This window comes from Salvelinus namaycush, chromosome 21 (genome assembly GCF_016432855.1).
Source record: "Salvelinus namaycush isolate Seneca chromosome 21, SaNama_1.0, whole genome shotgun sequence".
Taxonomy (NCBI): domain Eukaryota; kingdom Metazoa; phylum Chordata; class Actinopteri; order Salmoniformes; family Salmonidae; genus Salvelinus; species Salvelinus namaycush.
The window spans coordinates 21,546,014-21,618,102 of NC_052327.1; the positions used below are offsets into that span (position 1 = coordinate 21,546,014).

Sequence of the window (72,089 nt, forward strand, 5' to 3'; positions counted from 1 at the left end):
CTTGATGACAGCTTTGCACACTCTTGGCATATATACAGTACTGTGCAAAAGTTTTAGGCAGTTGTGAAAAAATGCTGTAAAGTAAGAATGCTTTCAAAAATAGACATGTTAATAGTTAATAATAATTTATCATTTAACTAAATGCAAAGTGAGTGAACAGAAAAATCAAATCCATATTTGGCGTGACCACTCTTTGCCTTCAAAACAGCATCAATTCTTGTAGGTACACTTGTAGAAAGTCAGGGATTTTGTAGGCATATAGTCAGGTGTATGATTAAACCCTGTGGTGCTAGGCTATGCTAGTCAGCGTTTCTGATGACAATGATCCGGGATGGGTAGTCCAGAAAGGTTAAACAATTATACCAAACAGGTGTTAATGATCATCAATTCAATATGTAGGTTGAAACACAATCATTAACTGAAGCAGAAACAGTTGTGTAGGAGGAATAAAACTGGGTGAGGAACAGCCAAACTCCGTTAACAAGGTAAGGTTGCTGAAGACAGTTTACTGTCAAAAGTCACACACCATATCAAGACTGAGCACAGCAACAAGACACAAGGTAGTTATACTGCATCAGTCTCTCCCAGGTAGACATTACAAGGTAGACAGGGGTTTCCAGATGTGCTGTTTAAGCTCTTTTGAGAAGCTCAAAGAAACAGGCAACGTTGAGGACCGTAGACGCAGTGGTCGGCCAAGGAAACTTACTGCAGCAGATGAAAGACACATCATGCTTACTTCCCTTCACAATCGGAAGATGTCCAGCAGTGCCATCAGCTCAGAATTGGCAGAAAACAGTGGGACCCTGGTACACCCATCTACTGTCCAGAGAAGTCTGGTCAGAAGTGGCCTTCATGGAAGACTTGCGGCCAAAAAGCCATACCTACGACCTGGAAACAAGGCCAAGCAACTCAACTATGCACGAAAACACAGGAACTGGGGTGCAGAAAAATGGCAGCAGGTGCTCTGGACTGATGAGTCAAAATTTGAAATATTTTGCTGTAGCAGAAGGCAGTTTGTTTGCTGAAGGGCTGGAGAGTGGTACACAAATGAGTGTCTGCAGGCAACAGTGAAGCATGGTGGAGGTTCCTTGCAAGTTTGAGGTGGCATTTCTGCAAAAGGAGTGGGGGATTTGGTCAGAATTAATGGTCTCCTCAATGCTGAAAAGTACAGGCAGATACTTATCCATCATGCAATACCATCAGGGAGGCATCTGATTGGCCCCAAATGTATTCTGCAGCATGACAACGACCCCAAACATACAACGAAAGTCATTAAGAACTATCTTCAGCGTAAAGAAGAACAAGGAGTCCTGGAAGTGATGGTATGGCCTCCACAGAGCCCTGATCTCAACATCATTGAGTCTGTCTGGGATTACATGAAGAGAGAGAAGCATCAGAGGCTGCCTAAATCCACAGAAGAACTGTGGTTAGTTCACCAAGATGTGCAAGTTCACTGTGGTTAGTTCACTGTTCGCAAGTGTACCTAGAAGAATTGAGGCTGTTTTGAAAGCAAAGGGTGGTCACACCAAATATTGATTTGATGTAGATTTTTAAGATACCGTAGAATAGTATAGTGTGCAGTTTACACATATGATGAGTAATGCAAGATACAGAGACATTGCTAAAGTGGCTAGGGATCCATTTCTAAAAGTGGCCTGTGATTCCTAATCTATGTCTTTAGGCAGCCGCCTCTGATGTGCTAGTGATGGCTGTTTAGCAGTCTGATGGCCTTGAGATAGAAGCTGTCTCTTTGATGCACCTGTACTGACCTCGCCTTCTGGATGATAACGGGGTGAACAGGCAGTGGCTCGGGTGGTTGATGTCCTTGATGATCTTTTTAGCCTTCCTATGGCATCGGGGGCTGTAGGTGTCCAGGAGGGCGAGAAGTTTGCCCCCGGTAATGCGTTGGAAAGACCGCACCACCCTCTGGAGAGCTCTGTGGTTGTGGGTGGTGCAGTTGCTGTACCAGGCGGTGGTACAGCCCAACAGGATGCTCTCAATTGTGCATCTGTAAAAGTTTGTGAGGGTTTTAGGTGTTAAGACACATTTCTTTAGCCTCCTGAGGTTGAAGAGGCACTGTTGCGCCTTCTTCACCACACTGTCTGTGTGGGTGGACCATTTTAGTTTGTCAGTGATGTGTACGCCGAGGAACTTGAAGCTTTCCACCTCCACTGCGGTCCCGTCGATGTAGATAGGGGGGGTGCACCCTCCGCTGTTTCCTGAAGTCCACGATCATCTCCTTAGTTTTGTTGACGTTGAGTGAGAGGTTATTTTCCTGGCACCACACTCCCAGAGCCTTCACCTCCTCCCTGTAGGCTCTCTCATCGCTGTTGGTAATCAAGCCTACTACTGTTGTTGTTTGTAAACCTGATGATTGAGTTGGAGGCGTGCTTGGCCACGCAGTCATAGGTGAAGAGGGAGTACAGGAGGGGCTGAGCATGCACCCTTGTGGGGCCCCTGTGTTGAGGATCAGCAAAGAGGTGTTGTTTCCTACCTTATCCACCTGAGGGTGACCCATCAGGAAGTCCAGGATCCAGTTGCACAGGGCAGGGTTCAGACCCAGGGCCCCGAGCTTGATGATAAGCTTGGAGGGTACTATGTTGTTGAATGCAGAGCTATAGTCAATGAACAGCATTCTTACATAGGTATGCCTCTTGCCCAGATAGGACAGGGCAGTGTGCAGGCAATTACATCGTCTGTGGATCTATTAGGGCGGTAAGCAAATTGAAGTGGTTCTAGGGTGGCAGGTAAGGTGGAGGTGATATGATCCTTGACTAGTCTCTCAAAGCAATTCATGATGACAGGTGAGGGCTACAATGAGTAATGATAACTTGGCTATATATATATATATATAATTTATTTTTTACCTTTATTTAACTAGGCATGTCAGTTAAGAACAAATTCTTATTTAAAATGACAGCCTAGGAACAGTGGGTTAACTGCCTTGTTCAGGGACAGAACGACAGATTTGTACCTTGTCAGCTCGGTGATTCAATTTAGCAACCTTTTGGTTACTGGTCCAACACTCTAACCACTAGGCTACCTGCCACCCCATACACGGGGTACAAGTACTGAGTCGATGTGCAGGGGTATGAGGTAATTGAGGTAGATACAGTATGTACAGTATGTACATATAGGTAGGGGAAAAGTGACTAGGCAACAGGATAGATAATAAGCAGTAGCAGCAGCATATGTGATGAGTCTAAGGAGTTCCCACAAGTGAAGGGAAAAGGTGAGAGGAGGAGAGTGCATAGATGCGAGAAGGAATGCAACAAACAAAGGGATAATGCTGTTATGCAGCTGCTATGAAAGTGAACTGTGTTTGCATGTGATCAGGGGTGTATTCATTCTGCCGATTCTGTTGAAAAACGTTTCATAAACGGAAGCAAACGGAATGAAACGGTGATAAACATACCTGAATTTGTCCAATAGAAACTCTTCTTTGCAACTGTAGAACTAATGATTACACCCTAAATCAGCTAGATGCAGGCAAGAGTGTGAAAGGCAGTATTGAATGTGTCAATGTCTGTCGCATTGATTACTCAAATTTCTCTCGACCTGTGCACTTACGTTATAAACTTGAATTTGTAGGCTAGGTTGTAGCAACCTCATGATGGGTATAGGGAAAATGTTAGTATCATGTAGTAGCCTAAACCTATCGATGTTACATTGAGCTGGGTGAGTGGGATATGAATAGCAGTACTGGTGTGGACCGTGTTAATTTCTTACTGATGTGGACACCAACGAACTTGAAGCTCTGGACCCGCTCCACTACAGCCCCTTCAATGTGGATGGGGGCATGCTCAGTCGTCCATTTCCTGTAGTCCCCGAATCTCATAATGAAACAGAATTGTGGTGAATACAATCTTACCACAAATACGAATGCTATCTTATAAACTATCGTATAAACAGATTTAGCCGTCTCTATCTATTACCTTATAATTTGCTTACATGTTGATGAATCATGTTTTTATGCACAGACCAGAGATGGAGAGGTCAAAGGGGCTAAAGGCTTAAGAAAGCAAATAAAAAACCATCTCTGCTCTTCAGGGCAGCAAAAGAGAGAGGAGAGAGAGGCTTGGATCTTATGCTGCCTCTGTCTCTTTAAAAACAGGAGCACGCATGTGAGGGGGAGGGGGTGTTGGCTAGTCGGAACAGTCCTCCTCTAATGAGGAGATTTGAGAGACACAGAAGAGAGAGAGAGAGAGAGAGCGAGAGAGAGAGAGAGAGAGAGAGAGAGACCCAACCATAAGGAGAAAGGGGGAAATGAGATGACAACAGAATGCAGGCTGTGATACATAAAAGAGCATGATGTATTGAATCAGAGGAAAAGGAGAAATAAATCTGGATTTCTCACCGGCAAGGGAGCAAGAATAAAAGCATCAGTATCGCTAAACCACTTAAGGACGTGGATTAAAAAAGAGAGAGGGAAAGGGAAAGGAGAGGAGGAAAATAATCAGATCACTTGTTTATTTTCATGGTCCGTGTGCGCACTTGCTGTCGGTGAGAGTGTGCATATGTGTGTGCGCATATGGGAAGAGACTGCATTGCTGTTCACTAGCAGAAGCACCAGGAGAAAACCAAGCTGAAGCCCTCTTTTTTCTTTCTCTCTCTCTATTTCTGTGTTGCACTGTGTGGCAGGAGCATGTTGGGTGGGTTGAGTACAAACGACAAGCTGAGCTAGCCAAAAGAGATGAACCTGTAACGCTGTAAATGCTGTTGGATCTGGCCAGTGGCTGACTGGTAGCTGTGTGGGATCCCAGGTTTCTAGGTGGAGCCTGGTGGTCTTCAGCTGACTGGTAGCTGTGTGGGATCCCAGGTTTCTAGGTGGAGCCTGGTGGTCTTCAGCTGACTGGTAGCTGTGTGGGATCCCAGGTTTCTAGGTGGAGCCTGGTGGTCTTCAGCTGACTGGTAGCTGTGTGGGATCCCAGGTTTCTAGGTGGAGCCTGGTGGTCTTCAGCTGACTGGTAGCTGTGTGGGATCCCAGGTTTCTAAGTGGAGCCTGGTGGTCTTCAGCTGCTAGGGAGAGTTAAAGCTAAAAGCCCCAGAGAGGAGGAGGCACACGCAGCTGGGAGTGTGCCGGCAGTGGGGCCCTGCGTGGAGGGAGGGGGCCAGAACCTAAACCCCAAAGAAAAGGAGTTTGCTGTGTTTGTGTTGGCAGGGAGGACGCATGGCTGGCGAGGGCCTTCCCCCTTCTGTGAGCTGCAGCTGTAGGAGATTGGACTGGGAGTGACAGTGAACCAAACCTCCAGAATAATGGTTTGAAGAGGTTCCCGCTGCTCCTCCCTGGCCTGACAGGAGGGACCCTACACTCTGGGGGTCTATTTTGCTTTTTCCTCTTTTTATTTTTCTCTTTAAGTCAACCCGGGGGATTTGTTTGGGTGTCTTCCTCCCCCCCACACCTCATCATCATCCCTAACCCCACCTCCAACTCTGTTTTTAGTTAGTTTTCTTTTTTTGAGATTTGGGGGATTTGCCAAAACCTATTTCATGCATGTCCACTGGGGGCAGGTTCAACTTTGATGATGGGGGGTCATACTGTGGGGGGTGGGAGGAAGGCAAAGCCCACGGCCATGGCATCTGTACTGGGCCGAAGGGCCAAGGCGAGTACTCAGGGTCCTGGAGCCATGGCTTTGAGGTGGTGGGGGTGTACACATGGCCCAGTGGGAACACCTACCAGGGCACCTGGGCGCAGGGCAAGCGCCATGGGATTGGAATGGAGAACAAGGGCAAGTGGGTGTATAAGGGGGAGTGGACAAGTGGATTTAAGGGACGCTACGGCCTCAGGGAGAGCACCGGCACCAGCGGGAAGTACGAGGGGACCTGGAACAACGGTCTTCAGGACGGATACGGTACGGAGACCTACTCCGATGGAGGTAAGACCCAGTCCCAGACCCAGACCCAGACTGAGCCATGTTTAATGGGTGAGTACCCTCTGTGTAAAGCATCAACATATGGATATTGAGATACAGACCAGCAGGCCCATTCTTCATAGTGAGTTGACAGTATTCGGGGAAACCTAGGTGCTAGGTGTTCCATGAGGTCACCCACCCCACCCCCCTCCACCACACACACACACACAATCTAACTGTCTCCTGCTTCATTCTTCTCCTATCTCTCAGACACTCTCTAATCTCTCTTTCTCCGTCCATCTGTCAATTGGGAAAGCAGTTCCCTCTCCCCTGCTCGTGCTGCAGTGGGAGAGACATTTCAAGGCCCAAATTAAGGTCACCGGACTCCGCATGCAGCCTGAGAGAGAGATTTCAGGTCACCCCCAAAGCACAGGGAACAAGCAGACAGACAGAATCATGGTAAACTTGGCTGGGAGGCCATAAATACACACCTTGAAGCTGACAGTGATGAGAGTCTGGAAGTCCTTACTCTACCTCAAATTCACACACACTCTCTCTCTACTAAGGTGGATTTCAGATCCATTCAGATATATTTATCAAAACACTTCCTTTAGCAAGGCAAAGGCACTTAAAACAATCACATAGTCAAAGGGCATGACGGTCTGTAGAATATTTTGATTTCTTCTGGTGAAACCTCCTGGTGCAACACCATACTCTTAGAACAGAAGGTGCTATCTAGAACCTAAAAGGGTTATCCAATGGCTGTTCCCATAGGAGAACCCTTTGAAGAATCCTTTTGGGTTCCATGGAGAAGCCAAAAAGGTTCTACATCAGTGGAGGCTGCTGACGGGAGGATGGCTCATAATGATGGCTGGAATGGAGCGAATGGCATCAAACAAATAGAAACCAGCCATTACCACGAGACCGTCCTCCCCAATTAAGGTGCCACCAACCTCCTGTGTTCTACATGTAAGGGTTTTTTTCTTCTCCAATTTGGTTTTGAATTCTCTTCTATTTTATATTTATAAATTGTAAAATGTGTGAAATTGTAAAATGCAGGGCTCCCTTGGTCTCAATGGGTATCCTTGTTGAAATTAGTAGAACCATTTTCACAGAGGGTTCTACATAGAACCAAAAAGTGTTCTACCTGGAACCAAAGAGTGTTCTAGCTGGAACCAAAAAGTGTTACCCTATGGAGACAACGAGGAACCCATATGGAACCCTTTTTTCTAAGAGTGCATTGTTAAAGTTATATAACTCTCTAGCACCAGAACCTTACACAACTATGCACCCAACCAACAGCCCAATGAACACTGGCTGAGTCAGGAGAGGAGGCTAATGAGGACAGAATATGCAGAATAGATATGACACAGACGATATCCACAATGATAACAGTTACAGTGTCCTCTCTGAAGTGAGCACCAGGCCAGCGAGGCTTTGTTATAATGAAATGAGTATGAGGCATAAGATAAAGAAAGGGATTTGGAGAAGACAGACTGGTAGATGAAGATGGAAAAGCAGGAGGTATAGTATAGAATAGTGTACTATTTTCATATGAGAGACACTCCAGAGAAACTTCAAATCTACAGTATTCATTATGTAACACTTCATGTGTTCATTATGTAACACACACTAACATGTGTCCTTAAATCTGTCAGTGTCTTTAAAATCCTCCAGTATACTCTTCCTGTCTGAAGGCTTCAGCATTTTATGCCCAACAACAATTGTTATCAGTTGATTTCACCATCTAACATTGACAATAAGAAAGTCTTGCATTCTACCCCCAAACTTTGCTCACACCCTGCACACCCTGCTTATCATATCACTCCTCAGGAGAAGGATCTATGCCCGGAGCAGTTGTTTTTCTCTATATTTATATCTGTCTACCTCGTTCCACTGCATTACAGCAGTGGCGCCTCTGTCTCTGTACAGCAAGTTGCTGTGGGAACGCACACAGACATGCAGCAGGGCTGCGTGTCACAGGGGACTCAGTGTTGCTCACTCTGATTGGCTGGCTGACTCTGCTAATGTTGTTTACTTACTTGAGCAGTGAGCGCTTATCTGGCTGCTACATCATAATCACAGAAGAAAGTGACAGAGAGGGGGAGACAAAGATACAGAGAGGTTACAGTAGCATTGTCTTTCCTCTCAGGAGGAGTTAGAAATGGTATACTGTCAATGGCCATGGAATGAGGAACCCATCCAAGGAGCTATCTAAGGAGAACACTACAACTGCGTGTAAAAGAGAAGTTACTACATGTCATGTAGTGTTTTTGATGGTTGTTGACACGCCACCTTGATTGCTGATTAGCACATCTGTGATTGGGAGTAAAGCAAACTCACTGTACTGGGAGCTACAGGAAACTGTCCTGACAGTTGTTTCTGGATATGAGTCAATATTACAGTGCAGTAGCCTGTATGATTTGACCCCTGACCTACATACTGAACCAACATGGTGTTTAGAAATGGTTTGTGCCATGTAGAGATGAGGAGGGGCCTAATTGTGTAGATGGCCAGGCGATTTAGGTTATTGTATCCTTGGGCAAGGTGTGTTATCTAAGTTATTGAGGTAATCTTTTTGCTGTTGAAACAGATTATGTTAATGAGACCTAAGAGACAGCAAGCGCAGTTCCTCAAAATGATGAACATGATGTGAACAACCGTTTGTGATGTCCCAATTCAATTTTTCAGGGGAATTAACGTTCAAATTATAATTCAATTTTTAGGATGTTTCTATGAGTTAAATAATCCTTAAATGGACAAATCTAAGACTGGGGCACATCATCGCCTCTCTGCGACAGAAACAAAATCCAAAACGAAATCCCTTAACCGGATAACATCCGTAGTCGATTTAAGCTTACTGAGAGATTTAGCTTTTAACTGCAGCTCATTTTGAATGTTGGCGTTTCTCTAGCAGTTTCGCTAGCTGTAGTCTGTCCTGGATTGCAGTCTGTCTGTGTCTGTTCTAGCCAGCTCTTCTATGGTTGTCTTGCAAGCAGAGTGACATCAAACATTCCCATAGCCACATGATGCTCCTGTTTCAGAAGATGACACACATATTACGAAAGCAGCACCTGCTTACAGTCCAGACCTATCTTACAACACTGCTGTAGCATGTCTCTTGTTCTGTCCCATGCACATTACTCTGTCTGTCTCTCTCTCACACACTCACACACAAACACACTCAAATCTGAAGTTCAGGTGCTGACTTGATGAAATATAAAAGTATTAATAATTCATGAAAGAGTCAATCCAAACACACTTTCTGCCATCCTTACTCCAGTTTGAATATCCTCTGTTATGAATTGTACACACTATGCGGTCGAGGGCTTTGTGTTGCATATTGGGGGGGTCCAAGTCAATTGGTTCCAGGGTGTTGTTCAGGGGTAGACTTTGTTCAGGGGTAGACTTTGAGGTAGCCTACGTTTGCTCTGTTTGGTGTGTGTGGCGGGGTGTGGCTTGAAGCAATGAGTGCCGTATTTGAAGGGCAGCGGTGTATTTTAAACCCACAGCCCAAACCCCTCCCCGGTTTTTCAACTGGTCGTTCAGAACAGCACTGTTTCCGTTTAATTGAACGTTGCATTAAAACAATTTGTACTGAACACAGCTCTGGTGTCTTTTCTACTCCAAAATTAATGAAAATAAAATGATCGTAAGGCCATGAAAAGATAATTCCCCCTCCTCCCAAAAAATGAGGCTAACAACATATAAGCACGATCACCTGTAGCCCAACTGATGCAGCATAGTGGCTGAACCATAGGGTTGCCCATCTGTATTTTTGCTAATCATTAAATAGATCAGTGCTTCCTAAACCCTTTCAGTCATGGCCCCCTTTCATCATGGGGGAACAGCATCTGCTGAAAAATATTATAAAGGAGAAATAAACCAGCTAACCGCTGTGCAATGTCACAGGCATCCCTATCAATGAAAACTAGGGCGGGCCAATTTCTTTTGTAGATTTTCTCAGTTGAAATCAAATGTAAAGGTGGTTCTGGAAGCATTCTTAGGGTGATTATTAGGTTGCATTAACATGATGAGTGCTTTCCCCCAAAAATGTTGTTTTCTAAACATAAATATGGAGGATATGTTGCTGCTGCTGATGGTCAGAGTCTGTGAGACAGGCATGCTGCCTCTGACTGGGGAGATAATCAAAATCAAATCAAATTGTATTTGTCACATGAGCGGAATACAACTGGTGTAGACTTTTCCAAGAAACCCTTTCCAACTAGGCAGAGTTTAAATATAGTAATAAAAATAGTAACACATTAGATATAAATTAAGATACACAAGAATGGCGCCATATACAGGGAGTACCAGTAACAGATCAATGTGCAGAGAGGTACGAGGTATTTGAGGGACATGTACATGAAACAGGCATGCTTGAGGTTCAAAGAAACAGCCCTTCTCTAATTCTGTAGCATTCTAGAAACCAGTTGTTTCAAAGTTTATAACACTACCAAACGTGTCTTTGAACTCACAAAACTTTACCTAATATAACCGTTACCAATTATCACTCATTTTGAGAAATACTGCTCACAATATAGTGGCACAGTAGAGGAGCGCTTCTTTGGTTTATAGTTAATCCACGAGGTGCTCTTTGATCATGGGATGAAATACTATAAAACAAAAAGAAGTTGCTGCTGGATAGTAAACACTGCGGAACAGCCTTTGTGTAAACAAACTTCCAGAAGTAGTCAAAGCACTCTTATTTAAAAGCATATATGCGCCTGTATGCGGCCTATAATATCAAAATGAGAGCCATCATTTGTTTACAGGTTGAGTAAACTTGGAAAAAGTAATGCAATCTCGATTGGAAGGAATATACAAACAGCCATGTTCAACCTAAAAACAGAACAACGCACATTGTTAAAGACACTATAATAAATTATGTATTGGCGCGTAATCAAATCAGAGTTGCTGTGATGTGTCCGCGTCTCTGATCTTTCCGCGTTTAACCATTTGTGCTGCCGCCTGTAGTGCTGCTTTTACGCATCTCGCAGCACTTCGGATGAAAACCTCCATCGAATTCGTTTTGACATCTGAGTTGCAGAGTCCATAGAAAACCAACTATTCTTAGAAGATTATTGTAGGCTAAATGCATTACATACTAGGCCTTAATGTGAACAAGCTGTGCATGAAAACGACGGAAGATGTTTTCGGTTGCGTTTCTTTCAAAACTTTAGCTGTTTTCATGGCTGTGGGGAAATTAAATAATATGCTCCCTGATTATTAACTCGACCGAGAGATGCCTCCACAATGCAGAATTTTCTACTACGCCCGAGTTAACCGATGAAACTACTGTAGCTTAATTCTGAAATGAAATAGGCTTTCCGACTTCCTGATCGAGCTGTAAGGACACATACCCCGTGGGAAACTGTTCAGGCAAACCACAGATGAACGTGCATCCATCCACCCACCCCCACAAAGAGAACGTTTAAGCACCGTGGAGTCTATAACGGCTACATACTGTACGGATGACACGATTCAAGTAGGCCTGCCTATGCTTGATGTGGAATGATTCATGACATGCGTTTTATGTCAATGTCAATGAAAGGAAAAGGAAAATGTCACTGACATTTCAGGGGCACTTAATACTTTTAATTTAATCAACACACATTTGTTAAAAATTTATACAGATACTGCATTTTTCTCTGCTAGATGTGACATTGGATTTAATTTATGTCTATAATCCATGTTCATGTGTGTTGCACCAGACATTATAGCCTAGCCTAGCAATGCTTGACTAATGACTGTAGTGAGATACAAGTCCTAATGGGGAGATTCCCATGTAGTCAATGGATCCCCAAAGACTCAGAGTTTACCCATGCTGCCCTCTCCTGAGAGAGAGAGACATCCCTTCCCTACTTTCTTTATGCTTGACCTCCTTCACTGAGAAAATCTGCTGTTGCAGGTCGGGGACACACCAGTCTTTCATTACGGCCTGATTCTAGTTAATGTGTCTGCAAACTATAACAACAATATAATATGCTGTGTCATGGACCTGATCAAACTTTCAATAGAGGAGAAGTCACTTCTCTGTGTATGTGGACTCTGTTCAAGCCAGACATAACCCAAGATATTTCAGTCAGGACTTTATTTCAGCTGTGTCAGCAAAAGCTGTAAAAATACAAAATTTTCAGAGACACACGGAAGAAGCACTCATACTCACACACAGACACACACTCACACATTCTCAACCCCCCATCTCTCGTTATCTTTCTCTCTTTCTCTCTCTCTGTATTTCTCTCTCTCTACCTTTGGAGTGTCTGTGCTGGAATTAGAGACCGTGTGTGAAGGTGAGGAGCAGAGAGCTGAAGAACAGGAAGTGATCCTGGATAGAAATACGAGATGTGCGAGAGCAGAGCTGGAAGGCGCTGGCTAATTTCACTCTGTCTGTCTTGCTGTCACTGTCTTTCTCTGTGGGAATATAAATGTAATCCTATAAATTGAGGCCTGTGTTTGATCCATCATATGTCACACAGCTGTTGACTGATCAGCCGGGTGTGGCCAGATGTCGGCCAGCTGTCTGTGACAGGAAGAGTATACTGGAGTATTTTAAAGACACTGACTGATTTAAGGACACATTGAAGTGTTACATAATGAATACTGTAGATTTGAAGATTCTCTGGAGTGTCTCTCATACGAAAATAGTACACTATTCTATAGTATACCTCCTGCTTTTCCATTTTCATCTACCAGTCTGTCTTCTCCAACCCCCCCCCCCCCTACACACACACACACACAAAACAAGTTCCACAACAAAACCTAATACACACTAAGTATTAGTGTGTAAAGGAATGGGATAAGAATGGGATAAGACTATATAGGTATAAATATATATTAACATATATATATATATATATATACACTGCTCAAAACAATAAAGGAAACACTTAAACAACACAATGTAACTCCAAGTCAATCACACTTCTGTGAAATCAAACTGTCCACTTAGGAAGCAACACTGATTGACAATAAATTTCACATGCTGTTGTGCAAATGGAATAGACAACAGGTGGAAATTATAGGCAATTAGCAAGACACCCCCAATAAAGGAGTGGTTCTGCAGGTGGTGACCACAGACCACTTCTCAGTTCCTATGCTTCCTGGCTGATGTTTTGGTCACTTTTGAATGCTGGCGGTGCTTTCACTCTAGTGGTAGCATGAGACGGAGTCTACAACCCACACAAGTGGCTCAGGTAGTGCAGCTCATCCAGGATGGCACATCAATGCGAGCTGTGGCAAGAAGGTTTGCTGTGTCTGTCAGCGTAGTGTCCAGAGCATGGAGGCGCTACCAGGAGACAGGCCAGTACATCAGGAGACGTGGAGGAGGCCGTAGGAGGGCAACAACCCAGCAGCAGGACCGCTACCTCCGCCTTTGTGCAAGGAGGAGCACTGCCAGAGCCCTGCAAAATGACCTCCAGCAGGCCACAAATGTGCATGTGTCTGCTCAAACGGTCAGAAACAGACTCCATGAGGGTGGTATGAGGGCCCGACGTCCACAGGTGGGGGTTGTGCTTACAGCCCAACACCGTGCAGGACGTTTGGCATTTGCCAGAGAACACCAAGATTGGCAAATTCGCCACTGGCGCCCTGTGCTCTTCACAGATGAAAGCAGGTTCACACTGAGCACGTGACAGACGTGACAGAGTCTGGAGACGCCGTGGAGAACGTTCTGGTGCCTGCAACATCCTCCAGCATGACCGGTTTGGCGGTGGGTCAGTCATGGTGTGGGGTGGCATTTCTTTGGGGGGCCGCACAGCCCTCCATGTGCTCGCCAGAGGTAGCCTGACTGCCATTAGGTACCGAGATGAGATCCTCAGACCCCTTGTGAGACCATATGCTGGTGCGGTTGGCCCTGGGTTCCTCCTAATGCAAGACAATGCTAGACCTCATGTGGCTGGAGTGTGTCAGCAGTTCCTGCAAGAAGAAGGCATTGATGCTATGGACTGGCCCGCCCGTTCCCCAGACCTGAATCCAATTGAGCACATCTGGGGCATCATGTCTCGCTCCATCCACCAACGCCACGTTGCACCACAGACTATCCAGGAGTTGGCAGATGCTTTAGTCCAGGTCTGGGAGGATATCCCTCAGGAAACCAACCGCCACCTCATCAGGAGCATGCCCAGGCGTTGTAGGGAGGTCATACAGGCACGTGGAGGCCACACACACTACTGAGCCTCATTTTGACTTGTTTTAAGTTGGATCAGCCTGTAGTGTGGTTTTCCACTTTAATTTTGAGTGTGACTCCAAATCCAGACCTCCATGGGTTGATAAATTTGATTTCCATTGATCATTTTTGTGTGATTTTGTTGTCAGCACATTCAACTATGTAAAGAAAAAAGTATTTAATAAGAATATTTCATTCATTCAGATCTAGGATGTGTTATTTTAGTGTTCCCTTTATTTTTTGAGCAGTGTATATATATATATATATACAGCCCAGAGAAGATAGTGCAGATGCCCACCCAGCTTCAGTCAGACTGCCAGGCCTGTTCTGAAGAGTAGTAGGTTTCCATTCTAACTGTGGCGGCAGCAGTAGCAGCAGCACCTCTAGCAGCAGTGGCAGAAGTAGCAGCAGCTCCTATAGCAGCAGTAGCAGCAGTAGCAACAGCTCCTATAGCAGCAGTAGCAGCAGCTCATATTGCAGCAGTAGCAGCAGCTCCTATAGCAGCAGTAGAAGCAGTAGCAACAGCTCCTATAGCAGCAGTAGCAGCAGTTCATATAGCAGCAGTAGCAGCAGCTCCAATAGCAGCAGTAGCAGCAGCTCCAATAGCAGCAGTAGCAGCAGCTCCTATAGCAGCAGTAGCAGCAGTAGCAACAGCTCCTATAGCAGCAGTAGCAGCAGCTCATATAGCAGCAGTAGCAGCAGCTCATATAGCAGCAGTAGCAGCAGCTCCAATAGCAGCAGTAGCAGCAGCTCCTATAGCAGCAGTAGCAGCAGTAGCAACAGCTCCTATAGCAGCAGTAGCAGCAGCTCATATTGCAGCAGTAGCAGCAGCTCCTATAGCAGCAGTAGAAGCAGTAGCAACAGCTCCTATAGCAGCAGTAGCAGCAGCTCATATAGCAGCAGTAGCAGCAGCTCCAATAGCAGCAGTAGCAGCAGCTCCAATAGCAGCAGTAGCAACAGCTCCTATAGCAGCAGTAGCAGCAGCTCCTATAGCAGCAGTAGCAGCAGCTCCTATAGCAGCAGTAGCAGCAGTGGCAGAAGTAGCAACAGCTCCTATAGCAGCAGTAGCAGCAGCTCCTATAGCAGCAGTAGAAGCAGTAGCAACAGCTCCTATAGCAGCAGTAGCAGCAGCTCCTATTGCAGCAGTAGAAGCAGTAGCAGCAGCTCCTATGGCAGCAGTAGCAGCAGCTCCTATAGCAGCAGTAGCAGCAGTAGCAACAGCTCCTATAGCAGCAGTAGCAGCAGCACCTCTAGCAGCAGTGGCAGAAGTAGCAGCAGCTCCTATAGCAGCAGTAGCAGCAGTAGCAGCAGCTCCTATAGCAGCAGTAGCAACAGCTCCTATAGCAGCAGTAGCAGCAGTAGCAGCAGTAGCAACAGCTCCTATAGCAGCAGTAGCAGCAGCACCTCTAGCAGCAGTAGCAGCAGCACCTCTAGCAGCAGTAGCAGCAGCTCCTATAGCAGCAGTAGCAACAGCTCCTATAGCAGCAGTAGCAGCAGCTCATATTGCAGCAGTAGCAGCAGCTCATATTGCAGCAGTAGCAGCAGCTCCTATAGCAGCAGTAGAAGCAGTAGCAACAGCTCCTATAGCAGCAGTAGCAGCAGCTCATATAGCAGCAGTAGCAGCAGCTCCAATAGCAGCAGTAGCAGCAGCTCCAGTAGCAGCAGTAGCAACAGCTCCTATAGCAGCAGTAGCAGCAGCTCATATAGCAGCAGTAGCAGCAGCTCCAATAGCAGCAGTAGCAGCAGCTCCAGTAGCAGCAGTAGCAACAGCTCCTATAGCAGCAGTAGCAGCAGCTCCTATAGCAGCAGTAGCAGCAGCTCCTATAGCAGCAGTAGCAGCAGCTCCCATAGCAGCAGTAGCAACAGCTTCTATAGCAGCAGTAGCAGCAGCTCCTATAGCAGCAGTAGAAGCAGTAGCAACAGCTCCTATAGCAGCAGTAGCAGCAGCTCCTATAGCAGCAGTAGCAGCAGCTCCTATAGCAGCAATAGCAGCAGCTCCTATAGCAGCAGTAGCAACAGCTTCTATAGCAGCAGTAGCAGCAGCTCCTATAGCAGCAGTAGAAGCAGTAGCAACAGCTCCTATACCAGCAGTAGCAGCAGCTCCTATAGCAGCAGTAGCAGCAGCTCCTATAGAAGCAGTAGCAGAAGTATCAGCAGCACCACTAGCAGCAGTAGCAGCAGCACATCTAGCAACAGTAGCAGAAGTATCAGCAGCACCACTAGCAGCAGTAGCAGCAGCTCCTATAGCAGCAGTAGCAGCCGTAGCAGTAGTAGCAGCAGCACCTCTATCAGCAGTAGCAGCAGCACCTTTAGCAGCAGTAGCAGCAGCACCTCTATCAGCAGTAGCAGCAGCTCCTATAGCGGCAGTAGCAACAGCTCATATAGCAGCAGTAGCAGCAGCACCTTTAGCAGCAGTAGCAGCAGTAGCAGCAGCACCTTTAGCAGCAGTAGCAGCAACACCTCTAGCAGCAGTAGCAGCAGTAGCAGCAGCACCTTTAGCAGCAGTAGCAGCAGCACCTTTAGCAGCAGTATCAGCAGCACCTTTAGCAGCAGTAGCAGCAGTACCTTTAGCAGCAGTAGCAGCAGCACCTTTAGCAGCAGTATTAGCAGCACCTTTACCAGCAGCACCTTTAGCAGTAGTAGCAGCAGCACCTTTAGCAACAGTAGCAGCAGCACCTTTAGCAACAGTAGCAGCAGCACCTCTAGCAGCAGCACCTTTAGCAGCAGCACCTTTAGCAGCAGTAGCAGCAGCTACTTTAGCAGCAGCACATATAGCAGCAGTAGCAGCAGCACCTTTAGTTAGCAGTAGCAGCAGCACCTTTAGCAGCAGTATCAGTCAGCAGCACCTTTAGCAGCAGCACCTTTAGCAGCAGTAGCAGCAGCACCTTTATCAGCAGTAGCAGCAGCACCTTTATCAGCAGTAGCAGCAGCACCTTAAACATCAGTAGCAGCAGCTCCTTAAGCAGCAGTAGCAGCAGCACCTTTAGCAGCAGTAGCAGCAGCACCTTTAGCAGCAGTAGCAGCACCACCTTTAGCAGCAGTAGCAGCAGCACATTTAACAGCAGTAGCAGCAGCAGCAGCAGCTCCTATAGCAGCAGTAGCAGCAGCACCTCTATCAGCAGTAGCAGCAGCACCTCTATCAGCAGTAGCAGCAGCACCTTTATCAGCAGTAGCAGCAGCACCTTTAGCAGCAGTAGCAGCAGCACCTTAAGCAGCAGTAGCAGCAACACCTTTAGCAGTAGTAGCAGCAGCACATTTAACAGCAGTAGCAGCAGCAGCAGCACCTCTATCAGCAGCAGCACCTCTATCAGCAGTAGCAGCAGCACCTCTATCAGCAGTAGCAGCAGCACCTCTATCAGCAGTAGCAGCAGCACCTCTATCAGCAGTAGCAGCAGCACCTCTATCAGCAGTAGCAGCAGCACCTCTATCAGCAGTAGCAGCAGCACCTTTAGCAGCAGTAGCAGCAGCACCTCTATCAGCAGTAGCAGCAGCACCTCTATCAGCAGTAGCAGCAGCACCTCTATCAGCAGTAGCAGCAGCACCTCTATCAGCAGTAGCAGCAGCACCTCTATCAGCAGTAGCAGCAGCACCTTTAGCAGCAGTAGCAGCAGCACCTTTAGCAGCAGTAGCAGCAGCACCTTAAGCAGCAGTAGCAGCAGCACCTATAGCAGCAGTAGAAGCAGCACCTCTAGCAGCAGTAGCAGCAGCTCCTATAGCAGCAGTAGAAGCAGCACCTCTAGCAGCAGTAGCAGCAGCTCCTATAGCAGCAGTAGCAGCAGCTCCTATAGCAGCAGTAGAAGCAGTAGCAACAGCTCCTATAGCAGCAGTAGCAGCAGCTCCTATTGCAGCAGTAGAAGCAGTAGCAACAGCTCCTATAGCAGCAGTAGCAGCAGCTCCTATAGCAGCAGTGGCAGAAGTAGCAGCAGCACCACTAGCAGCAGTAGCAGCAGCACCTCTAGCAGCAGTAGCAGCAGCTCCTATAGCAGCAGTAGCAGCAGTAGCAACAGCTCCTATAGCAGCAGTAGCAGCAGCTCATATTGCAGCAGTAGCAGCAGCTCCTATAGCAGCAGTAGAAGCAGTAGCAACAGCTCCTATAGCAGCAGTAGCAGCAGCTCATATAGCAGCAGTAGCAGCAGCTCCAATAGCAGCAGTAGCAGCAGCTCCAATAGCAGCAGTAGCAGCAGCTCCTATAGCAGCAGTAGCAGCAGTAGCAACAGCTCCTATAGCAGCAGTAGCAGCAGCTCATATAGCAGCAGTAGCAGCAGCTCATATAGCAGCAGTAGCAGCAGCTCCAATAGCAGCAGTAGCAGCAGCTCCTATAGCAGCAGTAGCAGCAGCTCATATTGCAGCAGTAGCAGCAGCTCCTATAGCAGCAGTAGAAGCAGTAGCAACAGCTCTTATAGCAGCAGTAGCAGCAGCACATATAGCAGCAGTAGCAGCCGCTCCAATAGCAGCAGTAGCAGCAGCTCAAATAGCAGCAGTAGCAACAGCTCCTATAGCAGCAGTAGCAGCAGCACCTCTAGCAGCAGTAGCAGCAGCTCCTATAGCAGCAGTAACAGCAGCTCCTATAGCAGCAGTAGAAGCAGTAGCAACAGCTCCTATAGCAGCAGTAGCAGCAGCTCCTATTGCAGCAGTAGAAGCAGTAGCAGCAGCTCCTATAGCAGCAGTAGCAGCAGTAGCAACAGCTCCTATAGCAGCAGTAGCAGCAGCACCTCTAGCAGCAGTGGCAAAAGTAGCAGCAGCTCCTATAGCAGCAGTAGCAGCAGTAGCAGCAGCTCCTATAGCAGCAGTAGCAACAGCTCCTATAGCAGCAGTAGCAGCAGTAGCAGCAGTAGCAACAGCTCCTATAGCAGCAGTAGCAGCAGCACCTCTAGCAGCAGTAGCAGCAGCACCTCTAGCAGCAGTAGCAGCAGTAGCAGCAGCTCCTATAGCAGCAGTAGCAACAGCTCCTATAGCAGCAGTAGCAGCAGCTCATATTGCAGCAGTAGCAGCAGCTCCTATAGCAGCAGTAGAAGCAGTAGCAACAGCTCCTATAGCAGCAGTAGCAGCAGCTCATATAGCAGCAGTAGCAGCAGCTCCAATAGCAGCAGTAGCAGCAGCTCCAGTAGCAGCAGTAGCAACAGCTCCTATAGCAGCAGTAGCAGCAGCTCCTATAGCAGCAGTAGCAGCAGCTCCTATAGCAGCAGTAGCAGCAGCTCCTATAGCAGCAGTAGCAACAGCTCCTATAGCAGCAGTAGCAGCAGCTCCTATAGCAGCAATAGCAGCAGCTCCCATAGCAGCAGTAGCAACAGCTTCTATAGCAGCAGTAGCAGCAGCACCTCTAGCAGCAGTAGCAGCAGCACCTCTAGCAGCAGTAGCAGCAGTAGCAGCAGCTCCTATAGCAGCAGTAGCAACAGCTCCTATAGCAGCAGTAGCAGCAGCTCATATTGCAGCAGTAGCAGCAGCTCCTATAGCAGCAGTAGAAGCAGTAGCAACAGCTCCTATAGCAGCAGTAGCAGCAGCTCATATAGCAGCAGTAGCAGCAGCTCCAATAGCAGCAGTAGCAGCAGCTCCAGTAGCAGCAGTAGCAACAGCTCCTATAGCAGCAGTAGCAGCAGCTCCTATAGCAGCAGTAGCAGCAGCTCCTATAGCAGCAGTAGCAGCAGCTCCTATAGCAGCAGTAGCAACAGCTCCTATAGCAGCAGTAGCAGCAGCTCCTATAGCAGCAGTAGAAGCAGTAGCAACAGCTCCTATAGCAGCAGTAGCAGCAGCACCTCTAGCAGCAGTAGCAGCAGCTCCTATAGCAGCAGTAGCAGCAGCTCCTATAGCAGCAATAGCAGCAGCTCCCATAGCAGCAGTAGCAACAGCTTCTATAGCAGCAGTAGCAGCAGCTCCTACAGCAGCAGTAGAAGCAGTAGCAACAGCTCCTATAGCAGCAGTAGCAGCAGCTCCTATAGCAGCAGTAGCAGCAGCTCCTATAGCAGCAATAGCAGCAGCTCCTATAGCAGCAGTAGCAACAGCTTCTATAGCAGCAGTAGCAGCAGCTCCTATAGCAGCAGTAGAAGCAGTAGCAACAGCTCCTATACCAGCAGTAGCAGCAGCTCCTATAGCAGCAGTAGCAGCAGCTCCTATAGAAGCAGTAGCAGAAGTATCAGCAGCACCACTAGCAGCAGTAGCAGCAGCTCCTATAGCAGCAGTAGCAGCCGTAGCAGCAGTAGCAGCAGCACCTCTATCAGCAGTAGCAGCAGCACCTTTAGCAGCAGTAGCAGCAGTAGCAGCAGCACCTCTATCAGCAGTAGCAGCAGCTCCTATAGCGGCAGTAGCAACAGCTCATATAGCAGCAGTAGCAGCAGCACCTTTAGCAGCAGTAGCAGCAGTAGCAGCAGTAGCAGCAACACCTCCAGCAGCAGTAGCAGCAGTAGCAGCAGCACCTTTAGCAGCAGTAGCAGCAGTAGCAGCAGCACCTCTAGCAACAGTAGCAGCAGCACCTCTAGCAGCAGCACCTTTAGCAGCAGTATCAGCAGCACCTTTAGCAGCAGCACCTTTAGCAGCAGGAGCAGCAGCACCTTTAGCAGCAGTATCAGCAGCACCTTTAGCAGCAGTAGCAGCAGTACCTTTAGCAGCAGTAGCAGCAGCACCTTTAGCAGCAGTATTAGCAGCACCTTTACCAGCAGCACCTTTAGCAGTAGTAGCAGCAGCACCTTTAGCAACAGTAGCAGCAGCACCTTTAGCAACAGTAGCAGCAGCACCTCTAGCAGCAGCACCTTTAGCAGCAGCACCTTTAGCAGCAGTAGCAGCAGCTACTTTAGCAGCAGCACATATAGCAGCAGTAGCAGCAGCACCTTTAGTTAGCAGTAGCAGCAGCACCTTTAGCAGCAGTATCAGTCAGCAGCACCTTTAGCAGCAGCACCTTTAGCAGCAGTAGCAGCAGCACCTTTAGCAGCAGTAGCAGCAGCACCTTTAGCAGCAGTAGCAGCACCACCTTTAGCAGCAGTAGCAGCAGCACATTTAACAGCAGTAGCAGCAGCAGCAGCAGCTCCTATAGCAGCAGTAGCAGCAGCACCTCTATCAGCAGTAGCAGGAGCACCTCTATCAGCAGTAGCAGCAGCACCTTTATCAGCAGTAGCAGCAGCACCTTTAGCAGCAGTAGCAGCAGCACCTTAAGCAGCAGTAGCAGCACCACCTTTAGCAGCAGTAGCAGCACCACCTTTAGCAGCAGTAGCAGCAGCACATTTAACAGCAGTAGCAGCAGCAGCAGCAGCACCTCTATCAGCAGTAGCAGCAGCACCTCTATCAGCAGTAGCAGCAGCACCTCTATCAGCAGTAGCAGCAGCACCTCTATCAGCAGTAGCAGCAGCACCTCTATCAGCAGTAGCAGCAGCACCTTTAGCAGCAGTAGCAGCAGCACCTTAAGCAGCAGTAGCAGCAGCTCCTATAGCAGCAGTAGCAGCAGCACCTATAGCAGCAGTAGCAGCAGCACCTTAAGCAGCAGTAGCAGCAGCACCTATAGCAGCAGTAGCAGCAGCACCTATAGCAGCAGTAGCAGCAGCACCTCTATCAGCAGCAGCTCCTATAGCAGCAGTAGCAGCAGCACCTCTATCAGCAGTAGCAGCAGCACCTCTATCAGCAGTAGCAGCAGCACCTTAAGCAGCAGTAGCAGCAGCACCTATAGCAGCAGTAGCAGCAGCACCTATAGCAGCAGTAGCAAGCAGCAGTGTGTTGTTGTGGGGGTGGGGATATCCAACACTCTCTCTGCTTTTGCCTTATTGAGCCATCCAAACCTATGCATTTCACTGACATGCCAGCCCACAGAGATCAATAAAGGCAAAGAGGACAGGGGAGTGTGTGTGCATGTGTGTGTGTGTGTGTGTGTGTGTGTGTGTGTGTGTGTGTGTGTGTGTGTGTGTGTGTGTGTGTGTGTGTGTGTGTGTGTGTGTGTGTGTGTGTGTGTGTGTGTGTGTGTGTGTGTGTGCGCCTAGGGTTAGGGGGTTTGGAAAAGGAGTGCTACAAACAGAGATACTGAGATTGGTTGGAATCCTTATAGGGGCCATATGTGCTGATTCCACACATAAGCAGCATATTATAGAATGCTTGGCACGTTGAATCACAGAGCAAGAGGAGTTGTTACATCAGAGGGTTTTCTCAGTCATTGGCAGCACAGAAAGAACAGAATATAGATTAGATAGGCTGATACTGTACATAGATGGATCCCATAGATCCGTCAATCCGGCAGTGTATGTGTATGTGTGTGTTGTGTGTATGTGTGCGTGTAAGAGAGGAAGATACAGATAGAGAGAAACAGAGAGAGCGACAGATAGAGAGATAGGCAGTGAATTGTCCTAGATTTCAGCACCACACAGTTGGACCTAAGCTGTAATGGGAAATAGGGGAGAAATCCTGCTACATCTAAAATACCAGCTACTAAGCCAGTGTACAGAGGAAAAGTACTGGATTGCACCTATTCACAGACAAAATAGAATCAGAGTGTAGTTTACGTTATGAAGCCATGCTACTAGCTCTAAAGAAAGGCCTGTAATGATTCAAAACTGTCAAAACACCATGTCATGTATCGCATCAGGCTGAAAATCTGTCACATAACCTCACATAATAGTATAGCACTGAACTGATTTACGGAATCCAGAGAGAGGGTCAATCTCAGAGTGAAGCATTATTGTTTTGGAATGACAATGAAAACCTAACCTTTGACCCTTGCCAGTCAGGATCAGTTTGCTACCTCTACAGTGCATTTGTAAAGTATTCAGACCCCTTGAGTTTTTCCACATTTTGTTACGTTACAGCCTTATTCTAAAATGGATTAAATACATGTTTTTCATCATCAATCTACACACAGTATCCATAATGACAAAGTAAAAACAGGTTTTTAGACATTTCTGCAAATTTTTGCAAATAAAAAACTGAAATACTTTATTTACGTAAGTATCCAGACCCTTCGTTATGAGACTCGAAACTGAGCTCAGGTACATCCTGTTTCCATTGATCATCCTTGAGATGTTTCTACAACTTGATTGGAGTTCACCTGTGGTAAATTCAATTGATTGGACATGATTTGGAAAGGCACACACCTGTCTATATAAGGTCCCACGGTTGACAGTGCATGACAGAGCAAAAACCAAAAGAAAATAGCTGTGCAGCTACGCTCCCCATCCAACCAGACAGAGCTTGAGAGGATCTGCAGAGAAGAATGGGAGAAACTCCCCAAATACAGGTGTGCCGAGCTTGTAGCGTCATACCCAAGAAGACTTGAGGCTGTAATCGCTGCCAAAGGTGCTTCAACAAAGTACTGAGTAAAGGGTCTGAATACTTATGTAAATGTGATTATTTCAGTTTTAGTATTTTTTGTAAATTTTCCAAAATGTCAAAAACCTGTTTTTAGCTTTGTCATTATGGGGTATTGTGTATGGATTAATTGTGTGTAAAAAGAAACAATTTAATCAATTTTTTAATACGGCTGTAACGTAACACAATGTGGAATAAGTCAAAGGGTCTGAATACTTTCCGAATGCACTGTATATAGGACTATTCTGAGACGTGATCTACCAGAGGGGTTGGCAGACAAGATGATAAACAGCTGCCATACTGGATGTCTCAGGGAAAATAACATTCCATTATTTTGTTGGCAAAATGTCCCATAAATAACGGTGCTGACAGGAAACGGGATGGACATGGTGATAGATGTTATGAGTGCTCTTCACTTACTTAGTACCTCTCCACAGTTTCACTGAGTGTACAAAAGATTAAGGACTGCCCTTTCCATGTCATAGACTGACCAGGAGAATCCAGGTAAAAGCTATGATCCCTTATTGATGACACTTGTTAAATACACTTCAATCAGTGTAGATGAAGGGAAGGAGAGAGGTTAAAGGTTTTTTAAGCCTTGAAACAATTGAGACATGGATTGTGTGTGCCATTCAGAGGTTGAATGGGCAAGACAAAATATTTAAGTGCCTTTGAACAGGGTATGGTAGTAGGTGCCAGGCGCACCGGTTTGTGTCAAGAACTGCAACGGTGCTGGGTTTTTCACATTTCCTGTGTGTATCAAGAATGGTCCCCCACCCAAAGGTCACCCAGCCATCTTGAGTCAACATAGGCCAGCATCCCTGTGGAATGCTTTCTACACCTTGTAGAGCCCATCCCAACGAATTGAGGCTATTCTGATGACAAAACATGTTCTTAATGTTTTGTACACTCAGTGTATATTGATGACTAGGATACAGTCTGGGATGTAGTATTATTACTCTATCTTTAGTATAGTAGTGTTGGTACTGGTAGTAGTAGTAGTGTTGGTACTGGTAGTAGTGGTAGTGGTGGTACTGGTAGTAGTAGTAGTGGTGGTACTGGTAGTAGTAGTAGTGTTGGTACTGGTAGTAGTAGTAGTGGTGGTACTGGTAGTAGTAGTAGTGTTGGTACTGGTAGTAGTGGTAGTGGTAGTAGTGGTAGTGGTGGTACTGGTAGTAGTAGTAGTGGTGGTACTGGTAGTAGTAGTGGTGGTACTGGTAGTAGTAGTGGTGGTACTGGTAGTAGTAGTAGTGTTGGTACTGGTAGTAGCAGTAGTGGTGGTATTGGTAGTAGTAGTAGTGGTGGTACTGGTAGTAGTAGTAGTGTTGGTACTGGTAGTAGTAGTAGTGGTGGTACTGGTACTGGTAGTAGTAGTAGTGGTGGTACTGGTAGTAGTAGTGGTGGTACTGGTAGTAGTAGTAGTGGTGGTACTGGTAGTAGTAGTAGTGTTGGTACTGGTAGTAGTAGTAGTGGTGGTACTGGTAGTAGTAGTAGTGTTGGTACTGGTAGTAGTAGTAGTGGTGGTACTGGTAGTAGTAGTGGTGGTATTGGTAGTAGTAGTAGTGGTGGTACTGGTAGTAGTAGTGGTGGTACTGGTGTAGTAGTAGTGGTGGTGGTACTGGTAGTAGTAGTAGTGGTGGTGGTACTGGTAGTAGTAGTAGTGGTGGTACTGGTAGTAGTAGTGGTGTTGGTACTGGTAGTACTAGTAGTGGTGGTACTGGTAGTACTAGTAGTAGGGGTACTGATGGTAGTAGTAGTAGTAATGGTGGTACTGGTAGTAGTGGTGGTACTGGTAGTAGTAGTGTTGGTACTGGTAGTAGTAGTAGTGTTGGTACTGGTAGTAGTAGTGGTGGTACTGGTGTAGTAGTAGTGGTGGTGGTACTGGTAGTAGTAGTAGTGGCGGTGGTACTGGTAGTAGTAGTAGTGGTGGTACTGGTAGTAGTAGTGGTGTTGGTACTGGTAGTACTAGTAGTGGTGGTACTGGTAGTACTAGTAGTAGGGGTACTGGTGGTAGTAGTAGTAGTAATGGTGGTACTGGTAGTAGTGGTAGTGTTGGTACTGGTAGTAGTAGTAGTGTTGGTACTGGTAGTAGTGGTGGTCCTGGTAGTAGTAGTGTTGGTACTGGTAGTAGTAGTAGTGTTGGTACTGGTAGTAGTAGTGGTGGTACTGGTGTAGTAGTAGTGGTGGTGGTACTGGTAGTAGTAGTAGTGGTGGTGGTACTGGTGGTAGTAGTAGTAGTAGTGGTGGTACTGGTAGTAGTAGTGGTGATGGTACTGGTAGTACTAGTAGTGGTGGTACTGGTAGTACTAGTAGTAGGGGTACTGGTGGTAGTAGTAGTAGTAATGGTGGTACTGGTAGTAGTGGTAGTGTTGGTACTGGTAGTAGTAGTAGTGTTGGTACTGGTAGTAGTAGTGGTGGTACTGGTGTAGTAGTAGTAGTGTTGGTACTGGTAGTAGTATTAGTGGTGGTCCTGGTAGTAGTAGTAGTGTTAGTACTGGTAGTAGTAGTAGTGTTGGTACTGGTAGTAGTAGTAGTGTTGGTACTGGTAGTAGTGGTGGTCCTGGTAGTAGTAGTAGTGTTGGTACTGGTAGTAGTAGTAGTGGTGGTACTGGTAGTAGTAGTGGTGGTACTGGTAGTAGTAGTAGTAGTGGTGGTACTGGTGTAGTAGTAGTGGTGGTACTGGTAGTAGTAGTCGTGTTGGTACTGGTAGTAGTGTTGGTACTGGTAGTAGTAGTAGTGGTGGAACTGGTAGTAGTAGTAGTGGTGTTACTGGTGGTAGTAGTGGTGTTGGTACTGGTAGTAGTAGTAGTGGTGGTACTGGTAGTGTTGGTACTGGTAGTAGTGTTGGTACTGGTAGTAGTAGTAGTGTTGGTACTGGTAGTAGTGTTGGTACTGGTAGTAGTAGTGTTGGTACTGGTAGTAGTAGTAGTGGTGGTACTGGTAGTAGTAGTAGTGGTGGTACTGGTAGTAGTAGTAGTGGTGTTACTGATAGTAGTAGTCATGTTGGTACTAGTAGTAGTAGTAGTGGTGGTACTGGTACTGGTACTAGTAGTGGTGGTACTAGTAGTACTAGTAGTGTTGGTACTGGTAGTAGTAGTCGTGTTGGTACTGGTAGTAGTGTTGGTACTGGTAGTAGTAGTAGTGGTGGTACTGGTAGTACTAGTAGTGGTGGTACTGGTAATAGTAGTAGTGGTGTTACTTGTAGTGTTGGTACTGGTAGTAGTAGTAGTGGTGTTACTGGTAGTAGTAGTATTGGTGTTACTGGTAGTCGTAGTAGTGGTACTGGTAGTAGTAGTAGTGGTGTTACTGGTAGTTGTAGTAATGGTGGTACTGGTAGTAGTAGTAGTGTTGGTACTGGTAGTAGCAGTAGTGGTGGTACTGGTAGTAGTAGTAGTGGTGTTACTCGTAGTAGTAGTAGTGGTGGTACTGGTAGTAGTGGTGGTACTGGTAATATTAGTGATACTGGTAGTAGTAGTAGTTGTACTGGTAGTAGTAGTAGTGGTGGTACTGGTAGTAGTAGTAGTGGTGGTACTGGTAGTAGTAGTGATACTGGTAGTAGTAGTAGTGGTATTGGTACTGGTAGGCTGTCATTGTAAATAAGAATGTGTTCTTAACTGATTTACCTAGTTAAATAAAAAATACTGCATGTTTTAATCCCTAGTTGAAGCACTCATTGTCTCAGGTAAGATGCAGACAATGCTGGGCAGCGAGTATTACTGTAGTTCTATCAGCTGAGTCCCGACAGAGGGATTTACACATGGTAGACTCTTTGTTGAGATATGAAACGACTCCTCCCTCCCCAGTTCTCTCTCTCTCTCCCCCCCCCCCCCCCCCCCCCCCTCTCAATGGCCGGAACACATTAAAAGCATGTCATCACATTTTTCCCCAAATATGACTTTCAGGAAAGTGTGGAGGAAAACATTTAATGGTGTTGCATTAATGAAAGTGAAAGTAATGTAAGTGAATTTGTCCCAAAACTTTTGGTCCCCTAAAACGAGGGGGACTATGTACAAAAAGTACTGTAATTTCTAAACGGTTTACCCGATATGGATGAAAATACTCTCAAATTTAAGCTGACAGTCAGCACTTCAAAATACAGAGTGTACAGAGGAGTACAGAGCCAAAACAACAACACAAATTGTCACTGTCCCATTACTTTTGGAGCTCACTGTATGTGCAGTGTTCAGAGAAAGTGAAGGAAGAGCTTTGACGTAGGTGCTAAAAAGATTGGAGGAGAAAAGGATTGATTGGTTTGTTCTATAAACGGGGAATGAAAGGGAGAGCAGACATAGAGGGAGCTTTGGTATTGTTCTATAAAGCATTAAGTGAGTGGACGGTTGTCGTGTAGTGTATTTTGTTGTCTGCTAGCAATGATACCATTCCCTTTTGAAGAACCTAAAGAGTGGGTATGAGTCTAAGGGTATAATATCATTGCTCTCTGCCCAGGAGTTCAGCCCTACAGCTGACCTGTTACTGGTGGTCTGGTGTCTCAATGCTAACAATGTGATACAACAAGGTCTCACTGTGAGGGTGAACAAACATGACCCCCAGACACCTTAGGCCCAGATCTCTCTCACTAGTGTTGTGGTTGTCCTTGAAATATATGAAAATTAATTATGTATTGATATTGATATGCTGTTATATCATAGTGGCATGCATTGTAACATTTGTCTCTGTGTCTTTCTGCAGGTACGTACCAAGGCCAGTGGGTGGGGGGGATGCGGCATGGATACGGCATGCGGCAGAGTGTGCCATACGGCATGGCAGCCGTCATCCGCTCTCCGCTGCGTACCTCCATAAACTCCTTGCGCTCGGAGCACAGTAACGGGACGGCTCTGCTCGCGGACCGGGCCGGCGTGGGGAGTGTGGGCGGGACAGGCTCCACCGGCAGTCCGGCAGTGTCGCGGGGGGGCTTCGTGCTCACTGCACACAGCGAGGCAGAGCTGCTGAAGGGCAAGAAAAAGGGTCTGTTCCGAGGTCGCTCCATCCTCAGCGGACTCAAACTGAGGAAGTCAGAGTCCAAGAGCTCCCTGGCCAGCCAGCGCTCCAAGCAGAGCTCGTTCCGCAGTGAGGCGGGCATGAGCACGGTCAGCTCGGTCAACTCTGACATCAACTCCACCATCAGCCTGGGAGAGGGCGAAGCCGAGCTGGCCGTCGCCGAGGACGACGTGGACGCCACGGCAACAGAGACCTACTGCGGCGAGTGGAAGAACGACAAGCGCACGGGCTGTGGGGTGAGCCGGCGCTCGGACGGCCTGCACTATGAGGGCGAGTGGGTGGGAAACAAGCGGCACGGGTACGGCTGCACCACCTTCCCTGACGGGACCAAGGAGGAGGGCAAGTACAAGCAGAACGTCCTGGTGAGCGGCAAAAGGAAGAACCTAATCCCCCTCCGAGCCAGTAAGATCAGAGAGAAGGTGGACCGGGCTGTGGACGCGGCCGAAAAGGCTGCGGACATCGCCAATCAGAAGGCTGAGATCGCCATGTCCAGGTAAGACCCAGCAGCAGGTCCATGTATAGGCCTTAAGCCTAATTTACACCTTCCACTTCCACGCTGTCCTCTAGGTCAACTCAAATTAAATTATCCAATTCGTACGTCCAGTCCCTAAATCTCTGCGTCAACAGAACACTTTTCAAGGGAGTTGCCCTGATGAGGATGTGGACAACTGTGTGGAAAGGGGCGGACTTAAGTGGAAGGTGTAAATGAGGCCCCACTAGTAGGCTTTATTAGGAGCAGGTCCATGTGTAGGCCTTACTAATAGGCCTTATTAGCAGCAGGTCCACGTGTAGGCCTTACTACAGCAGTCTGTGTTTAAATTTCAAGTTTTATTTGTCACATGCACAAGTACAGTGAAATGCTTAACTTGCAAGCTCTTCCCAACAGTACAGTACTCAATATCAAGATAGTATAGCAACACAAAAAGAAATAGGAAATAAGAGAGGAAGAACCACATTTACAATGTGCAGGGATACTCGAGTAGCTGAGGTAGATACAAGTAACTGCCAAAATAATGAAAATACTTGAGTAAATTAGGGATAAAAAGTTTATTGAAATTGATGCTTCCACACAGGTGTGGTTCCTGAGTTAATTAAGCATCATGCTTAGGATCATGTATAAAAATGCTGGGAAGGCCATTATTTTGGTCACTATTCTGCTACCATGACAATGCCACCAATTACAGGGCTCGAGTGGTCACTGAATGGTTTGATGAGGATGACAATTATTTATTAAACCATATGCCATGGCCGTCTCTGTCACGAGATCTCAACCGAATTGAAGACTTATGGGAGATTCTAAAATGGCGCCTGAAACAGAGCTTTACCCCGCCATCAACAAAACACAAAATGATGGAATTTCTCGTGGAAGAATGGTTTCGCACCCCTCCCATAGAGTTTCAGACACACTGTTCTGGCTCGTGGTGGCCCAACACCCTAAAACACTTTACATAGTTTTCTTAAATTGAGCAGTTACCTGTATGTACATGTAGGCAGGGATTAGGAGAAAGTGACTAGTAGCTGGAGAAATAATAATTATAGTGAACAATATGGCAGGAGGATAAGCAGTGGGTGGGTGGGTGTGTGCGTGGTGCTGAGTGTGTGTGTGTGTGTGTGTGTGTGTGTGTGTGTGTGTGTGTGTGTGTGTGTGTGTGTGTGTGTGTGTGTGTGTGTGTGTGTGTGTGTGTGTGTGTGTGTGTGTGTGTGTGTGTGTGTGTGTGTGTGTGAGTGTATGTGTGTGGGTGTTAGTGTGAGTATGTGAGTCGCAACAGTGTCAGTGTAGGTGTGTGTGAGTGGGTAGCTATCGTCTATCTGTTTAAAAATCCCATTGCTTGGGGTTAGAAGCTGTCTCAGAGCCTGTTGGTCCGAGACCTGATACTCTGGTACCGCCTGCCAGACGGAAGCAGAGAGAACAGTCTATGGCAGGGGTGGCTGGAGTCTTTGGCAATTTTTCTGGCCTTCCTCAGACACCGCTTGTTGTGTATGTCCTGAATGGCTGGGAGCTCGCCACCAGTGATGTGCTGAGCCGTCTGCACCCCCCTCTGTAGGGCCTTGCGTATGAGGGCGTTGCAGTTGTCATACCAGGCAGTGATGTAGCCAGTCAAGATGCTCTCAATGGTGCTTCTGTAGAAGTTTTTAAGGGTTTAAGGGTCCATGCCAAATCTCTTCAGCCTCCTGAGGGCAAGAGGTGCTGTCCATGTTAAGTTATCAGAGATGAGGACGCCCTCATCCCGTCAATGTGGATAGGGGTGTGCACCCCCCCCTTTGTTTTCCACGATCAGTTCCTTGGTCTTGCTGACGTTGAGGTGGAGATGTATTCCTGGCACCACATCAGGCCTACTACCGTTGTGTCAAACGTGATGATGGAGTTGGAGCCGTGCATGGCCACACGGTCGTGGGTGAACAGGGAGTACAGGACAGGACTAAGTACACACCCCTGGGGGACCCCGTGTTGAGGGTCAGCGTGTCGGATGTGTTGTTGCCTACCCTCACCATCTGTGGGCAGCCCATCAAGAAGTCCAGGACCCAGTTGCAGTGGGAGGTGTTCAGTCCCAGGATCCTGAGATTGGTGACAAGTTTGGAGAGGACTATGGTGCGGGTTGAACACTGAGCTGTAGTCAATTAACATCATTCTCACATACACACAGCATACACACAGCATTCTCAGGAGGCTGGTAGAGGGTCAGCTTTGGGTTAAGCTGGATGGAGAGCTTATAGTATCTCCAAATAGCATTTACTAGGGCTTAGTTTGTGGATGTATCCCCTAATGGATGAAGACTGGCTTTCACTTTCTGATTGGACTGACGAAATACACAGAACAAAAATATAAAATGTAAAGTGTTGCTCCCATGTTGCATGAGCTTAAATAAAAGATCCCACAAATGTTCCAAATTTTGTGCACAAATTTGTTTACATCCCTGTTAGTGAGCATTTCTCCTTTGCCAAGATAATCCATCCACCTGACAGCTGTGGCATATCCAGAAGCTGAATAAACAGCATGATCATTACACAGGTGCACCTTGTTTTGATGGAGCATGCAAAAGGCAAGATGACTGCAGGAATGTTCACCAGACCTGTTGCCAGAGAATTAAATGTTAATTTCTCAACCATAAGCCGCCTCCAACGTTGTTTTAGAGAATTTGGCAGTATGTTTGTTGATGTCAACATTGTGAACAGAGTGCCCCATGGTGGCGGTGGGGTCATGGTATGGGCATGCATAAGTTACGGACAACGAACACAATTGCATTTTATCGATGGCAATTTGAATGCAGAGTTACCGTGACGAGATCCTGAGGCCCGTTGTCGTGCCATTCATCCGCCTCCATCAAAAGATCTGTACGCAATTCTTAGAAGCTGAAAATGTCCCAGTTCTGCATACTCACCAGTCACCCATTGAGCGTGTTTGTGATACTCTGGATCGACATGTACGACAACGTGTTCCAATTCCCGCCAATATTCAGCAACTTCACAAAGCCATTGAAGAGGAGTGGGACAACATTCCACAGGCCACAATGAACAACCTGATCAACTCTATGTGAAGGAGATGTGTTGCACTGCATGAGGCAAATGGTGGTCACACCAGATACTGACTGGTTTTCTGATCCACGCTCCTACCTTTTTTTAAAGGTATCTGTGACCAACAGATGCATATCTGTATTCCCAGTCATGTGAAATCCATTGATTAGGGCCTAATGAATTAATTTCAATTGACTGATTGCCTTATATGAACTGTAACTCAATACAATCTTTGAATTGTAGCATGTTGTGTTTATATATTTTTTCAGAATAAAAGACTATGGTAACATTGCGCTATATATCACATTGTGTTTCTTTGAAGTAAATATCTTCAGGGAGTATTTATTTAGTGATAAACAAGGGTTGGACTACATAGATGGTTGCTCTTGGAAATCACACATGGATATGGAAATTTGAATGGTGTCATGGCTATATAAACAGTACATCCCTCTTTCAAACCATGTGTGCATCTGTTTGTATATGCGTGTGCATGTCAAATCAAATCGAATTATATTTGTCACGTGCTTCGTAAACAACAGGTGTAGACTAATAGTGAAAAACGTACATACGGGTCCTTCCTAACAATGCAGAGAGATAGATAGATAATATGTGTGTGTGTGTGTAGGTGCGTGCTTTCCTGTCTGTTTGTCAGTGTTTGTGTGTGGTTGACAGAGGGAGATAAATAGAAAGTGTAACTAGGCCATAAGCTTTCATAACAGAATATCTGTGTGTCATCTGCCTGTTTATTCACTTAGTTCTCTACTCCTGTGTTGGGCCAGGCCTACTCCTGGAGGGATGTGTTGGGCCATGGAGGCCAGGCCTACTCCTGGAGGGATGTGTTGGGCCATGTAGGCCTGGCCTACTCCTGGAGAAATGTGTTGGGCCATGGAGGCCTACTCCTAGAGGGATGTGTGGGCAATGGAGGCCTGGCCTATTCCTAGAGGGATGTGTTGGGCCATGGAGGCCTGGCCTACTCCTGGAGGGATGTGTTGGGCCATGGAGGCCTACTCCTAGAGGGATGTGTTGGGCCATGGAGGCCTACTCCTAGAGGGATGTGTGGGCCATGGAGGCCTGGCCTACTCCTAGAGGGATGTGTTGGGCCATGGAGGCCTACTCCTAGAGGGATGTGTTGGGCCATGGTGGTCTATTCCTAGAGGGATGTGTTGGGCCATGGAGGCCTACTCCTAGAGGGATGTGTGGGCCATGGAGGCCTGGCCTACTCCTGGAGGGATGTGTTGGGCCATGGAGGCCTGGCCTATTCCTGGAGGGATGTGTTGGGCCATGGAGGCCTGGCCTACTCCTGGAGAAATGTGTTGGGCCATGGAGGCCTACTCCTAGAGGGATGTGTAGGCCATGGAGGCCTTGCCTATTCCTAGAGGGATGTGTTGGGCCATGGAGGCCTGGCCTACTCCTGGAGGGATGTGTTGGGCCATGGAGGCCTACTCCTAGAGGGATGTGTGGGCCATGGAGGCCTGGCCTATTCCTAGAGGGATGTGTTGGGCCATGGAGGCCTGGCCTACTCCTGGAGGGATGTGTTGGGCCATGGAGGCCTACTCCTAGAGGGATGTGTTGGGCCATGGAGGCCTACTCCTAGAGGGATGTGTGGGCCATGGAGGCCTGGCCTACTCTTAGAGGGATGTGTTGGGCCATGGAGGCCTACTCCTAGAGGGATGTGTTGGGCCATGGTGGCCTATTCCTAGAGGGATGTGTTGGGCCATGGAGGCCTACTCCTAGAGGGATGTGTGGGCCATGGAGGCCTGGCCTACTCCTGGAGGGATGTGTTGGGCCATGGAGGCCTGGCCTATTCCTAGAGGGATGTGTGGGCCATGGAGGCCTAGCCTACTCCTGGAGGGATGTGTTGGGCCATGGAGGCCTGGCCTATTCCTAGAGGGATGTGTTGGGCCATGGAGGCCTACTCCTAGAGGGATGTGTTGGGCCATCCCTCCATGGAGGCCTGGCCTACTCCTGGAGGGATGTGTTGGGCCATGGAGGCCTGGCCTACTCCTGGAGGGATGTGTGGGCCATGGAGGCCTACTCCTGGAGGGATGTGTGGGCCATGGAGGCCTACTCCTAGAGGAATGTGTTGGGCCATGGAGGCCTACTCCTGGAGGGATGTGTGGGCCATGGAGGCCTGGCCTACTCCTGGAGGGATGTGTGGGCCATGGAGGCCTGGCCTACTCCTAGAGGGATGTGTGGGCCATGGAGGCCTGGCCTACTCCTGGAGGGATGTGTGGGCCATGGAGGCCTGGCCTACTCCTAGAGCGATGTGTTGGCCATGGAGGCCTTGCCTACTCCTGGAGGGATGTGTTGGGCCATGGAGGCCTACTCCTAGAGGGATATGTGGGCCATGGAGGCCTGGCCTACTCCTAGAGGGATGTGTTGGGCCATGGAGGCCTGGTCTACTCCTGGAGGGATGTTGGAGAAAGGCATTATGAGAGGAAGAGAGAGAGAAAGCAAGCGAGAGAGAGAGAGAAGAGGGAGGGAGGGAGCAATTTCCGCATTATGCCAACAGTGTTGGCGGACAGCCGGAAAGAGACCAGGAAGGCTGAACTGGAGGCTGGCCCACGCACGCACGCACGCACGCACACACACACACACACAATTTGCAGCCAACAAATGTTCAAACACCCATGCTTACAACATTCATACCCAGCGCACTCTTCCAAGAGCTCCAAAGTCTTAAAGGGCAATTCTACCACTTTTGTGTTTTCGTGTCTGTGTTTGTACACATACTTACAGTGCCTTCAGAAAGTATTCATACCCCTTGACTTTTTCACATTTTGTTGTGTGTCCGGATAAAAAATGTATTTAATAAATTTTGAATTTAGGCTGTAATACAATAAAATGTGGAATAAGTCAAGGGGTATAAATACTTTCCGAAGACACTGTACATGCAAGTGTATGCATTTGCTATATTTGGTCCCTCTCTAAAACTCAAATCCTATTTAAGCTCATCAAACTCATCAAATCCACATTCACCACAGCTAAGTATCTACGTAAAGCACACTGACTACAGCTAAGTATCTACGTAAGGCACACTGACTACAGCTAAGTATCTATGTAAGGCACACTGACTACAGCTAAGTATCTACATAAGGCACACTGACTACAGCTAAGTATCTACGTAAGGCACACTGACTACAGCTAAGTATCTACGTAAGGCACACTGACTACAGCTAAGTATCTACATAAGGCACACTGACTACAGCTAAGTATCTACGTAAGGCACACTGACTACAGCTAAGTATCTACATAAGGCACACTGACTACAGCTAAGTATCTACATAAGGCACACTGACTACAGCTAAGTATCTACGTAAGGCACACTGACTACAGCTAAGTATCTACATAAGGCACACTGACTACAGCTAAGTATCTACATAAGGCACACTGACTACAGCTAAGTATCTACGTAAAGCACACTGACTACAGCTAAGTATCTACATAAGGCACACTGACTACAGCTAAGTATCTACGTAAGGCACACTGACTACAGCTAAGTATCTACGTAAAGCACACTGACTACAGCTAAGTATCTACGTAAGGCACACTGACTACAGCTAAGTATCTACATAAGGCACACTGACTACAGCTAAGTATCTACGTAAGGCACACTGACTACAGCTAAGTATCTACGTAAGGCACACTGACTACAGCTAAGTATCTACATAAGGCACACTGACTACAGCTAAGTATCTACGTAAGGCACACTGACTACAGCTAAGTATCTACATAAGGCACACTGACTACAGCTAAGTATCTACATAAGGCACACTGACTACAGCTAAGTATCTACGTAAGGCACACTGACTACAGCTAAGTATCTACGTAAAGCACACTGACTACAGCTAAGTATCTACATAAGGCACACTGACTACAGCTAAGTATCTACATAAGGCACACTGACTACAGCTAAGTATCTACGTAAGGCACACTGACTACAGCTAAGTATCTACGTAAAGCACACTGACTACAGCTAAGTATCTACGTAAAGCACACTGACTACAGCTAAGTATCTACGTAAGGCACACTGACTACAGCTAAGTATCTACGTAAGGCACACTGACTACAGCTAAGTATCTACGTAAGGAACACTGACTACAGCTAAGTATCTACGTAAGGAACACTGACTACAGCTAAGTATCTACGTAAGGCATACTGACTACAGCTAAGTATCTACGTAAAGCACACTGACTACAGCTAAGTATCTACGTAAAGCACACTGACTACAGCTAAGTATCTACGTAAGGCACACTGACTACAGCTAAGTATCTACGTAAAGCACACTGCCTACAGCTAAGTATCTACGTAAAGCACACTGACAACAGCTAAGTATCTACGTAAGGCACACTGACTACAGCTAAGTATCTACGTAAGGCACACTGACTACAGCTAAGTATCTACGTAAGGCACACTGACTACAGCTAAGTATCTACGTAAAGCACACTGACTACAGCTAAGTATCTACGTAAGGCACACTGACTACAGCTAAGTATCTACGTAAAGCACACTGACTACAGCTAAGTATCTACGTAAAGCACACTGACTACAGCTAAGTATCTACGTAAAGCACACTGACTACAGCTAAGTATCTACGTAAGGCACACTGACTACAGCTAAGTATCTACGTAAAGCACACTGACTACAGCTAAGTATCTACGTAAGGCACACTGACTACAGCTAAGTATCTACGTAAGGCACACTGACTACAGCTAAGTATCTACGTAAAGCACACTGACTACAGCTAAGTATCTACATAAGGAACACTGACTACAGCTAAGTATCTGCACAGGGCACACACTAAGTACGTATCTACAGTGCATTTGGTAAGTATTCAGACCCCTTGACTTTTTCCACATTTTGTTACGTTACAGCCTTATTCTTAAATGGCATCCCCACAGCATGATGCTGCCACCACCATGCTTCACTGTAGGGATGGTGCCAGGTTTCCTCCAGACGTGACGCTTAGCATTCAGGCCAAAGAGTTCATTCTTGGTTTCATCACAACAGAGATTCTTATTTCTCATGGTCTGAGAGTCCTTTAGGTGCCTTTTGGCAAACTCCAAGCGGACTGTCATGTGTCTTTTACCGAGGAGGGGCTTCCGTCTGGCCACTCTACCATACAGGCCTGATTGGTGGAGTGCTGCAGAGATGGTTGTCCTTCTGGAAGGTTCTCCCATCTCCACAGAGGAACTCTAGAGTGACCATAGTGTTCTTGGTCACCTCCCTGACCAAGGCCCTTCTCCCCCAATTGCTCAGTTTGGCCGGGCGGCCAGCTCTAGGAAGAGTCTTGGTGGTTCCAAACTTCTTCCGTTTAAGAATGATGGAGGCCACTGTGTTCTTGGGGAACTTCAATGCTGCATAATTTTTTTGGTGTCCTTCCCCAGATCTGTGCCTCGACACATTCCTGTCTTGGAGCTCTACGGACAATTCCTTCGACCTTATGGCTTGGTTTTTGCTCTGACATGCACTGTCAACTGTGGAACCTTATATAGACAGGCGTGTGCCTTTCCAAATCATGTCCAATCAATTGAATTTACCACAGGTGGACTCCAAGTTGTAGAAACATCTCAAGGATGATCAATGGAAACAGGATGTACCTGAGCTCAATTTCGAGTCTCATAGTAAAGGGTCTGAATACTTATGTATATAAGGTATTTCTGTTTCTTATTTTTTTATACAGTTCCAGTCAACGGTTTGGACACACCTCATTCAATGTTTTTTTCTTTATTTGTACAATTTTCTACATAGTAGAATAATTAAAACATCAAACTATGAAATAAGACATATGGCATTCTCCCAACCAGCTTCATGAGGTAGTCACATGGAATGCATTTCAATTAACAGGTGTGCCTTGTTAAAAGTTAATTTGTGGAATTTCTTTCCTTCTTAATGTGTTTGAGCCAATCAGTTGTGTTTTGACATGGTAGGGTTGGTATACAGAAGATAGCCCTATATGGTAAAATACCAAATCCATATTAAGGTAAAGAACAGCTCAAATAAGCAAAGAGAAACGACAGTCTATCATTATTTTAAGACATGAAGGTTCAGTAAAAATGGAAAATTTCAAGAACATTTAAAGTTTTTTCAAGTGCAGTCACAAAAACCATCAAGCGCTATGATGAAACTGTCTCTCATGAGGACCGTCACAGGAAAGGTAGACCCAGAGTTACCTCGGCTGCAGAGGATAAGTTCATTAGAGTTATCAGCCTCAGAAATTGCAGCACAAATAAATGCTTCACAGAGTTCAAGTAACAGACACATCTCAACATCAACTGTTCAGAGGAGACTGTGTGAATCAGGCTTCATGGTCGAATTGCTGCAAAGAAACCACTACTAAAGGACACCAATAATAAGAAGAGACTTGCTTGGGCCAAGAAACACGAGCAATGGAAATTAGACCGGTGGAAATCTGTCCTTTGGTCTGATGAGTCCAAATGTGAGATTTTTGGTTCCAACCACGGTGTCTTTGTTAGGCGTAGAGTATGTGAACGGATGATCTCTGCATGTGTGGCACACTTAACCAGCATGGCTACCACAGCATTCTGCAGCGATACGCCATCCCATCTGGTTTGCGCTTAGTGGGACTACCATTTGTTTTTCAACAGGACAATGACCCAACAGGACAATGACCCAACACACCTCCAGGCTGTGTAAGGGCTATTTGACCAAGAAGGAGAGTGCTGGAGTGCTGCAACAGATGACCTGGCCTCCACAATCACCCGACCTCAACCAATTGAGATGGTTTGGGATAAGTTGGACCGCAGAAAAGCAACCAACAATTGCTCAGCATATATGGGAACTTCTTAAAGACTGTCAGAAAAGCATTCCAGGTGAAGCTGGTTGAGAGAATGCCAAGAGTGTGCAAAGCTGTCGTCAAGGCAAAGGATGGCTGCTTTGAAGAATCTTTGAAGATTTGTTTAACACTTTTTTGCTTACTACATGATTCCATATGTGTTATTTCATAGATTTGATGTCTTCACTATTATTCTACAATGTAGAAAATAGTAAAAAGAAAGAGAAAATAATGAGTAGATGTGTCCAAAGGTATGACTGGTACTGTAACCTTTCGCTTTGTCTTTATGGATTAATGTGTGTAGATTGAGGAGGAAAAATATTTATTTAATCAATTTTAGAATAAGGCTGTAACGTAACAAAATGTGGAAAAAGTCAACGGGTCAGAATACTTTACAAATGCACTGTAGGTCCTCGCTACTGCAGGAGATGGCAACCCATGTCAGCTGACTCAGTGTGTCACTGTTGTAGAATGGAGTTAGAGGAGAGGAGAAGAACTGGGGTAAAATAATGAGGTCAGAGCTGTATGAAGGTTCAGTAGGAACCCCAAATAAGACCCATACAGCCCAGCATTTTTTGTGCAGTTGTCTGGGAGAAGGACAGATAAGTGTTTTTATTTTGTATACAGGAACAATACTTTGCAGCTGTGCTAAAATAAAGTAAGGAGAACGTCGGTAGCATATGTCTGTCTGTCTGTGAGAAGAGAGGACAGGGGACCTCAGCCATTCCTATGCTAAACATTGGAATTGCCTCTAGAGCAGTTCTCTGGTGCATGCAGTACTCAGGCTAACCCAGATATTATGAGGGAAGGTATTTTCCTTGTAGAACACCAAGACAAAAGTTACTGTAAGAGGCACTAATGCATAGTCAAAGAATAATATAGACAACATATTTTGGACAACAACAAACTCTCTCTCACACACACACAAACAAACACTCACAAACAGGGGCAAAGGGAGACCAAAGTAACAGTAGACAGAAACAGATGTTCGTGAGATGTGTTAAATAAGCTTATCAGAGTCCCTGTGTCATGTAGGTCATGTTTAAAACAGAATCCTGTCCTCCACACATGTGCTGCTGATGAGGCACTGATACCGGAAACAAGCATGAATCATCTCTGGCTCCGCTCAAGTCCATCTTGATGCAACTTATTAAAAAGAGGCAGCTTACATGTGTCATCCTGAGGATTAGTGAGACTCTTTGTGTTCCAAATGGCACCAATTTCACCATAGGGCTCTGGTGAAACGTAATGCACTATATAGGGAATAGGGTGCCATTTGGGATGGAGCCTCTCACGCCAAGCCGTGTCTTCGCTATGCCTTAGTCAGACCATTCTAGGTTATTAAAGATTGTAAGCATGGCCCCTTTTACAGTAACATAAGGTTAGCAGCTTTTCTCAAGACAAATCCACTGAGTGTAAAAAAGATTATGAACACCTGCTCTTTCCATGACCAAGTGAATCCAGGTGAAAGCTATGATCCCTTATTGATGTGAAAATCCACTTCAATCAGTGTAGATTAAGGGGAGGAGACAGGTTAAAGAAGGTATTTTAAGCCTTGACACAATTGAGACTTGGATTGTATATGTGTGCCATTCAGAGGGTGAATGGGCAAGACAAAATATTTAAATGCCCTTGAACGGGGCATGGTAATAGGTACCAGGCGTAAGGCTGTTACGGTGACCTTATTATCGCCACACCGGTGGTCACAAGTCATGACGGCAGTCAAATTCCACGTGACCGTTTAGTCACGGTAATTAGGCTTTTCCAAGCTCTGACGCTTCTGATGGTCATTAGTAGCCTACCAAACTTGCTAACTGCCTACTACTCCACATTCTATTGTCCAGTGGAGGCTGTTAAGGGGGAAAACGGCTCATAATAATGTCCAGAACGGCGCAAATGCATCAAACACCTGGAAACCATGTGTTTGATGTATTTGATACCATTCCACTTATTCTGCTCCAGTCATTACCACGAGCCCGTTCTCCCCAATTTAGGTTCCACCAACCTCCTGTGCTATTGTCCTTCTAATCACTCTGACATCAATGCAAGTGTAATCCAAAATCTAATAAAACACTTCATGAGAGCCCATCTTGTTGGCTGATGAAAAGTAAATGTGGACAGTTCTTCCAATATCTTCAATATGCACCTTGGAATTGGATAAGGACGCGCACAGTTGCATCCCCAATGTGTCGGTCTTCACTTGTAGCCTGTGAGAAAGACCCGATCATGTGACAGAGAGCCATGTGAGTGAGAGGTGCTTCGGCATGCAGCCGGGAAATTCAAGGCATTATCAAGTTCTTGTCAAATTGTGAATAAGAGACTGATGAAGTGTGTACAGCCTGCGCAAAAAACAAAGCAGAGCTCATGCCTTTCATGTGACTTTTTTCAAATCTGAGTCACATCATGCGAACTTAGAATGTATTGAAAATCTAAACATATAGCCCAACATTTATATCACAACTTACATAAATAACTAAATTAAGCATAGGAATTCCTGTTTCTTTGTTAACTGCTCAACACAGAATAGCCGCATGGGCGCACTTCCTCAAATCTTTTGGAGAAAAAATCCTTTCTATTTTATTCAGCCATGTTCAATTCTATTCTTCATACTATAAAATAATATAAAATAATGCCACGGAATTCTAAGCAAATCTTGTCTGCTAAATTAACTAGTGTAGCCCACAGCCATATGACATAGTCAGATCAGGGCCTAAACTCAGATTATGCTATTCTGTTCTTCTGAAATAGACTACATTTTCTTCATATCATGTTTCTTTAGACCTGTCTAAAATAAATAATGGATTTATTGTGAAGGTGTAGGCTATATTAAATTGATTTATTAGACTTTTTAAAATGTAGATGTTCCAAAGGTCTGCATCAGTGGCTTGTAGGCTGTGCAGGGAAGCCAGGAGATGCTAAATGTGTTTATGTTAATTAATGGTAAATTACCGTGAGACCGGCAGTTAATTGCTTGACAATCACTGTATGACAAAATCTCATGAGCCACCACTGCCCTAGCCAGGCGCACCGGTTTGTGTCAAGAACCGCAACGCTGCTGGGTTTTTCACGCTCAACAGTTTCCCGGGTGTATCAAGAATGGTCCACCACCCGAAGGACATCCAGCCAACTTGACACAACTGTGGGAAGCATTGGAGTCAGCATGGGGAAGGTGTTCTTAATGTTTTGTACACTTAGTGTATATTCAGTGTGAATACATGTGTTAGATAGATAAAGGTGTGAGAGGAAGTTAGCTCTCTGAACGTGTGCTAGAGGGGAGGTGTTACAAGGTGAGTGCAGTTTGCGTGAGAAAACGTGTCTGTGTTTGCATGAGAAAGAGGGTTCAAGAAGTATAGAGACAGTGTGCACGAATTAGTGTCAGAGTCATAGAGGGGTGGAATAACTTATTTGAGTGTGTGTATGCATACGTGTGTGTGTGCGTGCGTGCGAAGATGTTGTATTAACAGAGTGTAGGCAGGAAGGCCTTTGTGTGTCTGATGTCATGGAACAATTAGTGTCTCTGTGAAATCAGAAGTGGTGTTCTTACTGCTGCGACTTGGTGGGATATACAGTGCATTCGGAATGTATTCAGAAAAAAAATGCGCTGCGTCAACCTCTGTCTTTAATCTAACTTTTAATGGATGATGCGATGGAAGCCATTAAATCATTCTGAATTGATTTCGACATCCCAGAAAAGACAGTAGAAAGTTCCATTATGTTCAGCAAGTAAAGCATCGTGATCTGTGATTACCACTGCAAGCTCCTTGTAGTTGCCCTTGTTAGCAGAACTTTCCCTCTCGTCATTTCCTCTAAAAGCCAATTCTTGCATTCCCAAAAACGCAGTGGTGTTGATAAGCTGCTTGAGAACATCATCCCTGTTTCTTCTTACTTTCTCGTTGTGTTGCGCAGTTTGAATACTCAGACCTTCGTCATGATCGATGCGGCTGCTTCCCAGAAGCTTGAATCTGATGTGGGCATTTATATGCTCCCTGCTTTTGTTTTGCCGATTAGCTGAACGATCTATGTTCTTCAGGTCACTGTACCAATCTTTCACCCAAGGCTCAGACTTTCCAGAAAGCAGGGAAGGCCAGCGATACAGGCGGCTTGATGAAACCAGCTATACATCTGATACCAATTGGTATTAAATGCCCTCACCTTTTCATCCCTCTTCATGAAACTAATCTCAGGCAGAGTCACGTGTCCCTCTCTGGCCTCTAGGTCACCAGGCTGCTCATCAGGGCACACACCTGTCACCAGCGTTACGCGCATAATGACACTCACCTGGACTCCATCACCTCCCTGATTACCTGCCCTTTATATGTCACTCCCTTTGGTTTCTTCCCCAGTCGTCATTGTTGCTGTTTCTGTTCCAGTGTCATGTCTGTGCGTTGTTTGTGGTTCTTGTTTTGTATTTAGATGTGTTTATTTATTAAAACACTCACTCGCTGAACTTGCTTCCCGACTCTCAGCGCACATGGTTACACAGAGGTCGACCCTCGGTTTTAATTCACACCTTTTCTGTGTACCCCTGAGAATGAAAGGGGTTCTTCAACAAAAAGTCAACAACATTTGTAGTAGTGTTGGTGGTGAAAACTGCACACTCGAGCTGGTAGCTACTGCTACTTGCTACTGAAGTTAGCAAGGCAAATTTAAATACATTGCACTTCCTGGACACAAAAATAAAGTTCTAAAACCAAGAAAACTATTTATAATCTACCTCCACCGTCTCCTGTAATTTTAAGAAACAAATATGAATTGAATAATATCCCAAAAATGCTCAACTATCACTTTTCAATCTCTATCCAATAATTTCCCCAACTCACCAAGCTTCTCAACACATAGAACCCCCCCATAATGATCTGTGGCACAACCCCAATACAACATACTAGGTTCCTTCTCTGATCCTAATCCTATGATTGGATGGACAACATGTTAGTTCATACTGCATAAGCTTTGATTGGTTGGAGGTCGTCCTCTGGAAGTGGTCATAATTACCATGTAGAGTACCAGTCAAAAGTTTGGACACACCTATTCATTCAAGGGTTTTGCTTTATTTAGACTATTTTAACATTGTAGAATAATAGTAAAGACATCAAAAGTATGAAATAACACATATGGAATCATGTAGTATCCAAAAAAGTGTTAAACAAATCAAAATATACTTTATATTTGTAACGTATACGCTGGGAGTTGGAAAGCAAGTGCAGTTAAATAATAAACGGAACATAGAACGATACAAGAACCACGAGTAGCGTATAGACATGAAACACATAGTCAATACGTCCTGTAGAATGGAACTAAGGAAGTGACAGATATAGGGGAGGTAATCAGTGAAGTGATGGAGTCCAGGTGTGTCTCATGATGTGACACAGGTACGCGTAATGATGGTTGCCAGGGCCAGTGGTTTGTAAACCGGTGACGTCGAACGCTGGAGGGGAGGAGCGGGAGTAGACGTGACAATATTTTTGATTCTTCAAAGTAGCCACCCTTTGCCTTGGTGACAGCTTTTCACACTCTTAGCATTCTCTCAACCAGCTTCAACTGGAATGCTTTTCCAACATTCTTGAAGCAGTTCCCACATATGCTGAGAATTTGTTGGCTGCTTTTCCTTCACTCTGCGGTCCAACTCATCTCAAACCATCTCAATTGGGTTGAGGTCAGGTGATTGTGGAGGCCAGGTCATCTGATGCAGCACTCCATCACTCTCCTTCTTGGTCAAATAGCCCTTACACAGCCTGGAGGTGTGTTGGTTCATTGTCTTGTTGAAAAACAAATGATAGTCCCACTAAGCGCAAACCAGATGGGATGGTTAAGTGTGCCATGAATTCTAAATAAATCACTGACAGTGTAACCAGCAAAGCACCCCCACACCATCACACCTCCTCCATGCTTCACGGTGGGAACCACACACTACTCTGCGTCTCACAAAGGCACAGGGGTTTGAACCAGAAATCTCACATTTGGACTCATCAGACCAAAGGACAGATTTCCACCGGTCTAATGTTCATTGCTCATGTTTCTTGGCCCAAGCAAGTCTCTTCTTCTTATTGGTGTCCTTTCGTAGTGGTTTCTATGCAGCAATTCGACAATGAAGGCCTGATTCACGCAGTCTCCTCTGAACAGTTGTGTCTGTTACTTGAACTCTGAAGCATGTATTTGGGATTCAGTTTCTGAGGCTGATAACTCTAATGAACTTATCCTCTGCAGCAGAGGTAACTCTGGGTCTTCCTTTCCTGTGACGGTCCTCATGAGAGCCAGTTTCATCATAGCGCTTGATGGTTTTTCCGACTGCACTTGAAGAATCTTTCAAAGTTCTTGAAATGTTCCGTATTGACCTTCATGTTTTGAAGTAGTGATGTCGTTTCTCTTTGCTTATTTGAGCTGTTCTTGCCATAATATGGACTTGGTATTTTACCAAATAGGGCTATCTTCTGTATACCACCCCTACCTTGTCACAACACAACTGATTGGCTCAAACGCATTAAGAAGGAAAGAAATTCCACAAATTAACTTTTAACAAGGCACACCTGTTAATGGAAATGCATTCCAGGTGACTACCTCATGAAGCTGGTTGAGAGAATGCCAAGAGTGTGCAAAGCTGTCATCAAGGCAAAGGGTGCTGTTGAAGTTACTATAGACATTATTGGTGACATATGAATATATTTAGTATAGTTTTATAAAAAATGTATAACTTTTTTAGTGTTTCACTATTTTTATTTATATGAAATTTCACTGAGGAGGATGGTCCTCCACTTCCTCCTCTGAGGAGCCTCCACTGGTAAAGAGAGATCCTTGATGAAAACCTGCTCCGGAGCGCTCAGGACCTCAGAATGGGGCTAAGGTTCACCTTCAAACAGGACAATGACCCTAAGCACACGCCAAGACAACGCAGGAGTGGCTTCGTGGACAAGTCTCTGAATGTTCTTGAGTGGCCCAGCCAGAGCCCGGATTTGAACCTGATCGAACATCTCTGGAGAGACCTGAAAATAGCTGTGCAGTGACGCTCCCCATCCAACCTGACAAAGCTTGAGAGGATCTGTAGAGAAGACTGGGAGAAACTCCCCAAATACAGGTGTGCAAAGGTCGTTGCGTCATACCCGAGAAGACTCGAGGCTGTAATCACTGCCAAAGGTGCTTCAACAAAGTACTGAGTAAAGGGTCTGAATACTTATGTAAATGTGATTTTTGTTTAAATATTTTTTTAAATAAATGTGCAAACATGTCTAAAAACCTGTTTTTGCTTTGTTGTTATGTGATATTGTGTGTAGATTGATGAGGGGAAAGAACTATTGAATCAATTTTAGAATAAGGCTGTAATGTAACAAAATGTGGAAAAAGTAAAGGGGTCTGAATACTTTCCGAATGACCTGTAAATAGACAGAAAATCTGTACACCTCAACCCAGTACCACAGTAAATATAGATCAGATCCATATTTGCCTTACACGCCATCCCTACAGAGAGAGAGAGAGAGAGAGAGAGAGAGAGAGAGGGGGGGGGGGGGGAGAGGGAGAGAGAGAGAGAGAGAGAGAATCTCTATCAATTCCCAGCTTTTGTGCATTTACTAATGACATAAAGCTGGGAATTATTCTAGGTGAAGGAGTAACTGCAAATATTACTGCCAGGTATGAATATGATTGCCCTAGCCTGAGGGACATCCCATGACCATTAATTCCCTAAAGTATGTACATTGTATATAACTTACAAGTAATACATAATGTAACCATCATCCGTGTACATTTTGTTATTTATTAGCCATTCTTTCTTTTTCTTTTTATAATCGTAGTTTTCTTTAATTAAATGTATCGAACGACGATTACACAATACAACAGCAGTAGTGTTGTACCTGTATACATGATTATATGTACTATTATTATTATTATTATTATTACTAGTGAAATTAACTGTAACCTCATTGCATTGTATTTACTGAAATACTGTACCACTATACTGCTTTGGCAATATCTACAAATTGTATTTCATGCCAATAAAGCAATCTGAATTCGAATTTCAGAATTTTTATTTGAATTCTGTTTGTGTTCACAAACACAGGACAGCAACCCAATTAGACCCAACCAAATCAAAAAGATAATTACTTGACACAATTGGAAAGAATTTACCACAAAACAGAGCAAACTAGAATGCTATTTGGCCCTAAACAGAGAGTACACAGTGGCAGGTTACCATACCACTTTGACTGACCCAAAATTAAGGAAATCTTACAGACGCAGTGAGCATAGCCTTCCTATTGAGAAAGGCCACCGAAGGCAGACCTGGCTCTCAAGACTAGACAGGCTATGTGCACACTGCCCACAAAATTAGGTGGAAACCTCCTGCCAAATGTATGACCATATTAGAGACACATATTTCATTCTGATTACACAGACCCACAAAGAATTTGAAAACAAATCCAATTTTGATAAACTCCCATATCTGTTGGGTGAAATACCACAGTGTGACATCACAGCAGCAAGATGTGTGACCTGTTGCCACAAGAAAAGGGCAACCAGTGAAGAACAAATACCACTGTAAATACAATTTATATTTATGTTTATTTATTTTCCCTTTCGTACTTTAACTATTTTCACATCATTACAACACTTTCTATAGACATAATATGACATTTGAAATGTCTTTATACTTTTGGAACTTTTCTAAGTGTAATGTTTACTAGTAATTTGTATTGTTTATTTCACTTTTGTTTATTATCTATTTCTAAACATACGTTTCCCATGCCAATAAAGCCCTTACACTGACATTGAAATTGAATTGAGAGAGCGATGATCACTGCATTATGTCTGAATCATGAAACTCTAAATCACAGGTGTCAAACTCATTCCACGGGGGGCCGAGTGTCTGCGGGTTTTCGCTCCTCCCTTGTACTTGATTGATGAATTAACATCACTAATTAGTTAGGAACTCCCCACACCTGGTTGTCTAGGGCTTTATTGAAAGGAAAAACCAAAAACCTGCAGACACTAGGCCCTCCGTGGAATGAGTTTGACACCCCTGCTCTAAATGAACTCATGCAGTGCTCTGGGGCACAGTAACACTGAATGGAAGATTCCTATCCTCCCTCGCGCTGCCTCCCTTCCCTTTCGCTCTCATTCTCTCTCTTTCGCTCTCTCCCTTTCTCTCAATATTTCGTTCCTGCAGTTGCTAGGACAACGGTCCAGGAGAGGGCTAGTTCCCAGTGTAGAGCAGGAAATGGAGCTCTATCTCACCTCAGCTGCCTCCTCACCCCCATCCTGACCACACCCCTCTCCAACACCCACTAATGTGTCCCTACCAAACACACCAAGCCAGCCAACACTTTCGACACATGGCTAACTAAACCTAATAAACAGAAAAATGTACAGACTATTAGTCACGCTATAACTCATACAATATCTCTCTCGCTCGCTCACACACACACACATACATACACAGACACAGATACACACAGTGCTGCGAGTTCTCTGATATGTCCGGCATGGCTCTATTGCCAGGGTGAAGAGAGCCAGAAGCAAAAAGAAACAGAGAGGCAAAAAAAAATCAATAACCATCGACATGCAATACTGCACCAAGACAGTTCCTGCACAAACAAGGAGGAGAGAGGGAAATAGAAAAGGAACGAGACTGAATAGAGGGTGTGGAGAGAGAGAGACAGAGACAGAGAGAGAGACACAAAGAGAGAGAGACTAGGAAGAGTGGTAAAAGCAAAACGACTTTGTCGGCATTATGTCATGCGAGCTTAAACAGAACTATCCATTTGAAGGGATTGTTAAGTGCACATTATCAACAGGCCTCTATTCTTTTATAAGACCACAGTAGCATGACAGAGAAAGATGAAAGCCTGGGGCTGTCTGTCTGTCATCATATGTACTGTACAGTCAGTAGGCTACCTCACCAGACTGCAGAGAGGAATCTGAGGCTAACGTGGGATTGAAGGTAGGTAAAGAATATGACAGAGATCAATGAGAGAGCAGCCAGATGAAAACAGAGGAGACAGTGATTATGGCTGGAATACAGGGTGGACTCATTGTTTCTGCAGGTGCATTATTTATTAGGCTATCCCAGCTGGCCAGCCTCTTACTACTTAGAGGGCCTGACCTCAGAGTGGCTCTTAGGAAAAGGGAAATTGGCCATCTATTATATTTTAAGCACAACAAAAAAGCTGTACTTTCCAATACACTTACAGTACAATCACAGTCAGTCATATCAACATGCCCCGTTTAGTTGCTGTCTGGAATTTATTTCGATTTTTTATTAATATTATTATTACCCCCCTCCCCCCCAGGACGGCCCATGCACAGGGGAAGGCAGAGGCGGCCATTGGAGCCAGCCAGAAGGCCCAGGAGGAGTGTCGCCTCGCCAGGGTCACCGCCAAAGGGTTCTCCCCCTCCTTCCAGCACCGCGAAAACGGTGAGTGTGCCACCACTCACTGCCGTGATCACCATCCCCATGGCAACCATCAATACAATACACCAGAAGCACCAGTTTTGAAGACACACAGTCGTCTTTTTATAACCACAAATGCCAATGCACTAATGCTATTAGTCTATTTGACACTTACAGTGTGTCACTTTATGTTATCAACTCGAAATGCTGAGAGAAAATACTGTATCAAAGGGAGGCAACCACCTCATTGTCACGTATGTCTCCTGAACATGTAACTAATGGAGAGAGGAACATGTAACTAATGGAGAGAGGAACATGTAACTAATGGAGAGAGGAACATGTAACTAATGGAGAGAGGAACATGTAACTAATGGAAAGAGGAACATGTAACTAATGGAGAGAGGAACATGTAACTAATGGAGAGAGGAACATGTAACTAATGGAGAGAGGAACATGTAACTAATGGAAAGGACCTTGTAACTAATGGAGAGGAACATGTAACTAATGGAGAGAGGAACATGTAACTAATAGAGAGGAGCATGTAACTAATGGAGAGGAACATGTAACTAATGGAGAGAGGAACATGTAACTAATGGAGAGAGGAACATGTAACTAATGGAGAGAGGAACATGTAACAATGGAGAGAGGAACATGTAACTAATGGAGAGAGGAACATGTAACTAATGGAGAGAGGTACATGTAACTAATGGAGAGAGGAACATGTAACTAATGGAGAGAGGAACATGTAACTAATGGAGAGAGGAACATGTAACTAATGGAGAGAGCAATATGTAACTAATGGAGAGAGGAACATGTAACTAATGGAGAGAGGAACATGTAACTAATGGAGAGAGCAACATGTAACTAATGGAGAGAGGAACATGTAACTAATGGAGAGGAACTTGTAACTAATGGAGAGGAACATGTAACTAATGGAGAGGAACATGTAACTAATGGAGAGAGGAACATGTAACTAATGGAGAGGAACATGTAACTAATGGAGAGGAACATGTAACTAATGGAGAGAGGAACATGTAACTAATAGAGAGGAACATGTAACTAATAGAGAGGAACATGTAACTAATGGAGATAGATAGGAGAGAATGACAAAGTAAATCAGGTGTCAGTGTCAGGCGTGTGGTTGCTATAGAGTATGTGCTCGTGCCCAATGGGACCGGTTACCCACAGTGCAGTGCAGGCCATGAGTGATGGAGGCAGCAACAGGAAGCTGGAGGGAGGTCAACAATGACCTTTCCAACAAGCCCACGCAAGGCAGGCTGACTGACACACACACACAAACACACACACAAACATACACACACACTTCCTGACATATACTGTCCCGAGCATGTTTTTTTTGTCCACGTAACTGACGATACCTTGATAGCTGTTTTTAATGTCATGACATTATAAAGAATCACAGTCACAGATTCCCTATAAGGCTGGGTTTATCCTCAGAGCCATGGCAGCAGATTGTCCTAACCGCTCTTTGGAAAATTGTTCATTTCAACAAGCTGCTATGGGCGAATAAAACGTAAGGTTACTATACTGCATAACCCCGGTTCACTGATATTATGAGGGAGATATCTCACAAGAGGGATTCACCAGAATCTCAGAAGCTCGAAGAACCAATCACGCACGTCTGTCGGAGACAGGGTGAGTGGCAAAAGGTGACAGTAGGTGTACTCTGCGCCACAGAATAATCCTGACGTATAGTCTGTGTAAGTGACGGGAGCAAATGCCGTTCTGATCAAGACGTGAAAATTCTGAAGGGAGGGTCAAAACTGTGTCAGAGATAGAAACACTGTCAGCAATTCAAGGTAATTTATGTGAACAATGCAGAGTTGTGGGTTCCACACTCCATTTATTGGCTTCCCCTCGTGACCTACGCCCCAGCCTGTGAGTGAGGAGTGTGTCGTCATCACTTTCCTCATTGCCACTACCTCAGGGGAGTGCCAGGAGCGAAGATTGAGGGGCTCTTCCGGTGACAGAGAGCCAAGAGACATGCTTAAAGATGGCGGCGGAGGAGATGGCTGCTGTTTTATGTGTTTTTTCGCGTTATTTGAAACTTATTTTGTGCATAATGTTTCTGCCACCGTCTCTTATGACCGAAAAGAGCTTCTGGATATCAGGACAGCGATTACTCACCTCATACTGGACAAAGATTTTTTCTTTAACGAGTCAGACGCAAAGGTTTTACTTCAGACACCTGAGAAGGCCTAAATCCCTGTCATTCGCATGAAGAAGATACAGAGATATCGGGGACGTAGGTCGGGGTGCCTTGTAAGGATCCGATTGCAAGTGAGTAACCCGCCTCTACCATCAGTCTTATTAGCCAACGTGCAATCATTGGATATTAAAATGGATGAGCTCCGATCAAGACTATCCTACCAACGGGACATTAAAAACTGTAATATCATCTTATGTTTCACCGAGTCGTGGCTGAATGACGACATTGATAACATACAGCTGGCTGGGTTTTCTGTCCATCGGCAAGATAGAACAGCTGCCTCTGGTAAGACAAGGGGTGGCGGTCCGTGTCTATTTGTCAATAACAGCAGGTGCACAAAATCTAATATTAAGGAAGTCTCGCCTGAGAGTTTTCATCTATATTTTTCATAGCTGTCTATTTACCACCACAAACCGATGCTGGCACTAAGACGGCACTCAACGAGGTGTATATGGCCATAAGCAAACAAGAAAATGCTCATCCAGAGGTGGCGCTCATGTTTGAAACTTTTCAGAGTGGTTCCTCTAAGAACCTTTTCAGAGGGGTTCCTCAAGGAACCTTTTTGAATTTAAAAGGTTCTCCCACAGTGGCAATCGTTTTGAACCCCAAAAGGTTCTTCAAGGGTCATTTTCTTCTATGAGTGTACTGTGATGTGTTGCAGAAGATAAAGATTGTGTAAGTGCTGTGACTGTCTGGGTGCAGATGTCTAGGAGACAACAAGGTAAGGTAGGCAATGCAGAGAAAGAGAGAGGTCATTAGAGTAACTGAGTAGAATGCTTCACGAGCTCCCGATCTCACTTTGGTTGTGCTGACTTGAAAAGAGGCAGAGTCTAGTCTACAGACAGAACAAGGGAGGTCACGAATAGTCTGTCTAATTTAAAGAGGTATTATGTGCTGTGTGCATGATTGCATAATAGAATGGGGACGTCAACTACACGCATCTCTGGAAAGGAAATTAGGTCATTTAATTAAAGTCAATGTGTGGGGTAATGGTTCCTTCCAGATGCACGTCCCTTTGATTTCCTTAACATTATACTGACATCATCTGGTTGACATTAGCAGTACAGTTGTTCATGGCATTCACGGGGTAAGTTGGTCTCGCCCATAAAGCAGATGTTGGACTACATGCATGCAAAACAGAGAATAGCTAAATAACTCTAAATCATTTACTTTGAAATGGAACTATGCCAATGTTTTGAAATGTGACTATCCCAAAGTTGTGTGTCATGCTGTCCTGACTCTTTGTCTCTCTCCCTGTGTGTCTCTCTCTCTCTCTCTCTCTCTGTGTCTCTCTCTGTGTGTCTCTCTCTGTCTCTCTCTCTCTGTGTGTCTCTCTCTCTCTCTCTCTCTCTGTCTCTCTCTCTCTCTGTGTCTCTCTCCCTGTGTCTCTCTCCCTGTGTCTCTTTGCTGTTGGTCAGGAGTAGAGGTCCAAAGGCCAAAGCATCAGAACTCCAGTGACAACGACATTGAGGTGATCTCCGGTGGCACGGGGCCAGACAGTCCTGAACTCTACATAAAGGGCACCACACCCCCCAACCTGACCCCTGACCTTAGCCCTGAGGCCAGCCACCCCTCCTCACCCCCCTGCAGCCCCACCACCTCCAAGCCATACCGCACCAAGAACGCACGCTTCCTGCGGCAGAGTGCTGTGGACGACGCTGGGAGTGGTGGCGGTGGGGGCGGGGGAGGGGGCAGTGGTGGCCAGGAGATCCAGGTGCTGATGGAGGGCCGTGGAGGGGGGGAGTACCTAAGGGCCAACAGCTGGAGCGAGGACAAACGCTCTTCTAAAGAGGGCAGCAGGGGGGGCAGCAGGGGCAGCGGTCGATCCACCACCCCATCTGTCCAGGACGAGGCCAGGGGCCGCACCAACGGCCACGGCCATAAGCACGCCTCCTCCAATCACAAGTCTCGAGAGCATGGCTCGTCCAATCACAAGGCCTCCAGGGACCGATGGTCGGACTGCCCGTCAACATCGTGGAGGTCCCAGCGGACGCACAGCGGTGACACGCGGCTGCTGGAGCAGGATGAGGAGAAGCTGAGCAACTACGAGATGGAGATGAGGCCGCTGCAGCCCATGGACTCCAACTCCCAGAATCCCTATGGGTTGGGAGAGGAGCGCCATGGTCACAGTGGCGAGGCCCGCTCTCACACGCTGCAGAGACAGCGGCCTTCTAAGACCCGGGAGGGCAGGGAAAGGGAGGGACCGGCCCCAGACTCAATGCAAAAGCTGGACAGTCTGAGCAAGGGGGACAAGTTGGAAGCTCGGCCTCTGCGCAGGGATCTCACCCTCTCCCCCCCACAAAAATCCTCACCCATTGCACTAGAACACGACGATGACAAGAAACTAACCCAGCTCAAAGCAAACTCGGTAAGGACGCCTCCTCTCACCCACACATTCATAGCCACGCTTAGTCATATAATTTGCTTGTCATGTGCACACATGCAGAAAATCACACACGCGTGAGTAATCACTTGCATGCAGATGTTAACTGCATTTACACAGCATTCAGACACAATTGTACTGTAATCAATGATAGAAGAGCTATGAATGTATCATTACTGTGCAAAGTACAGACATAATAACAGAATGAACTCATACAGTAGCTATGTACAGTAGTAAGTGGGAGCATCCGGGGACCTGTTGTAGTCTCCTGATAGGCAGGTGCTCTACACAACACAGACGCTATGGTTGGACACTCTAACCTCCCACATCCCCTCCACCGCACCACACAGCCTCAGCTAGCTATCTCCCACTGCACCTTAGTAACAGCAGATTGGCAAAGTAGCTCCTTCCACAAAGCATCCCCGCATTGGCTGCCCCACGCTCTGTTGCTAGGAAACAGCTTATGCCTTGCTTCAGCAGTAGCCAATCAGTGGACGTGTAATGGTGACTGGAGGGGGGGGGGGGGGGGGGGGTTGCAGCCGCAGAGAGGCGAGTAATGCAGCTGACTTGTGTAAGACAGGTTCACATGAAACACAGCTACATTCACGCATAAGCAGACACAGATTCTGCAAGTGATCGCATTGTAGAACACTTTTGCACAAAGCTCTCCCCTATAATCTATTCCAGCAGCACAGTTAAACATATAGATATCCACGAGGATACGCCAACAGGGCACATGGAGCTAATGTCAACGTATCACACAGACAAATGGGATCAGTGAACTGAGCCATCTACACAACATGTCTGGCATGGAGAGTGCATCACCATAAAGACAGGGTCACTGGCATATGAAATGCATCAATTATACACAACATACATATCCTTCGGGAATGATCATTCAGTTGCATGGTGTAGAGTAAACATAGCTGTTGTTAGAGGCTACCAATGAGCATGTGAATTACAGTTTAAAGTATTTTAGATGTCATACTATGGATTCAACTTAAGTAATTGCTTTGATAATTACATAGGTCATTTGTAATGCTCTTTCCCTTTTATGAGTGCTCCAGTCCTATACATTTTCCATGGCAGAGTTACAAAAACCCATCAGTTAGATGTCCCTAATAGTCTGCTTTTTTAACATGCTGGCTCTCAATAACACTGAGAGACTCATTTACAGTACATGCAAAGGCAGTATCTCTCAAATGAACCTAAATACCAACATTAAATAAAGTACACATTTGCTGTGCCTTTGCTTTTGTGTGTGTGTACAGGTAGAGCTCTGTGTGTGTGTGTGTGTGTAGTCTGAATTAACATGTTTTATTCTCTCCCTCCCTCCTCCACAGGGCTCCAGCTCAATTCTGGTCGTCATGGTGATTTTGCTCAACATTGGAGTCGCAATTTTGTTTATTCACTTTTTTATTTAAAAATGGATTGCCTATTAAATCCTATTATTATCTATGCTATTATTATAACATATTATGAGTATTATCATGACTATACAGCCCTTGGCCATTTGACACTATGTAAAGAGTACAGTAAGAGGATTAACAATATGGGGATAAAGCTGGTTCCCAATGCCCAGATTTCAGATAAGCAGTGATCTGCAAAAACAAAATATATATATGTAAATTCTTTCTCTCCCTGACATTACCTGTTTTTCATCTTAAAGCATTGTTTAAAAAAGGTTTGTAACTTATTTGCTCACGTATGATATATTCATTTAAATCATTTTTTATTCCTTACTTGCCTTTTCTCTGTTAATATTGCTGATGTTCTTTTGGTTTAGTTTGTTTGGAATGGTAGACTCAGATGAGCACTTCTTGTGTCGAATGAGACAGGATATAATGTATCTAGTCTGGTTATGGCTGTGTCCACCTGACCTGGGTTCAAAAACTATTTGTCATAATTTAAAATACTTTAGCTGTGCTTGATTGAGCTTGCCTGTTGCAATGGAAACAATAGAAAAGTCTGAAAAGTGCAAAACCCTGCCTACCTGGTGGTCGAGCCAGGCTAAAGCAAATGCTGAAAGTATTTTAAAGATTTCAAGTAGTATTTAAACCCAGGTGTGTTGTCCACCCAGGTAATACAAGGTTAAAGGGATGGGAAACGGACCCCTGTCCTACCCACTGCCCTCCAAACCCTCCCCCTTCTCTCCCTCCTGACACGTTGTTACTCTTCCCAATTATTAATTCAGTCTCTCATCCCCCCTTCCTCCGACTTCCCGGTAGTCCCCTCATGACATCACGCCATATCCTGTTACCCCCTTTATTTGTTTCATGTAACTCTCCTTTTATTTAATGCCCCACCATGCTCCCCTATTCCTACAACCAGCCATCTTAACCAAGACTTCCCCAAATAGACCAGAGAATGTCCATGGCAAGCAGGTGTTTCATGAAAAATGAAACAACATATATATAGATATGATTAAATAAAATAGGGCTACAAAAACACTTTTGCAACTACAGATCCTAGTTAGCAACAGGACATGTTTACAATCTGAAAAACCGGGATGACCAACACAAAATTGCCTCTAACAACTATAGCACCATAAAACCTATCTATGTTAGTAAACCTGTTGCAAATGTAGCAACTTGGGTTACCAAGATTGAGCCATGTGCAAAGAACTACTGTATATCAACTCTAATCTGTCTGCAACCAGAGTAGGAATAGTCTGTCTGAAAGGGCTTCTAATGTGAAAGATTCTCTTTATAGTCAACATACAACAAAATGAACAAATGATCTAAAGGAAAGAACTCTCAAACACACACACACACATTGTACAATACCATGTACACAACAGGTACAATACTCCCACACATACAGTGGTATGTGAATGATGATAAGCTATATTCATATAAAATATTGACATTCCAAAAAACTTTCTCAATGTCTCTCTGGCCTTTAACGCACAGGTTGAACTTTATATGAGGACTAGCGCATAACATTCTGTCAGTTCTCATCTATCTGCTCCTCTGTCCCCTACAGAGCAATTCTCTCTCTCGCTCTCTCTTTCGCTCTCTCTCTCTCTCTCTCTCTCTCGCTTTTTCTCTCTACAGTATCATGTCTAAAGGTTTCTACCCAAACCTCACCCCACACACCTGGTCTGGAGGCACTGTAAGAGGCCTAGTGCAAGTTCAGAGACTGTTATGTTTTAAACTGCTGCTTTCAAAACAAATTATTTACCAAGACAGAAAAAAAACATATTTTTGAGCTATTTGCAAGACTTCTGAAAAAACGCCTACTGCCTTGTTTTATAAAGTTGAAAAAAATATCTAAAATGCATGCTCATGTATGTTTTAGTTTTGTATAGATAAACCGTTTTGGGGAAAAATATAAATGTCTCCTCTAGCCCTCTACTGCTAATATTCCATCCTATTTTTTGGTAAGATTTAGGCTTTTCTCCCCCTCCACCCAGATTTCTTTGTTGCTAAAACACCAAGGAAAATCTGATATATTTAGAACATTTATTAAGAGGAACATAGTAGAAAAAACCCACTCTTTTCATAAGGAAATACAAGTTGGGGGCATAAACTAGTATTTCACTGCCTCTCAAACCTGATTCTTCCTCGCTGTCACTGTCCTCCAGCTCACTGTCCTCAATATCAGAGGGTGATCCTAACTGCTCCATTAGGATCCTTTCGCCCATAGAATGTTGCTGTGTCCATTGCATGTGAATGTCAGTGGATATTTTGGCAAAAAATATCCATATCCATCAAATGACATGTCTTTCATTGAGCATGATATTGCCCTGAAAAGTAGCCTAACTGCACAACGTTGCCCTGAGGCAACAAAAAGAAAACTATATTTGTTTATATATATATATATATATATATATATATATATATATATATATATATTTATATATATGTGTGTGTGTGTGTGTGTGTTCAAAACCTATCAAATATGCTTCTTTACAGGTTCCTACACAAGTAGATATTTTTTAATCTCTAGTTAAACATGCAAAATAATTAAATGTATTGTACACTTCAGTCACACCACGTGCTCAGGTTGCTCTGCTTCCTGAAAGAAGGTCCCTCCCCCAGTTGATACATCACACCAACTTCTGCACCTCATTGGATTGTTTACAGACATGTCATCACATATTATCATAATATGGGGAGGTTGAGGGGCAAAAATATGTTCTGTTGCCTAAGGGCAACGATGTGCAGTAGAGGGCTAGTTTTGGAAGCAGTATAAGAGGGGAGTGGGGGGGTGGGGAGCTGCAAAAAATTTAAATTTAAATAAAAGTGGTACTTTACAGGCTTTGCCAAGTTGCTCTTAGTCCTGAGCAAGCAGAACCTTTCCAGATGTTGTCCAGTACTGTTCTGTGAAGCAGACTCTTCCATAGGGTAGCCTGGGCTTGCGCTACAGTACAGTACATTACAGTACATTACAAGATCCAGACACAGGCTACTAGTCTACTGCATCCCACTGCTTCTCCAAGACAAAGCCCACATCTTAGACGCAATGAAAACAAGAGAGAAAAAACAAACAGACAAACTAAGAGAAGTGTTTTGCTTTTTATTTTATTTTTTATAGCTGGCTAACTAACTCAAAGACTCTGAGATGTTTTTATAGCATGTCTGTAAGGGGCTTGTACTCCACCCTGATTTTCCTGGTCCCCCTTGTTAGTGATCATCCAGTCTGTGTGTGCTCGCTCTTCTCTTCCTCCTATGCCTCTCCGTTTCTCTATCCAGCAAAGTTAAACAGAGCTGCCACTGTGAAGGAATGAAAGTTGGGGCCAAATGTGTGGAGTTTTATTTTTCAACAACATTTGCTCCCCCAGTCTTGACTACATGAGTTAGTAGGTACTGTTGGAAACTGGACTGATACCATTAGAGGGTTAAGGCATATTATGGGAAAGGGTTTACTGATTCAAAGAACAACTATGGAAAAGTGTTCCAGTGGCTGTTGATGATACTGAGGTGCATAGGTGACAACTGGCTGATCTACCTGCTCCTGTGGTTTTTCTACCATTCCGACTGGAAGTACCCATCGCCCTGTGAGCCCATCGCATGCCCAAGCATGCCCAGTTCTTTTCTTCTCCTCTCTTTTATTTCTTTACATTTTGGGGGTCTGTTCATTTTTGAGTTATGTGGAGAAAATTATGAAAGTGTTTGAAAGAAAACTCCTGGTTTGTGGTTATTGAATCTTTGTCCTCTCCCTCTTTCTTCAAGTCTGATTTTACTCAGGTCTTCTGTCCATAATGAAAAAGAGTATTGAAGATGTCAGAGATAAAATTCATTGAATGTGCGTGTGTATGCGTGTGTATGCAGGTACACACTGCATATTGTTAAATTGTTTAAGGTAAACAACATGTTAGATACCAAAGTACAACAAAGACACAGGAGTAAACCAAGCTGCTACTTTAAACTGCAGCATTGGAGGGTGGGTCACCATGGCAACCCTGACTTAGTATTCCCCTCCATCATATGAGGGGCGTGGCCAGACATGAGGGCGGGGTTTGTCTCCTGGGACCCATCTTCACAATGAAAAGGGAGGGCAGAGAGAGAGAGAAAGGCAGAGGAAAATGGTGTATCAAGCTCGACACACCTTCATTTCCCTCAGTCTTCCCTCTCTGTGCCGTTTCAGTCTATATACTGTATGTGAACCCTTCCTCTATCCTTTTCTATTCTTCTTTATTTCCCATGCTCTTGCATTACCATTACCCAGAGAAAAAAAAGTCTTCCCCCTGAATAGATTTCAAATGGTACACTCCAAATACACAACTGCAGCTTGGCTTGTAGGCTTCATGTCAATGACATTAGTTTGTGTGTGTGGCCTTCATGTTGCTACATCAGACAGCAAGACCACACAACAAAACCAGCAGGATGCAACTTACATACAAACTATATTCTTTAGCTTAGCTGGTATATAATGGCACAAGTACATAAGAACATATCCTAGTTGTATTGCTAGTATTGTCGTACCCCTGTCAACTCCCAGTAACCCCTATCTCAGATTCTAGAACCATTGTCCTTTTCTCAGTGCAGTTCTCGGTCTGTCTTGTCGTGTCTCTGACTGCCTCCCTGTCTGCTCATTGTCTGAAGGGAAGTTAAGCCAATTTCACCAGATTACTGTAATGAAATCACTGTGTGGAGTTGAGCTGTGTCCCACCACTAGAACAGGATGATGGGTAATTTCTCTAAATCTATTGGAGGAGGTAGAGAGGAGGTAGAGAAAGAGGTAACAGCCTGTCATGGACTCACCAAATATCTGTCCAGCTGACAGCTGGGTGTATGATCACAACTACTCACATAAAACACACAAACAAATGGCTATAAATTGAATTATTTGGCTTCTTATCTTGGAAACTGTATTAGCATGTTATGAGTCAGAATACTGGGCCGGAACAGCTTCAATGCGACAACATTGAGAAGGGTTGATAATGAATGATTATTGCACCTAGTCAGTCTAAAAACACCTAATATGCTATTATCAAATAGGAGAACACCAAAAAGATCAAGAAAACAGGGTATGAAATTATACAACTAACACTGAAGTAGCCATACGCTCTGAATGAGTCTCACATGGGACCACTGACGAGTCTGTGAAGATAACACTTCATGTGCTCCGACACGTCAGCAGCACTGGGCCCCAAAAAAAGTATATTTTTAGTTATTTATATCTGTCTTTTTTACAGGATTTTTTTTTTTTTTTAATGGGGTTGAAGGCGAATGAAGAAGGGAGTGAGGAAAAGAGTTGGAGACAGTCTGCAGCATCCCAGTAACCTCATCCATCTATCTGCTCTCCATCTATTATTCATCTCTCCACTCTTCATCCCTCATTCTTCTCAGGGCTGAGAAAATAGGTCACTCTGGGATAGCTAGCTAGGCTGCGTTTCATTTGGAGGCACTGCTTTCCTCGCCCCTCGTCTCTTATCTTGAAGAATTATCTGGCCTTAATGGCTGTCTATGTACTCCTATAATCTCCACCGGCACAGCCAGAAGAGGACTGGCCATCCCTCAGAGTGTGGTTCCTCTCTAGGTTTCTTTCTAGGGAGTTTTTCCTAGCCACCGTGCTTCTACATCTGCATTGCGTGCTGTTTGGGGTTTTAGGCTGGGTTCCTGTATAGCACTTTGTGACATCTGCTGATGTAAAAAGGGCTTTAAAAAAACCATTTGATTGATACCTGACTACTATTCTAAAGTATTTATTGTCCTTTTCAAATCACTCACTCGCTGAATCGTCCTCCCTCTGCGATATACCTTCCTCTCTCCATCGTCAGATAAGAAGATGGGTCTGGAGGAGAGGTAGAGCTAAAACGAAGGAACAGTTTACCTTTAGCATACAGCAGGGGGAGTTTGACTACATGTGTGACCGCTGCACAGTGCAAGGTTAACAGTTGGGGAGCCAATGTACTACATATGTGTATATGTTGTGGCAAAGCTTTGGTATAAGTCAGAAGGGTAGAGTGGTTCAAATATGACAAGAGTTGAGTCAACAACCTATTTTAAAGGCTAAAACATAATCTTCTTATCTTCAATACAACACAAACCCTGGGAAAGACCAACCAGTACTTATCAAGTTGAGCCATTTTCAACACTAAACAAATTGGCCATCACCTTTAAAAAGACTACAGACACTACAGAAGTATTATGGTTGGATGTTTAATGACAAATTGGTTTAGAAAACAATAATCAAAGGGGGTGAGCAATGACAAGGATTTTCTTACCATCTTCTTGAAGATATGAAACTAAAAACTAATTCCAAATACGATACAGTATACATACTGCAGTATAGTCCAACAGCCAAAACAGCAGCATATTTTCTTGCACAGTTAGGCCTACTGTACAAAGGCATGGGGGGTTATGAGGGCAGAAAATGTTCACCAAGCAGAGAGATTATTTCATTGGCCTCTTCAGTTTAAAGCAGTGTTTTCCAACTCTAATAATGTGTCATAGGGAAGAATGAGGGTACTCATCAGTGGTTCCCAACTCCAGTCCTCGAGTACCCCCAACCGCGTACATTTTTGTTGTAGCCCCAAACAAACTAACCTGATTCAACTCATTGAGGTCTTGATGATTAGTTGATAAGTTGAATCAGGTGTGCTTGTCTGTGGCTACAATACAAATGTGTGCTGTTGGGGGGGGGGACTTGAGGACTGGAGTTGGGAAACACTGATGAGTACCCTCATTCTTCCCTATGACAAACTATCACTCCCCACCTGTCCCATTCTCTCACTCACACACACACACAAAGAAGGCGGATACACATGCACATACACCCTGGCTCACTGCTGGTCTTCATAGAACACCTTGGCCATGGCTATGCCCACTTTTTGCACCTTTGTGTCCTTAACCTCTGGGCCCATGTTGGCCCGGGCCTGGCCTACCCAGTATTGCTCTGTACGACTCTGGAAGTCTTCCAGCGCCTCACCTGGCTGCACTGGGGGGTGATCCTCCTCATCTGTAAACGCATACACCACACAGAAGAGAGTGTTACTGCTGGTGTCAACACTACTGCGACTGACATTGTGTTTAGACAGCACTGTCCCTTGAGGCTTTCTATAAGAGGCTTTTGGCTTCGGCTTTGATGCAACCTGTTCACTGCTCTAGTGGAGAAGTACATTCTCTGATATACTACGGCTTTCAGCCAATCAGCATTCAGGTCTCGAACCATCCAGTTTATATTGTCTGATATAACACAGCTTTCAGCCAATCAGCACCATTGAATACATGAAGAGCAGAATAAAGTAGGGTTAGAAACATACACTGAAAAGAATAGAGGGATATTTCTCATTTACCTTGTTCGTCACTTTCTTCTTCAGATTCCTCCTCTTCGTCATCACCTCCTTTAGCCTTCTCTTCGTCATCACCTCCTTTAGCCTCCTCTTCTTCCCCCTCCTCATCGTCCTCTGAGTCAGACCAGTCGTCCAGCCACTCTTGGGTCTCTGCAGAGAGAAGCGGTCAGTGTGATCAGGAAGACAACCTCCATCCCACAGAAACACACAGACAGAAATCCCAGTTTCCCTCTTACTTACTGGGGTCCATCTCGACCAGCACCTCCCACTGGTCCATCTTGTGGAGGTCCAGACAGTACAGGTCGTTGAGGGTGAACTGGCGGTCGCCCACCTCAAACATGCCCCCATACAAATACAGCTTCCCATATTTCACTGTTGCCATGGCGCTGGAGCGAGCACAAGGCTCGACAAGGATGGCCGAGGCACCTTCCTCGCCTTCCTCCTCCTCCTCTTCCTCACTCTCTTCCTCCGCCTGTGTCCCGGGGATTATTTCCTTGATGGTCATGACCGTTCCGTCTTCAGTGACAATCTCCTTGATGACCTCCACAGGTCCCTGTGCTGCTGCTCCTTCCTCCTCCTGACCCTGCCCTGAACCCTCCCCTGTCTCCCCTCCCTTCTTCCCCCGTCGACGCTTCTTCTTCTCCGACTTACAGCCCTGGACAAGGGGAGGGAAAAACAGGTCAACAACAATAATATTAACACAGTTGCTTACAAATGTCCAAGTAAACATTATATTTACTGTATGTGCCAAAATGGAGGTTTCCAGCAGTTACCTTGAGCTGAGCAGGGAACCAGCGGTGCTTGTTGATGTCATACAGGTAAAGGTCGTTGTAGAAGTCCCCCTCCAGAGTCTCATCTTCCTCCTCGTCACACACCCCTCCGAAGAGCAGCGCCCGGCCCGTGGGCCCCACAGCCAGGGAGAAGCCCGACCGGGCGGGTGGCTTGGAGCCTGAGGGACTCACCCGAGACCACAACCACTTCTCTGAAAGGGACAGGGATAAAATAAACATGAGGAGCAATGTTATGTGAATAGAAATCCCATTGCCTCTCTGCCCTGCGTTTTATATGTCCAGGCTAGTCTGTAGCCAATAGTAAGTATAAGCCTGAGCATCACTGTACCTTGTTCTTCTTTGCCATCTCTCTTGAGAAGAAACATGTCAGAGTGGATGGTTCCCTTTTCCACATCTTTCTTAGCTTTCTAATAGGGAACAATAACACACAACTTTGATTAAAATGTCATGGAGTTATTCAAAGACTTGCTGCATATCTCTCAATATCATATCGAATTAACATGAGCAAACTTAAGAACCTGTTGTGCACACACACACACACACACACACCACTTTGGAGTATCCTCCGTAGATGATGACCCCCGAGCAATCGGGGGTAGAAGTCATCTGGCAGGCTGAGCGAGGGGAGGGGCCGTTGCCGGAGGGGGAGAGGCGACTCCAGGTGAAGGAGTCCAGACTGAAGGCGTGTACATCGTTGTAGTAGATAAAATCCCTGCAATATAAGAAGTACACTATCAACAAAATAATCTAGTTCATTTTGCATATTTCATGCAGCGGCTGTATCTAATATTGTGATAGTTTGACCTCCATAAAGCTAGCCAGAAGGTTCTCTTTCCTCTCCTCTTATTTCCTACAATTACTCCGCCTATCACCTCTCCTTAACTGACACGATAGCTCCTCCCATCATCTCTCCTTACCTAGCACTTTCGTGGAAGCCTCCGAACACCAGCAACTGCCTCTTACTCAGGACCATACGATGTCCACTCCTACCAGAGGGTGCACCTGGAACCCTGGGTTACAGACACAACACTTGAATTCACACACACACTGACACAAACAGGTTCATCTAGTAGCATCTCAAACATACGTTTAACCCACTATTACTACAATAGCAATATGGCTCCCTCACTTGATCTGCTCCCAGGTGTTTGTGGAGAGGTGAAGAACCCAGAGGTCTTTATAGTGGTAGAACTGCTCCCCGTCAGGAGACGCAAACTCCCCGCCAAACAACCACAGCTGCCCCCCTGCCTGGGGAACTACCACCGCCTGCAGAGAGGGAGAAAGAGAGAGAGAGAAAGGAGAGAGAGAGAGAGAAAGGAGAGAGAGAGAGAAAGGAGAGAGAGAAAGGAGAGAGAGAGAGAGAGAAAGGAGAGAAAGAGAGAGAGAGAGAGAAAGGAGAGAAAGGAGAGAGAGAGAGAGAGAGAGAGAGAGAGAGAGAGAAAGATGGAGAAAGTTGGAAGGGAGAGAGAGAGTTATCAGATAGATACCATCTACTTTGGCATTCTCTCAAATCTCTTCATAGCTGTATCAAGCAGAGTCTGTCCCCTGGTGTCCAAAAGGGAGAATGACAGAACAATGGGCAGGCTGCCACCTGAGACCCGCAGTGAGAGGAATCACTCATCCACAACAGAGAAAAAGTTAAAAAATAAAATAAAACATGTCAGTAAAGGTGTGACATGCCTTTGAGTTCCCCAGAAGTAGAACAAAGGTGTGAAAACGTTACCCTGAGCTGTCTAAGTGACTATAAAGAGTAAAGATAGACTCCTTGAAGAAGGCAGGGGGGATCTGGTGAGCTCTGTAAAGTACAGGGATGCAAATTGGTGAGGGCTCAAAAAGTTGAAAAAAATGTTTCACGGAAACACACGAGAAATCGATGGAAATGTTCTGTTTGTCTCTCTACATTTAGGTATATTCATACTGATACTGTACATTTTTACACCCACTGTATATCAACCGTATATCCACTGTATATCAACCGTATACCCACTGTATATCAACCGTATATCCACTGTATATCAACCGTATATCCACTGTATATCAACCGTATACACACTGTATATCAACCGTATATCAACCGTATACCCACTGTATATCAACCGTATACACACTGTATATCAACCGTATATCAACCGTATACCCACTGTATATCAACCGTATACCCACTGTATATCAACTGTATACCCACTGTATATCAACCATATACCCACTGTATATCAACCGTATACCCACTGTATATCAACCGTACACCCACTGTATATTTGTATAACTGCTCATTCTCTTATAGCTCTATGCTCACTCTACCTAGTTGTATATCATGTATGTAAACTTTGTTTAAACGCCGCTGTCTGTATTCTGTCTCTAAATATTGTCTATCACTAGCAGCACCATATCACTAAGTAATATTCTGAGTATGTGTAAATGTACTTGTCGAATAAAGGGGATTCTGATTTTACTAACAATGTGATACCAGGCCAACTACCACAATACCTAGGAGTATGGTGATCCACCCCCTCAGATTGAGCTTAGAATTATATTGATTAGACATATGCATCCTACCTTTGAAGCATCTCTTTGACTAGGCTATCTATCCCTTTTCCCTGCGCCATCCAAATGTGCGCATAGCCAAGGTACCATGGTGTTCGCTAGCTAGCCAGGTAACATGACTAAACAAAGTCGTTTGTTATGAAACCAAAAACTCCCAAAATGGCCTGCTTGTTCTTACAGGCGAAATGAAAAGATACCTATCCACTTTGCTCACCCTGGGAGCTGCTCTAATAATTAAACAAATGTAACAACAGAAACCCCATGACTGTCTGCACACCCCAACTCGCCATCACGGCTAAATAACATTTTCAAAACTGATGGAGATGCGCATAAAGAACGGACGGCGAGAAGCAGCTGAGTAGGCTAATGGCTGGTTAGGGGGATGCGGCTGACTGCTCACATCTGTCACACGTGATATTGGATGAAGCACTCATTCTGATATAATATATCTGACATCACGCTCTGAACTCCGTTTGATATTCAATTTGTAGGACGCGTAGGGTAGGGATGCATCCTGTACTCGTTCATTTAGAGAGAGAAGGCAGTAATCGCAGAGGGAGAAGATCTGTTTGCGTTCTCTTTTATAGCTTTAATGTGTGATACACTCTACGTCTGCGCACTTTGCGTCAGATCCGCCCAACACCTTCCTTTAAAGGATCTACACATTTCACGTGGATTATCTATTTTGAGATCTAAACGGCGAATATCATTGAAGAGACATGTTTGCATCCCTGAAAGAAAATGGGGGTGGTTGTAGAGATGGTGGTTGGAGGTTGAAAGGAGGTACATAGTTACCTGGTGAGCACAGCGTCGTGGAGGAGGGTTGGGGATGTCTGACTTCACCCAGGTGTTCTTCTTTATGTTATAGAAGAACAGGTCATTGTAGAGGTACGTCTGAAAGAAAGAAAATTAACCCACTGTCAACCCTATTCATCCAGTCAAAAAGGATTAATAACAGACAAAAAATGGTGAATATAAATATATGAATACATTAATAAATATATGAATACATTAATAAATATATGAATATAAAGGCTCCCGAGTGGCGCAGCGGTCTAAGGCACTGCTTCTCAGTGCTAGAGGCGTCACTACAGACCCTGGTTCGATTCCAGGCTGTATCACAACCAGCCATGATTGGGAGTCCCATAGGGCGGCACACAATTGGCCCAGCGTCGTCCTGGTTAGGGTTTGGCCGGTGTAGGCCGCCATTGTAAATAAGAATTTGTTCTTAACTGACTTGCCTGATTAAATAAAGGTCAAATAAAAAAAAGGTGTTCAACATACACTATATATACAAAAGTATTTGGACACCCCTTCAAATTAGTGGATTTGGCTATGCTGACAGGTGTATAAAATCGAGCACACAGCCATGCAATCTCCATAGACAAACACTGGCAGTAGAATGGCCTTACTGAAGAGCTCAGTGACTTTCAGTGTGGCCCCTTCATAGGATTCCACCTTTCCAACAAGTCAGTTCATCAAAATGCTGTGCTGTTATTGTGAAGTGAAAACATCCAGGACCAACAACGGCTCAGCCGCGAAGTGCTAGGGCAGACAAGCTCACAGAACGAGACTGTAAGCTTCAGTGCTGAAGCGTGTAAAAATCATCTGTCCTCAGTTGCAACACTCACTACCGAGTTCCAAACTGCCTCGGGAAGCAACATCAGCACAAGAACTGTTTGTCGGGAGTTTCATGAAATGGGTTTCCATGGCCGAGCAGCCGCAAACAAGCCTAAGATCACCATGCGCAAGTGGTGTAAAGCTCGCCGCCATTGGACTCTGGAGCAGTGGAAACGTGTTCTCCGGAGTGATGAATCACATTTCACCATCTGATAGTCTGACAGATGAATGCATAGTGCAAACTGTAAAGTTTGGTGGAGGAGGAAAAATGGTCTGGGGCTGTTTTTCATGGCCCCTTAGTTCCAGTGAAGGGAAATCTTAATGCTACAGCATACAATGACATTCTAGACAATTCTGTGCTTCCAACTTTATGGCAACAGTTTGGGGAAGGCCCTTTCCTGGTTCAGCATGACAATGCCCCCGTGCACAAAGCAAGGTCCATACAGAAATGGTTTGTCGAGATCGGTGTGGAAGAACTTGACTGGCCTGCTCAAAGCCCTGATCTCAACCCCATCGAACACCTTTGGGATTAATTGGAATGACGGCTACGAGCCAGGCCTAATCGCCCAACATCAGACTTCACTAATGCTTGTGGCTGAATGGAAGCACATACCTGCAGCAATGTTCCAACATCTAGTGGAAAGCCTTCCCAGAAGAGTGGAGGCTGTTATAGTAGCAAAGGAGGGACCAACTCCATATTAAAGCCCATGATTTTGGAATGAGATGTTCGACGAGCAGGTGTCCACATGCTTTTGGTCATGTAGTGTATATGAATCGTACCTTTTTGCCATTGAAGAACTCGCCTCCAAACAAGATCAGCTCATCCTTGTCGGGGTGTGCTGACAGAGAGGCGTTCAACCTGTGTGAGTGATGATACAAACAGGATACCACTACTATCAAATCAAATCACATTTTATTGGTCGCATACACATATTTAACAGATGTTATTGCAGGTGTAGCAAAATGCTTGTGACACCTGGCTGTGAAATCACCTAACACCTGGCTCTAACTTGAGCTGCCACACCTAACACCAGGCTCATGTTCAGTAGGCACGAAACAGCAAAGGTTTTGAAATTTAAAACATCTAAAACGAGACAATTCTTATTGTACAAGATCAGCCATAGTAACTCCCTGGTTTCAACACATTTTCTCCCGTTTTGTGCCCATTGAACACGAACCAGGTCAACACCTATCAACATCTAGGACAGAGTAGTGGGTCACCTGGATGAGGGGGGCGGGCAGGCGGTCTCCACAACTGTTGTCTTCTTTGCATCCAAGGACTGAAACTCAGCTATCAGCGCAGCCAGGTCCTCCTGTACCAATGCCAAAGGAAAACAACACAGCAGTGAACAACAGCTGAAACTATTCACTCTGTACAATGTCTGTCAGACAACGACATTAATGTAATGTGATTGAGTAGAAATTAATTGACTTGGAATTTTACACACACACACACAATTTTATGCAATAAGATGTTATGCTATAAAGATATTGTAATGTACTGTAGAACTATCTAGCTAGCTAATGTTAGTAGCTAGCAGTTGAAAGGGAGACAGACATGTTACCTCTTCTCGTTTAGACCGCTTTGAAATCTTTTTATCCATTTTGGCTGCTGTCTTCTCTGCTCCTTTCACTTTCTTTTGCTCTTTTTTACCCTTTTTGCCCATTTTTACAGGACAGTACTAGCTACAGATTAGCTTTGAATCAGTTGTGGAATCAGAACCACATGGAAATTGTCTAGCTAAATAAACTCACATGTACTTCCACAGACAAGCGCGGTTCACTTCCGGCAACAACAGCGAAGTGACATAGAAACATGTCTATACAATATGAAATAGTGCCACCCGTTGGACTGGATGTAGTACTAGCTCACTCCTAGTAAAATGAGAAGCAGGTTTAGACTCTAGAAATAGTTAGTTCGTGAAAAACTGTAAATCTAAAGGAATATCAACTTGGAAAGTGTAGGCTAGTTCTGTGGACCAGTGATCTGGGAAGCATTGCAGATGTTATTTCACACAATGAGTTCAGTAGATTATGCTACATTTAAAGAAATTATGTTTCAACTCATATTTGTATCATGTAAGACATAATGCCTGGTATTGTAAAGAAGTATGTTAAAGGGCACGTAAAAAGATTAAGCTCATTCTTTTTAGAGAGGACAGGCCTGTTGCATGTTGTAACATAATTAATTGAGTTGGTCAGGAGAGTCCCAATCACTCAGACCTATATCTATCCTACCCTGTCTTTCCAAGGTCTTCGAAAGCCAAGTTAACAAACAGATTACCGACCATTTCGAATCCCACCATACCTTCTCCGCTATGCAATCTGGTTTCCGAGCTGTTCATGGGTGCACCTCAGCCACGCTCAAGGTCCCAAACGATATCATAACCATCGATAAGAGACATTACTGTGCAGCCGTACTCATCGACCTGGCCAAGTCTTTCGACTCTGTCAATCACCACATTCTTATTGGCAGACTCGACAGCCTTGGTTTCTCAAATGATTGCCTCGCCTGGTTTACCAACTACTTCTCTGATAGAGTTCAGTGTGTCAAATCGGAGGGCCTGTTGTACGGACCTCTGGCAGTCTCTATGGGGGTGCCACAGGGTTAAATTCTCGGGCCGACTCTCTTCTCTGTATACATCAATGATGTCGCTCTTGCTGCTGGTGATTCTCTGATACACCTCTACGCAGACAACACCATTCTGTATACTTCTGGCCCCTCTTTGGACACTGTGTTAACTAACCTCCAGACGAGCTTCAATGCCATACAACTCTCCTTCCCTGGCCTCCAACTGCTCTTAAATGCAAGTAAAACTAAATGCATGCTATTCAATTGATCACTGCCCGCACCTGCCCGCCCGTCCAGCATCACTACTCTGGAACGGCTCTGACTTAGAATATGTGGACAACTACAAATACCTAGGTGTCTGGTTAGACTGTAAACTCTCCTTCCAGACTCACATTAAGCATCTCCAATCCAAAATGAAATCTAGAATCGGCATCCTATATCGCAACAAAGCATCCTTCACTCATGCTGCCAAACATACCCTCGTAAAACTGACCATCCTACCGATCCTCGACTTCGGCGATGTCATCTATAAAATAGCCTCCAACACTCTACTCAACAAATTGGATGCAGTCTATCACAGTGCCATCCGTTTTGTCACCAAAGCCCCATATACTATCCACCACTGCGACCTGTACGCTCTCATTGGTTGGCCCTCGCTTCATACTCATCGCCAAACCCACTGGCTACAGGTTACCTACAAGTCTCTGCTAGATAAAGCCCCGCCTTATCTCAGCTCACTGGTCACCATAGCAGTACCCACTCGTAGCATTCGCTCCAGCAGGTATATCTCACTGGTCACCCCCAAAGCCAATTCCTCTTTTGGTCGCCTTTCCTTCCAGTTCTCTGCTGCCAATGACTGGAATGAACTGCAAAAATCACTGAAGCTGGAGACTCATATCTCCCTCACTAGCTTTACGCACCAGCTGTAAGAGCAGCTCACAGATCACTGCACCTGTACATAGCCCATCTGTAAACAGCCCATCTATCTACCTCATCCCCATACTGTATTTATTGATTTATCTTGCTCCTTTGCACCCCAGTATCTATACTTGCACATTCATCTTCTGCACATCTACCATTCCAGTGTTTAATTGCTATATTGTAATTACTTCGCCACCATGGCCTATTTATTGCCTTAACTCCCTTATCTTACCTCATTTGCACTCACTGTATATAGACTTCTTGTCTTCTTTTTTCTGCTGTATTATTGACTGTATGTTTTGTTTATTCCATGTGTAACTTTGTGTTGTTGTATGTGTCGAATTGCTATGCTTTATCTTGGCCAGGTCGCAGTTGCAAATGAGAACTTGTTCTCAACTAGCCTACCTGGTTAAATAAAGGTGAAATGTAAAAAAATAATAATAAAAAAATATTCCTCCTGGTGGTGTATAATTTAACATCACCTTCAAATTGATGAAACGAGCTTCAGTTTACTGTTGAAACCCTGTGACAGGCATAGACCATGTGCACCCGGCAGGCTTCATGTATGGCTCTCACACAAAGTGTCTAATCTTGATGCTGTTTTTGGGTTCTCTTTGAGTCCTGCCCTGATCTACAGTTCTAGCATTGAGGTATAACAAATGTATTCTGGGAACATCACCTTATTAAGGAACATGGTCAGTATGTCAGTGGAAGTTAGCTGATAGGATGGTTGGTCAGATAAGGTTAGTCACATCAGGCAAGTAGTACTGGTGCATCAAGTCTGACATCAACAGCTTCTATCCCCAAGCAATACGAGTGATAAATAACTAACAAAATAGCTACACGGACTGAGTTTACCTTGTATCTTTACTGACCTTCTATTTCAATATTTGCACTGTCTCTATGCCCACTCACAGGGCCCTACACACTCACACAACACTGTCACTCCAACACACACACAAACACTCACTCCTAATAAAATCTTGGATACAGAGCATTGGTAAGGAATTGTCTTTTTTAGGACACACCACTTGTTTTTCCATACATTGAGCGTGTAGAAGAGGCTCAGGCATTGGATACTCAATGGCCTTGAGTGGCAAGTCTGTCACATTCAGATTCAGCCTCTCACAGGCCAGGGCCAGAGGGTCATGGCTTCTTGGTGAGGATGGCAAATCTCCTCCTTCACTTGGGTCAAAGAATCCCTGCGTAAAGATAGCTGCCTGGGCTGGTTGTAAAGCAGGAGAGTGATCTCTGCCAACCAGAGCTTCCCTGGTCACCGAGGGGTCTCGAAGATGAGGGATAAGC

The 72,089-nt window shown here is 45.1% G+C and overlaps 2 protein-coding genes across 2 annotated transcripts; one reads left to right on the top strand and one right to left on the bottom strand.

The window, feature by feature from the left end:
* The first annotated feature begins 5,494 nt into the window (after positions 1-5,494).
* jph3 (junctophilin 3) lies at positions 5,495-55,017 on the top strand. Its single transcript, XM_039018197.1, has 5 exons — positions 5,495-5,876; positions 27,988-28,789; positions 48,880-49,004; positions 52,629-53,578; positions 54,937-55,017. The coding sequence occupies exons 1-5, from the start codon at positions 5,495-5,497 to the stop codon at positions 55,015-55,017; spliced, it is 2,340 nt and encodes a 779-aa protein (XP_038874125.1).
* Positions 55,018-61,678: 6,661 nt separating this feature from the next.
* Positions 61,679-69,057, bottom strand: klhdc4 (kelch domain containing 4). The gene is made up of 12 exons (XM_039018081.1): positions 68,857-69,057; positions 68,513-68,604; positions 68,072-68,150; positions 66,467-66,565; positions 64,257-64,393; positions 64,045-64,137; positions 63,677-63,839; positions 63,456-63,534; positions 63,110-63,318; positions 62,577-62,991; positions 62,340-62,486; positions 61,679-62,002 (listed from the first exon to the last, which is right to left on the bottom strand). Exons 1-12 carry the CDS (start codon positions 68,956-68,958, stop codon positions 61,827-61,829), a joined length of 1,791 nt encoding a protein of 596 aa, XP_038874009.1. The 5' UTR covers positions 68,959-69,057; the 3' UTR covers positions 61,679-61,826.
* Between the last annotated feature and the right edge of the window lie 3,032 nt (positions 69,058-72,089).

Bases quoted from the DNA above. Each gene is read 5' to 3' on its own strand.
- jph3 (XM_039018197.1), top strand. From the start codon at position 5,495: ATGTCCACTGGGGGCAGGTTCAACTTTGATGATGGGGGGTCATACTGT. The intron at 5,877-27,987 runs GTAAGACCCAGT...GTCTTTCTGCAG, and splicing joins GGAGACCTACTCCGATGGAG to GTACGTACCAAGGCCAGTGG. The intron at 49,005-52,628 runs GTGAGTGTGCCA...GCTGTTGGTCAG, and splicing joins CTTCCAGCACCGCGAAAACG to GAGTAGAGGTCCAAAGGCCA.
- klhdc4 (XM_039018081.1), bottom strand. From the start codon at position 68,958: ATGGGCAAAAAGGGTAAAAAAGAGCAAAAGAAAGTGAAAGGAGCAGAG. The intron at 66,566-68,071 runs GTACGATTCATA...TCTTTCTTTCAG, and splicing joins AGTTCTTCAATGGCAAAAAG to ACGTACCTCTACAATGACCT. The intron at 62,992-63,109 runs GTAACTGCTGGA...CCCCTTGTCCAG, and splicing joins GGTTCCCTGCTCAGCTCAAG to GGCTGTAAGTCGGAGAAGAA.